Here is a 68,962-nt window from a genome sequence, read left to right as displayed (position 1 = left end):
ACAATATTATACTGCAAACAAAACTTGAAAGAAAAATGTTTTCTTTAAACGGCTGAGAGGTCTTTCTAGCAGAGTCTAACAATTCGTTCGGGCAACAATATAATAAGTATTTAATGCTCGACTGTAAAAGAAAAGCATCAAAATATCTGAAATGCGAAACGGACAACAAAAGCCAAGAAAAAAATATAAAAATAAAAAATAAAAAAATCATTATTAATTAACATTCTGTATACGGTTCTTCTTGACTTGGCGCTGTTTATTTTGCATTCGTGTTTACCCCGAATTTGATTACAATTTATCAAATTTGAAATTTAGGACTGATTTAAGTTTATTTGCAATTAGGTAATTGGAAATTGGCTCACAGTTGCTTGCCTGTCTATTTGTTTTTATCTTGTTTGCTTTGCTCAGAGCTGCAAAAAAATCGAAAAATCAAAAAAAGAAACTTTGAAACGATGGAAATGTTTATGCTCAGACATAAAAATAGTCGAGAGTTCACAACATTTATAGCGAACATATTACGCCGGCCAAGTTGTTTCCCCCTTTTTTATTGTGCTGCTTATCGTATATCATTTTCTCAAAACAAACATTTTTACCAGAGCATTCCATTGCTGTCAATCGAAATAGACAGAAAATTTCGGCAATGAACGCTGATGATTAGGTGAAAAGATAAATTCGAATTTGATGGAAAAGCTGGTGTGCTCAGATGTGCCGATGCACAAATACCCTGGACGAGTTGATCCGTTTTATAAAAAGCCAAACTTGACCCTAATGCCTTAAATGGAACTAACGTATCCAACCCAAATCGACTTTATATATGGCCTGACTATATAGTATGAGAAAATAGTCAAGCTCTCAAGTTACAGAGTCAAAGATATGAATGCTTGGTCCGAAATATCATACCCCTCTACCTGAGTACACAAATTTGAAGAAACAGAAGGTGCGAGACTAAAAGAGTATAGTTTTAGTCTAATTATACAATCCACCTAGATAGTTCATGCCCATAAAATCAGGTACATATTATTTGGGAAAGTAAGTAGCATATTTTAATTTTTTAGAGCAACAAAATTATATTAATCAAATTTTTGTAGCCATTCGGGAATGTATATAATATATATATATTTGTTCATGCTTTCATGTAAACATTGTAATTTGATTACAACTTTACTTCTATTCCCCGTGCACAAGGCAACCATAAAACTTTGAGTAGTTCGGGTAATTAACAACAAATATGCAGTGGGAGCTGTTTTAATATGCACAGGAGCCACATGAGTTCGAGTTGGCAGCACGGGTTGCCCAACCAAACGCCGAGTCCAGTTCGCTTCTAATACCCATGACAGAAGCTGGAGCATATGAATAACCATGCATGTAATAAGCAAATAAGACTATATGCAAATAACTTTAACATCTCATTCAATTTGTAAAATAATGAAGAGAGTCATCCATGGTTTTTGGGTCGCTTACTCAAAGATTGTGGGAGATTTCCAGGCGGGCAGATACTAGGGAGAGTAGGCAGCCAGTTCAAGTACTTAGATTTGGCAGGACAGCGTATTATATTGCCAAATATATAAATATTGAAATTCTTAAATATCGCCTTTCTCTGCGATTTTCATAGACTCAAGTAAGCACTCGTATATAAATCAAGTACTTATAAGAAAGTTTTGTTTGAGAAATATACAAACAATATTTGATCGACTCTTGCTGTTGATTGTGCGACCTCTTTAATATAGGGAATAGCCGGAAATTTAGGTGCAGCGGACCTCGTAGACATAGAGGAAGTCTCTAGCTGCTGTTAGGGAGCAGATTCTTCTTTAAGAGCGCTAATCTTTATATAAAATGTTAAATATTACAATATGATTACACGAATTGTGAGAAATGTCAGCCGAGCCTCTTTCCTACACACACACACAACAATACATACTTATGTAATTGTAAGCCAGAGGATTGGATTGCGTCATTCGGATGGGAGGTTTTAAAGTTTTTTGATAGCTCTGCCCGCCAGTGGCGGCGTCCTGTTAACAGGCGACAAGCCATGCCATCATAGATAAGAAACAGCCCCTGCAGAAGCGGTAAAATTTGCTGTGGCGAGCGGGTCGCGCTGTGTAACGGAATGAAATGAAAATAAGAAGACGTTGTAGAGTCCTCGTAAGCGCTGACTAATCAGCGTCATTATCAAAAAAGCCACAAAAGCACCAACAACGGCTAAACAAGCGCAGAAACAATAACAACAGCTAAGTTGTGCAAGGATGAGGGGCGGCAAATGCGTGGCATGGTTGGATGGGTGCATGGGTGGATGGGTAGATGGGTTGGCGGTTCGGTTCGGGTGGGCTGGACTGGGTTGCTTTGAGAGGCAGCGTCAGTGATTATCATTCCAGTTTTTGCGCGAAAGTGCTTTTTAATGTCTGTGAGCATTTTAAATAATTAGCTAATGTGGGCGGCATGGAGGCGTGCCACCATGCCAGCGTGTACAGTGGCTGTAATTAGCCTGGCGGCGTCCAAAGGGAGACATTTGTTAATGTTCCTAATGCTGATGTTGTTGTTTTCCTTTGAAGAACACCAAATTAAAAGAGTTACTGCCAGGGCTGTCGATCGGCTCATAAAGTCAGCAATTTGCGGAGCACTTTTCCAGCCGGAAGTTCGCAGTGAGCGATTTTTCCCCAGGCCAAGCAAAACAATCAAATTGCCCAATTCAAGTTGATTGAAAGTGCGTTAAAACTGTTTAAGAAAACGATGTCGCAGCCCTGAGCTGTACATGTGTATATGCGTGTGTGTGTGCGTGTGTGTGTGTGTGTATTTCATGGCCGATAAGGCGGCTCACATGGCGAATGCGCATTGTTTGCCGCATGTTGGCTTTTATGGCTAACATTTTTGGTCTTACTCGGGTGCTACACAAAATTAATTTTCCAGCATAATACGAATGGGCGCGGGTAGCGGGCTTGCTATGAAAGCTCCATAAAAATGTAACAGAGCCGCGTCGACGAAAAAATGAAATAATAATAAATAAATTCATTAACATAAAAAACACAAGAACGGGCGGGCAGGCACAGGGATAACAGCGATGCCAGCAATGCCCCCCGGGTGCGTGACGGAAGCTTGGGCTGGCTCGTTACCTGGCCTTAGATTATCATCAGTGAATTGTTGTTGCTCTGCTTCTTTTTCTGGTTGTTGTTGTTGTTGTGTTTTTTTTGTTAATGTTTTGCATTGTTGCTTTTGTTTTTAGGCCCAACGACAGCGACAACTGCGATTCGTTAGCAGATCCTCAGCTGCGGACACCCGCAGAAACTTGAGCTTGAACTGCCATTATTTACATAATTTTAACGCAATTTCGTTGCGTGTATGTGTGCGTGTGTGCGTGTGTGTTTGTGTGTGTGTGTGTGTGTGTGTATGTGTGTGCTGGCGTTTGTTGTGCTCGCGTTTCGGTTGAGCACCTCATCAATGGGCAATGTAATCAAATATCAAGCAGTTTTCTTTTAGGGCTGACCATTTGTGGCGCCCCCTGGCGTCGATTACAGGCTCAACGAATGCCATTTACAATCAAAAGGTGCCCGGTTAAGGGTTAAAGCACTTTTCCGCCTCATCAAAGCACTTTTCCGCTGGCTGCGGTCGTAAACTTTATTAATTGAGTTTGTATTAAGTGAAAAGCGTTCTCCACGCAGACAGATACAGCTGTCTCTATCCCTCTCCCTCTCTCTCTCTCTCTGTGTATGTGTGTGTGTGTGTGTACGTGTGTACATGTGCCACTCGAAAGTGCCGCATCATTGGCCGCAGGGCACTGCTCAATGATTACACACACACACACACGCGCGCGCAGACACCCTCCCGTATCATCAGCGTAAATCAAAGTTTGGCTTATGATAATGCAAATTTCTGATAACCATTTATAGCTCAACATTTATATATATATTCACTAATTTATGGGATGACATTATGTGCTCAAGTTAAGTTTAAAGCGCGCTTTGCAAACTTTTAAGGCCCTGTATAAATTAAAACAAAACGTTCTTAGCGAGTTTTTTGGAAGAAAAAATAAAGCCTACATTTTAAGCGGCTTTCAAAGAGTTTGTGCTTCGTTTTTTTCATTTTGTACATCTTTTGGCTTTACACAAATTCATAAATACAGATTTGTATAGAAATCTAAATATATATGCAAATATGAAAAACTTTGGTTATATTTCGTCTGCCTTTTGGCGTACATATAAAATTTGCACTAAACAAAAAATACTTTTGATTCGAGAAAATTGATATAAATTCAAGGCAAATTTATAAAATAAATGCATACAATGGAAATATAAACAGAAATCGCTTAAATGAAAGTAATATAAATATTATTATTATTTCGTAAAAATTATAATTGTTAATATTTACATGAAACTGAAACCTGCTCTGAGCTTAAATTCCAATTATGCCAAGAATCTTAGCTTAGTTTGTTTAATTAGTCTGGTTAAAGCAAAGTCAGGAACATAATTGAATACTCGATTATTGAAAAGTTTACTAAAGTTGAGTTATTTATTGCAAAATTATAATATAAAGGCAGCTTTTGGGTATTTTTTTTGTTAATTTCAGTATGCAACTGATTATATGAAAGCTCCAAATACTTATATAAATGAAATAAAACTATAAAGAAATTGCTGTTACGAAATGCTTCAAGTTTTGTGCTAGATGAAAAAGTTTTCTTTAGCAACGAGCATGATGTAAAATTTAACATAATTGTTGGCTTTCGTGTCAAAAGTTTTGACAAGTCTTTCATGCCAACTAAATATATAGTACGCTTTTTATTCTACCGAAACTTTCGGCCAAGTCCGGTTGTTATACGCACATATGTACGTGCACATATGTAATACCTAAATTCATGTGCTACGTAAGCATAGGAAAATATAGTGCGTGAACGCGCACTATAAAGTATTTTTTGGTGGCCTTTCATAGTGGTTATATGGCCGATATAGGGGCTCGGAGGCTAGGACTTTAGCGTGCAAAATGATTTCATATGACCAGCCCATAAAATCGCAACACTTTTCTTGATTGCCCCAACAGCAACAGAACCAGCAGCCCCAACAACAAATATCGTGTTCCAAGCTGGAGCTGGCGTTTCTAAAGCGCCAGCTCCACTCGCAGAGCCGTAGCATGCCCTGCCTGCCTCTGGCTCTCCCCCCCTACCCCCTCCACCAATTGGCAAAAACACCCTCAGGCAGGCGGAAGTGGACAGCTATAAAATATTCGGCTGCCCCCGTCGCAGTCCCAATGCCAGGAACAATAACTGAAACTTTAACCATAACAACCTCCTGCATGCTCCAGAGCAAACCAAAGATGGGACGATTTAGCTTATCAGCGTGTGTGTGTGTGTAGATAACCGATATTTTAATTTGTTATGCTTTTAGAAACCCAAGAGATAGCTGGCCTTAGGTCCGTGGATCTGTCTGATGTGAATTGACTAACCGAATCAGCACAAATTAAAAGTAATTATAATTTTGTCAAAGTTGGCAGCAACATTTCTTAATGAAGTTTTAAATCTATGAAATATAGGAAAAAAAAATACAAAATATACATATATAAAAATAAATATAAAAATATATACATATATGTATATAGATGAAAAATGCAAATAAGCTATATAAGAAAATAATATATATATTATTTATTCATATATGTTTATAATAATATAATTTTAAATGTATACAAGTATTAATCAATGTTGAATCTTAAGAGAAAAATTTTTTTTCGTTTCGTCTCCCACAAATAAATTATTCATAATAAAAAATATATTAGAAATTCGGAGGCATACAGATGACTTAAAATATTTAATAGATATATTTTTCGCATATGTTATTTCTCTAGGCTTTGCTTTTATCAGGGACCCCAATTGTTATGATTAATTTAAATATAAATATGTATAATGTTTCTGTATAAATGTATATGCATATTATCTGAATATTTCGCTTCTGCTATCAGCTCATCTATAGTATTGACGATGGCGAGTGATCTAGCGTCTAGCGAGTGATCAAATGTTATCAATTTGAAGATCATGTGTTTTGCATTAATCAAATAAGGACATTTGAAAGAACATTAACTTGTCGACTATATCTGGATGAAATTCCACTTTGTTTTCGGGAGTCGGAAACCTGCCCGCGCTGTCCGCACACCTCTGGGTTAGCTTATCTGCGGGCCCCTTCCTTGGCAGACGGCCCCGCCCACTATGCATGCCCAGGCCTCTGTAGATGCCCATTACCATTCCCGACTCCGTTTTATGTAGCAGCACTAATGGCGCTTTATTATTGGCAAAGTTGCTCGGCGCGATACGGCCGAAAGCACTGGATGCTCCACGACAGCCAATTTACATGGAAATAGATGCGCGGCACATTTTCAATGCGGATTTTTCTATCCTATCCGGCAATCCACTTTCACAGGGCGAAAATCGATGTGAATGCCAATGCCGATGCCGATGCCGATGCCGATGCCAATGAGGTTGATGAGGCCAAAGATTGCTTTGCTTTACTTTGCACTTGGCCGCAATTTTTTTGGGCTGCTTTTATTTCCTATTTTTTTTTTAAATTTCTTCGCTTTTCTCTTTTTTTTTTTGAATAGCCAAATCGTTCTAGAACAAATTACACGGAAAGTGGGGCTAAAAAAAGAAAAAGAAGCAAAGGGGTTGGCAAAGGTGAATAGAATAGACAGAAGTGTGCTGGGCCGAGCAATGGTCAACTTTTGCTGATGATTTTTAATGGCGCCAACGCAAAGTCCTAAAAATAGGAAAAGGAATCTTAAAAAAGAAAATTACAATGCGTACGTGCGTGTTGCTGACCTCGCATACATTCTTCGCGGTGCTGGTAATTGGTTTTCGTTTGGCTGGCAAATACTTAACCTTAGCCAAGCCACACACACACAACACACACACACACACCTGGCCACAACTACATACACGCAATCTTTGTCTTTGCTTTACTTTTCTATTGATAAAATCAATTACACAATCATATGCCAAGCATTCTGCCACACCTCTACACTGCCCCACCGGAATTCACCTATCATCCCTCCCTTTCCCCCCCCCCCCCCCCCTCCCGTTCGCTGCCACACATGCTCATCACACACACTCACGCAAACACACTCTGTCGCCGAATGTCTCTCTACCGTCTTCATTGCCTGGCACTTGCCACGACTTTCAATCAAATCAAACGCGCCAACAATTACCCATACACGTGCCACGCCCTACAAAGCCCAGTCGCTGTTAGCTCCCCCTCGCCACATCTCCACCTCCCCACCCCACCCATCTAACACTCAACAAACACCCACGCATTTAACTGTATCAAATGAAGGTTAAATTCCCAAATACAGGGCTGCAAATCGCTTTCAACAGGAATACATTGTCTCAAATGCGTTCGGCGTAATCCGATTTAAATCGAAGTGGAACTCGATTTAAGACCAAGTACATACTTTAATCGTAATTAGATTTCATCCAAATGCGTTGCAATTGAAACATTTGTTTCACTTTGGAACATGAAGGCAATTTTTTCTTGGTATCTTAAGTAATACTTAGATAAAATAATAATGATAATGATAATAATAACAATGATAATACTAATAATATTAATAACAATAATAATAATAATAAGATTAATAATAATAATAATAATAAAAATAATATTAATAATAATAATAAAAACAAAATAATTATTATAATAATAAATAACATCACAATAGAAAAAAAATGCATCTGCAATTGATTTCATTTTATAATATTCAAAAATCCCCCTTATTGCCTCAAGATAATTCTGTCTGGAGATCATTCTTGTAAATATAAATAATAATAACAAAAGTTAAGCAAGAAAAAGTATTTATAATATCCAGCATAATATAATATCTTAAAAACAAACGAACCTTGAAAACCATCTTGTCAAGGATTCCAGTTAGCAAAAGCCATATGGCACACACCGAGCTGATATTGATGATTGGATTCCTTCAGCCCTGGCGTCCAAGGAAGTGAAGAAATTTTTTGTATTTTTAGCACTTACTGCGGTCTGGCAGAGAGAGCGAGACCGAGAGAGAGAAAGAGAGTGAGATGGAGATAAAGGAAGAGAATGAGAATGAGAATGAGAATGAACGGATGGTGCGAACATTTTAAATGAATTTTACGCTTGATTTTGGTTTCAATTTCGATTTCGTTAGCTGCCTTCTATGGACAGTGGGCCAAATCGGGTGATTTTATAATTCAATTTCAATATTTATCGAGCTAAACATTACATTTGTATATGTATAATCTTTAATAAATAGGATATTAAATCTTATGCTGCTTTCGAAGGTAATTTGTAGAAATAATTCAACTTCAAGAATGTAAGTTTTATATGATAAACGATAGCTTCATACGGAACCTATACTTTACTTGCAACGGTTACCCGGCTTTGCCCGCATAAAATATCTTTCGTCATGTTAAACTGGTTAAACAAATGTCATTTCCACCCAGGACAGTTGATTCGCCGAAATGGTTGAAACAAGAATTTTTAATGAAGACTTTTTGTTTGTTCGTTCTGTTGTTGAAGTTCGAAGCTAACCACTTAAGAATTATAAGCGATGATTGACGAGTAATTTGTAATGAATGATAATGAAGAATTGCATTGAATGATGATGATTGTATGCATCGTATGTATTTCGATTGTATAGATAATCGATATGTATCGAGCTTTTAGTCGATATATATCGAAATTGGCCCAATCGAACGCCTTTAACAATTGTCACGTTTTGTCCATTGTGCAACGTGTCGAAATATCAACTTTTCAGCATTTCTATGGGCAACGCAAAGTTGCAGCAAATAACAGTTGCAAGTGTGTTCAATGGCAGGGTGGCTACAGCCCACTAGTCGGGCTGTCAGGTAACCAGGTAGTCAGCATGTCAGCTAGTCAGGTAGTCAGCTAGTCAGTTAGTCAGTTAGTGGAAACTTTAAATTGAGTGACATTTTGCCGCAATTGACTGTGCCAGAAGTTTTGTGGCTGCTGTCGACGCTTGCACCAACTGATGAAGAGCCAAAATCTCTGAGCTTAGTTGCTCGAACTCTCCCATTGGCTCCTCTTCACCCTCACCTTCATCTTTACCGTCAACCTACCCCTCCAGCTCAGCTCACCGCCCCGCTGTGCCTTTGTTTGCCCATCGGCATGCTGGGCTGCTGTGCGGCTTCGTATTTCAGCATTGGAAAACAGGCACCACATCCATCACTCGGATTTGGTGTTGCTCAATTTGTAAGTGGGCACTGGACCAGCAGCAGGACATGGACATGACTGCCAGCAGTAACAGTAACAGTTACAGTAACAGTAACATGAATAAGGTTCAGCTGTAACGTGTATGAGCCCGAACAATGTGCCATAGCATCGAAAGCGCACACACAGATACATATGCATGCGTGTATGTGTGTGCCATGTACGAGTGTAGCTACGTTTATTAGTCATGCATATCAAGTTTAATCACTTTAGGTCCTTGAATTATTTACTTACTTCGGTGCTTAGTGGCTGGCCAAGCTCGTATATCGGAATTGAGTTTCCTATGTGTGCAGCTCGAATATGTTGTCTTAGCCTGGTTATAAGCACATCTCATTGCACAATGCAGACAAATTATGATAAATAGAGCACATGTTAGCCGAGTGTAGCTTATGCAAGATTAATAATCTATTTAAGTAAACATTTTGTCGCAAGGATAAGGACTTTCAATTCATTATACCACATGCATGGCGCCTGACAAGCCTTGTCAAACAGAATAACATTAAAGGCGATCCAAAGCACCTTTATTGAAGCATTCTACCTATCCATATTTTCCATGTATTATCTTTATTGGGCAGCGCCCATTTGAATACTCCTGAGCGCAACGCTTCTAGTTGCTAAAGTTAAATCAAACTGAAGTGCAATTAGGCCTCAAAACTTTAGTCGATAAATGGATCAGTTTGGGTTTCTGTTTTTGTTTTTTATGTGTCAGCCAAGCCCAAAAGTTGAAACCATTTCGAGTGCTTAAGCAGTTTGTGCTCAATTAAAAACAATCAAATGGAAGCACACTGCTGTCGACAGCTAGCGACTGCCAAATACTCTATTCCTAGACTCAAAATTGAGATTATGGCTAGTTTTGTAATCAATCAATTAAGTGTATATAAGAGATAACTCTTGTCATTGGTATAAGAAAATGATGAGATTGTTGCTAATTGGGATTTTGACAGCACAATCGAATTGGCAGGAATAATAAAACATAATAATGCACTAAAGCAAAGAAACAAAACTGATCCATTAAAAAAATTTATAAAAAAATATAAAAAAAAAGACTTATCCTACTACAAAGCATATATTTAGTTATAGAAATCAAAGAAAAAATGCAATTCTTGTCAATCATTAATAGTAAAAATTAAAAGTAAAAATAAAGATGCTTGAAAATGAATATGAGGCCGAAGCAGACCCTTGCGTAAAGGATGAAACAGCCCTCAAAATTTTGGCAAAGATATTTGAAAATGGGTCTCAGGCCAATCGGATGGTAAATGGAATGTTCCAAAATCCCATCACATAAGGTGACTACGTTAAAAATTTCAGATTTCGACAGTAATCAGCCAGTCAGTCAGTCAATCAGTCAGTCAGTTAGTCAATCGCTCAGTCAAGACAAACAGTTTTATATATAGAGATTATGTAAAGATGAATATAAATATTACAAATATAACATGCATGATCAACTTTTATCGCTTTAAGAAATGGGCAACAAAACTTGTTCGGTTCTGTGGCTTAGGCTTTGGTTTAATTTATATACTTATAGGATAATTTGAATGTGCCTGTTTTTATACCCTGAACCCCTTAAAAATGGGTTTAAGGGTATATTGTATTTGTGCAAAATTCCAAATGTATGTAACAGGCAGAAGGAAGCATCTCCGACCCCATAAAGTATATATATTCTTGATCAACATCAACAGTCGAGTCGATCTAGCCATGTCCGTCCGTCCGTCCCTCCGTCCGTATGTATGAACGCAAGGATTTCAGAACCTATAAGAGCTAGAGGCTTGAAATTTTAGATGTAGGTGCTCCTTATGCCTGCGCAGGATAATCGATAACTTACTCCGTTTCCAAGCAATCGATAAAACTCGATATCGATATCCTGTATTTTGGGCAATTTTGGTAAATAATAAGAGCTAGAGTCACCAAACTTGACATATAGCTTCTAAAATAGAATATATATATGCATTTGATGTTGGAAGAAGAGGGTTCAGGGTATCCCCTAGTCGGGAGCTCCCGACTGGAACCTCTTATTTGTTTTTAGAGTATTTTTTAGTGTATTCGCTGATATGTGAGATAGAGCATACATATTCGTTGGCATTTGCCTTTTGTTTTTTATCGGTTTGAATTGAATTTCACGCAGCTTTTCTTTCGCTTTTGGCTGTGGTTTTTCCATTGCTGCAGTTGTGTTGTGGCATTTCTCTTACGGCATTTTAAATTTGTTATGTGTGTTGGTTTTTTGGGGCAATATTTCGCATTTATTGATTGGTTTTTATTTTTTTTTTTTTTACTTTTTCACATTCGCCCCGGCCAAGGTTTGGGGTCTGAGGCACGCTCCGCCCGGGGTGCTGGGCCCCTTTGGCTGCCCTTGACTTTTGCCGGGCTCGCACTTTGCAAATACTTTTGGCAGCCTCGTCGCCAAATAACTGGCTCCTGGTTTAGTGTTTTCTTGTTGTTGTTGTTGTTTTTGTTGCCCTTCCAAGTTGCTAGAGTTTGAAAATAGTTTTTGCACGTTTTGGCCAAGTGACTTCTCTTTGTGTGTTTGTCGACTGCGAGGCAATTTTTCGGCTTTGTTTCCTGCCTTGAAAATGTTGCAACACTCTTTATTGTATTGTTGATGTCCATTCTGGTTGTTGTTGTTGTTGTTGTTGCTGTTGTTGTTGTCGTTGTTGCCGCTTTCGTATAAGTTGTTGGGGGCGTTGTTGTTTTGACGAAGTGGCCATTGTCTGTTTTGAAAACTCTTGCAAAAGTCTGGCAAACATTTTTGGTTGTTTATGTTTTCGCACTGAAACCAAACTTGCACAAATGTTGGCCCATGGCTACAGCTTGTGGCAAAAGTATGCGCCCAACTGAAACTTAATTTATATTTTACATAACTTTAATTATAATAAATAGTTGCCCGCCCGCCAGGCACAAAGTATGCGCAAATCTCTGCGCAAATTTAATAAGTTCTTTAAATAAATTGCAAAATTCTGTCAAAAAGTCAGTGAAAAAATACATTATCACGTACATTAACGGAAAATCCAGTCATTTCACAGCTTAACTTGACAAGGCCAATTAACATAGGACTACATGTGTAAATCAGTCAGCATAGTTGCTGATTTATTTAATTTTTTTGTTAGGTTTTAACATAAACAAGTAACAGGTTCTAGTCGAGAGCTACCGACTAGAGGATACCCTGAACCCTCCTCTTCCAACACCAAATGCAAATATATATGCTATTCTAGAAGCTATGTGTCAAGTTTGATGTCTCTAGCTCTTATTTTTTATTAAAATTGCTCAAAAAACAGGATTTCGATATAGATTTTTATCGATTACTTGAAAACGGGGCAAGCTATTGAATATCGGAAACAAGCTCGGTCTGCGCCTGGACTAGGAGAACCTACAGCTAAAATTTCAGTCTCTAGCTCTTATAGGTTCTGGGATCCTTGCGTTAATACATACGAACGGACAGACAGCTAAATCGACTCGTCTTTTGATGCTGATCAAGAATATATATACTTTATGGGTTCGGAGATGCTTCCGTCTGCCTGTTACATACATTTGCACAAATACATTATATGCTTTTTCAAATTTAAGTCAAAGTGTTTATAAAGAAAATTGAACAATAAAGCTAACTTAAGTCATTTGCAACACCCTAAAATATATTTTTGATTTAAACAGAATTTTTGAGCAGCGTGCAAAATGTGCTTTGAGTCAAAATTATGTAAGTAAAAGTGCCCAAGCCGCGGCTGCCTTTCAAATGTGTTAAAAATTTAACAAACTAAAAAGCACTGAAAGCAAAAAACTTTTCCAAACTTGTTTAGGCACAAGTTACAACACATACACACACGCAAACTCACACACAAACACATGCATGTTGCGTCAATTAATTTTCGCCTTGCTTTCTCTCTCTCTCTCTTTTTTTTTTTTTGCTGCTGTTTTTGCCTTGCTTATTATTATTTATTAGATTTTTTGTTCGCTTTTTTTTTTGGGTTGAACTAAGTAATTTTTAAGCTCATTTCTGTGGCTTTTAATTATGCATCTCTGCGCACACACACATGTGCAGCAGCGTGTGTGTGTGTGTGCGCGTGCGGTTTCACGTGGCGTATGTGGAATAGGCAAAGAAGCAGCTGCGCTAGCCCTGCCGTTGCTGCTGTCCGCTAGATGGCGCTCGCCAGTTAATCTGTCCGGACAGTGTTAAGAACAAACCAAAACGAGTCTTTAAATGGGCAAATGCCAACGAGCCTGTCGTTGGCTGCACATTGTAGATTGTCCCATAAGTAACTTTTATTATTACATAATATATTTAAATATTTATGCAGGCTACTGAGTACAATAATCAGCCAGAGTCCACTTTAGTCCGAGGATAATGCACTAAAAAAAGGTGCTGAAAAATGTGCTTGTGCTTGAACTTGAAATACAGCTCAGCAATCGTTTTTATTATTATTATTACTCATATTGTTATCTTTATTATTAATATTAAAATCGTTATTTTGGCCAAGAAAATAATACATCTATGCACTGTGCTTCGAGCTCCGAGGGTCCGAGTTCGCTCCGTAAATTAATATTATACTTATTTGGCTCAATGGAAACGATGGGGTTTTCTTTTTTAATCATTCTTTAGCTGCCACATCCATTGTCTCCGCACAAGTAATGTAAAAGCTGAATATTTTTCTCATTCGTAATTCCTTTGTGCGACATAATTGTGGATGCGAACATATTTCTCGTGAAGGCTATTTAGAGAGTTTGCTCAGGGTTCGGCTATTTACTTGCTATACCCTAACCCCATTGAAATTGCTTAAGAAGAGTATAATAGTTTAGTGCAAATGTATGTAACAAGACGAAGGCTGAATTTCCGTCGCCATAATGTGAATATATATATATTCTTGATTGAGGGAAAAAGCCAACTCGATCTCCAAAACCTCAAAAGCAAAAGACTCCATTTCGAAATATACATTCCGATTCCATATTGTGTATATATAAATCGATCCAACTTTGAATTTTGATAATTTCGATAAGTATCGATTTGTAGCATAGTTTTTAGGCATAACTCGAATATTATAAGATCTAGATACACTTGCTATGTAAGCTCTTGCATATTAAACATTTATGAAGAACTGTTCACTTTTGGGATACCTTCCATATCTAGCCCAAAATTGGCACAAGAAACTCTCTCCTCAAGGCAGGGTCTTTGACTTTGGTATATACCCGCCTGCCTATGCCCGACTTAAGCTTTGGAAATTTTAGACCATAAATAACGAAGCTAATCAAGAATGCAGAGGAACGAGGCAACACAGACACAGACCCAATCATGAATGTATGAGTAGGTTAGCAGAGCTTGAAGCTGGGTTCAGGGTATCTCCTAGGCGGATACTCCCGACTAGAGAACTCTTGAGTATTGTCCTTGTGGCTGCTGCTGTTACTCATCCCCATATAAGCACACACACATTCTCTCTCCCCCTCTCTCCCTTAATGAATAAAAATGACCGCAACGCAACGTCCATTGCTTGTTTGCACTTTGTACCTCTGGGTGGCAACAAACTTTTTGCATTTTGCCACATAATTTATTTATTTTGTTTGTTTTTTTTTTTCCTTTTTTTTTTTTGTTGATTTTCTGTGCTTCGTTTCGAGTGCGGTTTTTGCGCTCTTGAAGTGCTTAAAGATGGTCTCTGTCCAGGACACGCAAAGCCAGCGCCAGCGAAAGTTAATTGCTTAATAGTCGAAACATCGATAAATCAAATAAATATGCGCGTAAGCATAGAGCAGAGCGGCGACAACAAAGCGCACAATGAATGCCAAAGGGAAATTGTGTCGATGGCAGAGTATTTGCTTGCGGCAACGTGGCAAGCTGGCAACGTGGCAAGTGGGCCAAACGGGTGCTTGAGATATGCGACGGCTTTGGTTGGGCTGCAAATGCAAACAGACTGATTGATGGCGCCAAGTGATTTATTTATGTTAATGCGAATAACAGCAGCAACAACGAACCAAATCTAAGTAGCTACCTGAGACTTGCCGCCCACCACCCACCACCCACCCATCCAGGCAAACACCTGCCCATTCCCATTGACCTCTGTGCGCCATTTCACATGCGACAAGCGCTGTTGTACGTGATTTGAGGCATTTGTTGTTGTTGTTGTTGTTGTTGTTGTTGTTGTTGTTGTTGTTGTTGTTGTTGTTGTTGTTGTTGTGCTGTGGCAGCAACGCTGACAATTAATCAACTTGGTGCGTGCGTGGAAGGCGTAACGGAGGCGAACGATAACAGTCAACGAAGGAGACGCGCGGCCCGGACGACAATCATCATCAATGGGTCGCAGGACGGGGGAATGCGGGTACCCAGACCCAGAACACACTATATTATGTCCAATTCGTAAACCCCATCTTGCTGGCTCTGGCCCAGCGAACTGCGAATTGATTTCATTCCTTTATTTATTTATGTTGCAACAACCGAAAAACTTGTCTAAATACTTGAAATATTCGCTGTGCACACAGTTTCATTTGAGCGATTTCCAAGCATTTCATCAACTGGCTGACCTAACACCCTACTCCCCCCCCCCCCCCCCCCCCCCCCCCCCCCCCCCCCCCCCCCCACCATCCTCATACTATCCCAACAGCGCCAAGAAAAGGAAAAAAACACAAAAAAGAAAATATTAAATGTATTTCTGCTGCAGTCAAAGAGTTATCGCAATGCAGATACCCTGCACTTTAATAATATTTTCAGATATTTCTTATTTAAACGCAGATTTTAACAATTGGATCGGAATTAGAAAAGTTTTCTATATAATATTTATATTGCGTTATATTATATAATATATTATATTAAATTTATATTAAATCAGACAATTTTTCTATCAAATACTTAACGTTAGATTGTTCTTTATCTGGATAGTTCCATTTCTGTTTAAAAGTCATGGATAAAATATCATTATTATAAACAAAGCAAAACTGAACGGGAGTAAGAAAAGAGTTGTACTATACGTACAAATCAAGAATGTATATATACCTATATTAAAACATCATTTACCCTTTCTCACCCTTTGATGGGTGCAGGGTATTAAAAGGAAGAAACTGGCAGAGCAACAAACTTTGGCACAGGCGACAAGAAACGCATCAAATGAATTTTAATGCGCGCCAGGGGAATGTTCAATAATTAATCAGACAAATGGACGGAGTGAAGAATGATTCTTACTTACTTTTAATACTTACTCAATTGTTATTGGTGTTGTTGCATTTCTTTCTTCTTTCTTTTGCCTCCTTCTGGCTATTGTTTGTCTTAGTTCTGTGAAAAGGTGTGCATAATAAATTTGGGTTTCGGCTCAAGTAAAAGTACTGTTGAAATTGGAGATTGATTTATCTTCCAAATAAGCTGAGGCTGCAATAAAAAAATATAAGTAAGGTAATCAGAGAAATAGATTGATAATTTTACTCAGTTATTTTTAAATCGAAATTAGGAAATAATTTTCGTGATGGTAATTCCATACTCTGCAACCGCATCGTAATCAAGTACGACTTTAAAGTTGACTTTCGCCTTTTTCCAGAGAGGGGCAAATCGATTCGATTAGTTTGAAAAGATGAAATAAATAAAATGCCACATTTGAAAGCCCGTTAAATCGATTACGTTAGGAACGCATTTGTCGCCTGCGCCTGTCCATGTGCTTGTTCTTTGTGCGTTGCCCAGGCGCCGCTTTGGCTGCACAGCAATTCGTAACGTAAGCAGCAGCAGAAGTCGCAGCACCAAAAACAAACATCAATAAGAAATATATTTTAAAGACACTATGCTGTCCACTTTTTTAGGGACTGCCTTTGAATTCCTAAGCTGTTATGTTATTCCTAGCATTCTCAAAGAGCTTTTGTTGTGTCTGAACTAACTTGATATGAGACGCAATTTAACTGCATATTTTAAAAGCTTCAAGGCATAAATGTACCATCTATTTTCATACCTATACTGCGCACGTCTCAAGTTATATTTATAGATATTCGAAAATGAGTTTCATGTCCATCGAATTTAGCATCAATAGTTGGAATCAACGTTTGCCGTGCCCAAATTCGCTAAAACACAAAGCTCTTATGTAGTGCTTTAAAAATAAGCTGGAATCAGGTCGGACAACAATTAATAAACTCTTCTTCACGATAAATTCTTTTTTTTATATTCACAGAAAAGAATCTCCAAGTTTTAATTATTTACTAATTGTATTTCCAAAATTTACAGTATGTTTCGTACGACATTGCAAGTTATAAGGTTTCTAACATATTAACCACAAATAATATAACGATGTTACGAAATAAATAAATTTTTATTTACTCAATATGTTTTTTTTAATAAGTATAATTGATCCAAATATGAATATAACCGAAGTAACATTAATATTAACATTGACTATATTTCAACTCACATAAATACATGGATGCAATTGTTAGTCAAGTGTCCCTGTTCAGACGAGCCGCGGTGTCTTTAGCGTGGCGTTTGCTGCTGGTAAGCTCTCCTGGCGTTATGTTACTTTTTGCCCCGCAGCTTATGCCGCAAAACTTTTTTGCGCGTCTGCCGCTCTGTCGCCGCCATGGCTTTGCTATGCTTTGCCGCGATTTGCTTTGCTGCTGGCGCTGCTGCTGCTGCTGCTGCTGCTGCTGCTGCCTTTGGCTTTGCCTTTAACGTGACCTTTTGCGAAGCGTCGCGACGCGCAAGCGATGACGTCGCCGTCGCCGCCGTTTTTACTGTTGCCTTTGCTGTCGCTGACGTCCCGCAGCAATAAAACTGATGTCACGTTTTTATGACGCCGTTGATGAGTCGTTATCTTTGATTTCGGCATGCAGCCCCCTTTGCCGACGGCCAGCTCCAGGCTGACATCCCGTTAGGCTGTCAAATTGTTTGTGCCTTCTGGTCAAGTTTACACCGCGTCTGCGATTCGCCCAACATTCGCCTCAGGTGCTGCCGCGTCTGCGGTCGTTACTCGTTTTCTTTTCGCTGCTTCTCGTTTTTTAATTTAGTTCAATTTGCGCTTTTTGTTTTATCGCAAGCTCATAATTTATTGCGCTTTTTTATTCTCTTTGTTTTTGCTGCCATTTGCGAATTGAATAGCGAAGAGAGCCGACCGAAACGCACCGCATTTGCCGTTATTTTTATTCTGAGGTGCACACGAGCAATGGCCGCCACCTCGTCTCGGATAAGCTTTTGTTTATGAAAGCTTATAGTTCTGTTTTTGTTTTTGGTTTTTTTATACCCTGAACCCATTATGGGTATAAGGGTATATTGTATTTGTGCAAAATTCCAAATGTATGTAACAGGCAGAAGGAAGCATCTCCGACCCCATAAAGTATATATATTCTTGATCAACATCAACAGTCGAGTCGATCTAGCCATGTCCGTCCGTCCGTCCGTCCGTCCGTCCTTCCGTCCTTCCGTCCGTCCGTCCGTCCCTCCGTCCGTATGTATGAACGCAAGGATCTCAGAACCTATAGGAACCTAGAGACTTGAAATTTTAGATATAGATGCTCCTAGTTCCCGCGCAGATCGAGTTTGTTTCCGATAATCGATAACTTAGTAGAGAGAGAGCTCGATTGGGATAGTACTTCGTTTAGCATAATTTAGTGAATCTCTCTTGAGATACTCCAAAAAAGATGGACTTTGCAAGTGAAACGTTTTTTGGCCAACAACTTTTTTTTAATGAATGCCATATGATAGTAGGGATCCGTACGCATTCAAAAAGGCATAACATTTTAAAATGAGATTATATTTAGCCGAGATTTTCAAAAAAATCGTCAAACAAGTTGAGATATTCGAACCTGTCCCGATTTTGGAAAAAAAAACATGATGTAACCCCTTGCTTTTTGATCGATTTGGCTCAAAATTTAGATTTTTATTTTTCTGATGCCAATCGATAGTACTAATCCTTACGAGTCAAAAATAGTTTAAAATTCCAAAATCTGAGATTATTTGGCCGAGATAGTCTAAAAAAAATTATCAAAAAAGGTTGATTTTACAAACAAAACGTTTTTTGGTCAACAACTCATTTAAACCCATCAATTTTTAATTTGTTTGACTGCCGTATGATAGTAGGGATTCGTACGAATTCAAAAAGGTATAACATTTCAAAAACAGGATATATTTACCCGAGAGTTCATATGTTTATTGTATTGAATCAAAAAATAGCATACGTTTTTATTACAAATCCGTTAACTTAGGTGGTATCTCGCCAATCCTGGTTGGCTCCTCAGGCTTTATCGTGGACAAACGTCAAAACCGTCTTCTTTGAGTAGGGCTGCAGGGCCGTAACGTAGGTGGGCGGTGGGCTCTGGGGCTGCTCCTGTGTCGTGGTTGGAGGAGGTCTCTAAAGGATCTTTTCTTGAGCCTCCTGACTACACACCTCTCAACGAGGTCTCTTGTATGGGTTGGCGAATGCTTCGACTCTGAGATTATTTGGCCGAGATAGTCTAAAAAAATCAAGAAAAAATGTTGATTATACCAACGAAGCGTTTTTCGGTCAACAACTTTTTCCAACCCATCAATTTTTAATTTCTTTTGAATGCCATATGATAGTAGGGATCCGTACGAATTCAAAAAGGTATAATACTTGAAAATCAGATTATATTTACCCGAGATTTTCAAAAAAATATTGAAAAAAGTTTTGATATTCGAACCTACCCAGGGTAATAGCGGAATATAGCTCCGTGCGGAGATATGACGTTCCAAAGCGACATAACTCCGCGGCGGAGATATGACATTCCAAAGCGACATAACTCCGCTCGGAGATATGACGTTCCAAAAAGACATAACTCCGCGGCGGGGATATGACGTTCCAAAGCGACATAACTCCGCGGCGGAGATATGACATTCCAAAACGACATAACTCCCCGCGGGAGATATGACGTTCCAAAACGACATAACTCCCCGCGGGAGATATAACGTTCCAAAACGACATAACTCCTGCATTAGCCTTTATCTTAAACTAGTTAGAAATTTACATATTTTAATAGGCTAGCAAAAGATTGTTGTAACACATTCTTTTCTCGCTCAGCTAGCAATTATTTAAATCTGAGCAACCCATGGTCAAGTAAAATTTTCGAACATATATATCTATGAGTTTTGTGGAGTTACCGCCCAATTGATAGCCGACAGTCATTATGAATTAAAGTTTAAACAAAGCGCGAAAATCGGAAATGCGGCCATGTGCACAGCTCTTACATTTAATCGATATAATGTAATCGATATTTTAGCGCATTGCAGAACCATTTTGAGCTAAACGGTGTCATCGGGCTTAACAGCGGATGTGCTGGCTAACAGTCTTGTTTGTTAAGCTATTAACGAAATGATTTTATTTTATTAAAAGCGTAAATTTCTTTTATTGTTTAATGCATTAGGAGGTGCAACTTTACCAAGAGAGTTTATTTGATGCAACTGTAAGCGCAGCAAATATCTAAATATATCGATAACTGCGAACGCCTATCGATGCTAACAGTCGAATACGCATCCTCTTCAGCTGTGTGCGCGTATACGTGTGGCTGAGCGCGTGTGTGTGCGTGCATGTGCGTGCGTGTGTGTGTGTAAGCGCCTCCGTGCAATCTATTAAGTGTGGAATAGCAAATATCAATTGAATATAGAGAATAAATCAAACGAGCGTCCGACCGCTGGCGTTCGCCCTAAATAATTGTTGTTTCTAGTGCGATTTCCCGTTGCTGTTGCTGTCGCCGTCGTTGTCGTTGTTGTCGGTGTTGTCGGTGTTGTCGCTATATTGCCTTAATGTTTTTGTTGTTGTTGTTGTCGCTGTGTATCTGTTGACGGCAACGCGCAACGGCCAACTGATGAATTTCAATTGTTTTCATTAAACGGAACTGAAAACAGAATAAAGAAAACCAAATTTATGCGCGCGCCGCCCGCCCCAAACGACGCCCCGCCACCGTTACCATTACCGTCACCGTTACCCAATCCGCCCCAGCCTTTACCAAAAGGCGAACAGCAGCAATAGCAGTAGCTATACACGCACGCATACACGGACACACGCCCCACAGACCCGGATCTGCAGTGCCCCGGAAAACAAAATAAAAATATGTCCTCCAACAGCTTTGGCAGCGGTGCTGCAGCTGCAGCTGCGATAACCTCGGCCTCCGCGGCGGCCGCAGCCGCAGCAGCGGCAGCGGTTAACGGTGATTTGTGGCGCGAATGCGTTGCCTGGCTGGTCCGCTGCAAGGTTATACCCGCCGACCACAAGGCCGCACTGCCCGACGCCGAGATACGCATACTGGCCATGACACTGCGCGACGGTGTGCTGCTCTGCAATCTGGTCATACACCTGGATCCCAGCAGCATGGACGCGCGCGAGTTCAATCGCAAGCCCCAAATGGCCCAGGTGAGCCCTGCCCAGAGCTAACGAAGCAAACGTTATAATGTGCCGTGTCTCGCTTTCAGTTTCTATGCTGCAAGAACATCAAGCTGTTTCTAGACGTGTGCCACAATCATTTCAATATACGTGATGCGGACCTGTTTGAGCCCACCATGCTATACGATCTAACCAACTTCCATCGCGTGCTCATCACCCTCTCCAAGCTGTCGCAGTGTCGCAAGGTGCAGCAAATGCATCCGGAGCTGCTGTAAGTGCCACAGCTATACTCTCCGACTGCAATGGGGCGTGTGATGCAGTTAGTTAGTTGATGGCTTTGGGGTCAAATTGGATGAGCTCATGGCTCGCAATCTGCTATCACACACCCCCATTGGCGTGCCATATGCAAAGGTGCCAATTAGCGCTAAACAAATTGTGTTTTTGTGATTTTGCAGCGGCTTCAATCTGCAGCTGTCGCCCAGCGAGCGTTCCCATTCGGATGAGGCCATCTATAAGGATCTGCATTCCACGTAAGTGTTTATACGTTTATAGTTTGCCAGAAGCGTGAGCATTGCGTGTAATCTTTAGTGCGTGCTTTCCCCGACTTTCCAACCCGCCCCTAACCCTGCCTCCTGCCCCATTCTTTAGCCAATCCAATTGAAATGTTCTGTTTGCATTTCCTGTTTGAGATGTTTGCTCGGGCGCTGTCTCATTATGCGCTCGCGTGGCCGACAGTGTCCCGATGCCAACCCACATACCCGAGACCCGCTTAAGCCCTTGTCTGCCTGCTTATCAGCAACAGCAACAACAACAACAACATCAACACCAACACCAACATCAACACCAACATCAAAAACAACAACAGTAACAAAATCAACAAATATCCATATCCAAGCTTTATCTAACGCTGTTTCTCTCTCTCTCTCTCCCGCTCTCTCTATCTCTCTCTCTTTCCCGCTCTCTCTCTCTCCCTATTTTTCTTTTCCGGCTGTCTGTTCCGAACTGTCTCCTTCTCATTCCCCCTGCAATACATTGTCTTTTTGCTGCCCCAAAAATGTTCACCATATTGTCGCCTAACACTCCCATTTCTTGGCTATACGTCCGCTCTGTGTGTGTGTCTGCGTGTGTGTGTGTGTGTGTTTGTGTGTGTGTCACAATGCCCCCCGCACCCAACCACGCCTGCACATACCCTCAACCGGCAGCAATGAATTGAAGGCAACTGGAAGCATCGATGCAACCGGGTCTTCATCTTCGGATTACTACGAGCGCACCTCGCAGAGCGGTTCGCTCTCGGTGGAGGATGAGAATAGCGATATAACCATAGAGAATGGCACCGAGGACATTGACGACTATATCGAGGATTCGCTGTCAAACATGTGTGATACAACGATCGACAATGATGCCGCTGGTGGCATCGTTGACGTCAATCAATCCGTCCAGGGGCAGCTGCGCTCTCTCTCCCTAGACCTTAACCTGAGCGTGGCCGGCAACGATGGCTTTGACTGTGTCACGCCCACACCACAAATGGATGCGCCCAAGGCGAGCACATCCGCAGCAGCAGCCGCGGCAGCGTCAGCGGCAACAGCTGCCATCGAGAAGCAACATCATGCGTCCAGCAGCTCCTCATCATCATCGCTATTTGTCAGCGAGAGCCAACGGTTGCAGCGAGCCGCTGCTGCCGTCTACAACTACCGATCCTCGGTGCTGATGTCCACGGAGCACGAGTACGCGTACATCAACGACATCTACAGCGAAGACGACGAGAAGGTCTACGAGGATCTCTGCTACGTAACGTTCCAGTCAAAGGTCAAACCAGAGGTGTGCTGCCTTCAAACTCCATATACTCGTTCTCTGTAAAACCAAACACCACCAAACCACAATCCGAACAGCCAACCGCTTGTTTGTACTTGCAACCTTGACTCTACTCGTATGTATGTATGCTGCAACTGGCTAACTGCTTCACAGCTGCCCAGCACCACTCTCACAGCTATCACTACTGGCTATACTTAATCCACACACACACGTACACGCAACCCTCTTCCCCGCCTCACATCTCTCACCTACAACATGCTATCGCACCACCAACCACCTGCACTGCAACTCATGCGTTTCTATGTCGGATTATGTGTGTGCATTCTTTCTTTGTATTTGCTTTCTGTTACGTTATCTCTTTCTCTCTCTCACTCTCTTTACCTTCCACCCTACCGCCAGCCCACTCTTTCTTTATTCCCGTTGTAAGCTCCGCACTCCGAACAGACACCTGAAGTGCGCGTCGCCCACATACCATAAAATGCAATGCCAATTGGACAAACGGAAATGGCAACATTTTTTATTTGTTTTTTTATTTTTTTACTTTTTAATCGTAACCGTTGTCTGACAAAACTGACAAATTCGCAAATGCCATTAGTTTCGGGCTTATATGTATTATAGCGCAGATATATGCCAGACACGAACTACTGATTCATGCCGGCGATGCAGACATGCAGACAAGCTACCGCTAAATTGATATCGATCCAAACTTTTTGGGGGCCTTTTGTTAGCCAGCTCTTCAGATAACAGCTCAACCAAATGGGTATCTCCAAACCAAGCATGTTTTCATAATACGTTCCTATCTGCATTATCTATGCACCTGGCTATGCTATTTGATTAAATTGCCAGTTCTCCGATTTGAAATTGCAAAGGAAACCCCAAAGTTCCCCCATAATTTCCCTAACTGAATGTTATATATTTTATAACCCCACTTGACTGACAGCTCCAGATCAGATCCAGAACCAGTGTTAGGGCTTTAAGCACCATATGATTCTGTCCAGATCAATAATTAACTCGAACTTAGCATGTTGGGACTTTAAGTTCTATATTTTAATATTCTACGTGTCTACTGTAAACTCAGGCCAAGTCTTGTGTTTCCCCATTGCTGAAGATGTTCTTCAGAAAAGACGCCTTTTTCAAACCGAATGTTGTTTATATTTTCAACACATTTTTAATTAGACAGATATATATGTATATGTATAATATTAGGTTTTTTTTACGGGTAGGCACCATGAAGTAGCCTTATATAGAACAAGTTGAAGCCCTAATACATATCATATTTCATGGGCCTAGCGCACGACTCGATCATGCGGGAGACTAAAGTCAGGAATTCAGGTTCAAATTACATTCTAGATTATAAACTTGTTGATAATGTAATAGGCTTTAGAAGCCAGTGCTGTTCTTTAAAAGTTTGCTTGTTGCTTCAAAAACTATAATTTTTGCGATTTAAACAAAATATAATTTTTAGTGATCAGACATTTTCCAATTACAAGCTACTTTTAAACTGAGCGAATCGTCTGATCAAGAATATATAGCATATTATACATGTAAACAATAGAATAGCATTTGTTAATGTGGGTGTAACATTGTAATAGTCAAAATTTTAATCCCTCAACTTTCCACACATTGCCTTTTGCTTTCTGCTTTTTTCAATCCGTTGCCAATAATTACATATATAACATATATATATATATATATATATATATATATAACTTCTTTTTTTTTATAGTATGTTCGTGTGTGTTATTTTTTATTTGCCTTTCAATAACAATAAGCGAGTATCTACAATAATTCTTTATGATCTTAGGGAGATCATATTTTGAACTATCTAGAGCTTATAGCGTTTCATGCTTTTCAAGTCTTTTCTTTAAATACAGTTCATGCTTTTACCTGTCGTGCCTGTGTCTTGTGTTGTGTGTGTTCGCCTTACGGAAATAACAGCCAGGATCGTGTGTGTGTGTGTGTGTATATATATATATATATATATATATATATATAGTGTGTGTGTGTGTGTGTGCGTGTAAATAAAGCAATATATGATTCATTTTTAGAGGAACATGATGTTCAGCATCTTAAGCTTCCATCCAAACTCCCGAATCAGCCGCCTCATGGCTGGCCAATGTCATCCTCATCGGTGTCATCGTCGTCGTCACAGCTGCTGTTGCAGTTGTAGTCAACGGTGTTGAAGATGTTCATCAGCAGCGGCGTCACATTCGCGCCGGGCACCAGCTGCTCCAACAGCTGGCCGGCCACTTTGCATAGGCCGCCGAGACGCAGCTCCATGCGATGCTCGTAGCGGCGGCGATGTCTGTAATATTTTTCCCTTTCGGTCAACGCCTTGCGCTTTCTGTTTGACGACAACGGCCTGGCCGTCAGCGTTGCTGATCCTGACCAGCTTGACGACTTGGCTCGCTCGCCATCGTCGAGCGGCACTGATCCTGATGCAGACTCGTAGTTAGCGGTTAACTGCTCCACAGCGGTTGTCTCGCATATATCCGAGGCTGATTTCGCTGGCAAGGGCGAGCCCAAAATAGACTCCGCCTCCGATAAGTCGGACACCTCAACGGCTACCGGATCGGAGGGCTGCGAGCTCTCCTCTGAATCCGAGTCAGTGTATATGTCCGATGGAGAGCCCTCGCCGTAGCGCCTATTTGACAGCTGTCGCACTTGCTTGCCAATTAGGATTGCATCACAGCTCTTGTCCAGCTCCTCGTGCTGCTGCTGCTGCTGCTCATCTGGCATAGCAAGTGCATAATCGAGCTCCACATCGACCGCAGCCTCAACCGACTGCAACTGGCTACGTATCTGTTTGCGAGCGCTGTTTGGCGCCGCTATCGCTGCACCAAAGTTGTGATCATTGACAACGCCACGAATGGCCACATTGTTGATGTGCGCGTGCTCCTGGACGTTGGGCTCCTTGAGCGCATACGAGTGCAGGTCGGTGGTCTTTTGGTTCATGTACGCGTGTATCTCCCCAAAGAACTCCCATTCCTCGTTGAGCACATCTATGCATTGCTTGTTGAGCGGCGTCGCCTGCATATTGGACTTCTGGACGCGATAGCGCTGGACCATGTTCAGCCACTGTTTGCGCAGCGCCCGTTCGCTGTAGTCGCCAATTTTGGCCATGTCCTTGAACTTTCTGCAACACACAGGCAACAGCCACGCACTCCATATATATACATATATTTGATATGAGAAAAAAACCAAATGCACTTACTTCCATGGCTCCGCTTGCTTGGACGAGTATTTGGCGAATAAATCTTCAGCTTCGATGCGTTTTGTGACAAGCAGACGCTTCTCCTCCACAGACCCTGCAAATTTCGAGTGACAGCCTCCATATCTTGCTGAGCAAATGCATGCGCATTACTTACACTTTTTGGAGCCACTTTTTGCATATGTGTGATGATCCATTGCGCAGTTTGCGGCTGAAAATGCTTTCAACGCACGTGCACAGCGAAATTAACGAACAAAAAAAAAATGAATGGAAATTGGATGCTTGGCTGCTGCTGTTAGCTCTGCTGCTGCTGCTGTTGCCCGCCTGCCCTGGTTCTGTTAGCTGTATGTTAAGTTAACAGGCTTCTGTTATTGGCAATGCTGGCGTGTTAGTCGTCTGTTGAATGATGAGGCACAATCTTTGCCTATCGACATATCGATAAACACAAGTTTTAAGACAGTTTATAGTCTTGCGCGCCAAATTATTTTAATTTAAATTAAAAAAAAAAAGTTTGTAATCTTATATTTTTACAGTCTTGCTTTCGGTATTTGTTTTTTGCTTTGATTTATTTTACTTTTGTTTTTGTTTTTCATTTAGTACCACCGACAATATTGCATGCAATGGAACCGTATATGATCACACCAACACAAAAGAAGAGGAGGTCTATCAAGATTTGTGCGCACTGCACAGAACGAGTAAAGGCCAGGTAGTAATTTGGTTAAACTTTGTACATTTCTTAAAGCCTGCCAAACAATGTTAAGCTATGCTTAGTTGCATGACTCTGTGACGAGGCTGCTGCCTAAGCTCAGCTCAGATCGACTAACTGCTGCACATCTCTTCCTGTTAATGTAGACCACATCGGCGACCAGCTTTGAGCAGCGGGACTATGTCATACGCGAACTCATCGATACGGAATCCAATTATCTGGACGTGCTCAATGCACTCAAGGTCAAGTTTATGCTACCTCTGGAGCGACATCTCAATCAGGATGAACTGCGACTCATTTTTCCCCGCATACGGGTGAGCACGGAAGCTGGGATACACACCTCTTATACAACACCTACACACATAGCTAACTTTTTGTTTTATGCATTTCCAGGAACTAGCTGACATTCACACCAAGTTTTTAGAGAAGCTACGCGAATCGCTGGTGCCCAGCACAAAGCTTAAGATGGGTCAGGTATTCCTTGAGTTTCGCGAGCCATTCCTCATCTACGGCGAATACTGCTCCTGCCTGCTGAACGCCATTGATTACCTAGCCGATGTGTGCAAGAAAAACCAAATCATAGACCAGCTGGTCCAGAAATGCGAACGCGAATACAACGTGGGCAAGCTGCAGCTGCGGGATATACTGTCGGTGCCCATGCAGCGCATACTCAAGTACCATCTGCTGCTGGACAAGTTGGTGAAGGAGACGTCGCCATTGCACGAGGACTACCGCTCGCTGGAACGGGCCAAGGATGCGATGATCGATGTGTCGCAGTATATTAACGAGGTTAAGCGCGATTCCGATCATCTTGTCATCATACAAAAGGTCAAGGACAGCATATTTGATTTGAATTTGCCGCAAAACGGCAACGATCTGCTGCAATACGGCCGCCTGCTGCTCGACGGCGATCTGCACATCAAGGCCCACGAAGATCAGAAGACCAAGATGCGCTATGCGTTTGTCTTCGACAAAATTCTAATATTGGTCAAGCCGCTGCACATTAAAACCGGCGACATGCAGTACACATATCGCGACTCGCACAACCTCGCCGACTATCGCGTGGAACAGAGCCACTCGCGTCGCACGCTCGGCCGGGATACGCGCTTCAGATATCAGCTGCTGTTGGCACGTAAATCCGCCAAGACGGCATTCACACTTTACTTGAAGTCGGAGCATGAACGCGACAAATGGCGCAAGGCGCTCACCGAAGCCATGTAAGTGTCTTGTGAAGCTTCGATGCCATGAACTTTGTTAAACTTTTAACTGTTTTGCAGGGAAAGCCTCGATCCACCTGGCTGTCGCAATACGGATCACAAAATGGAAATCTACACCTTTGATGCGCCCACAACTTGCCGGCATTGCTCCAAGTTTCTTAAGGGCCGCATACACCAGGGCTATCGCTGCAAGGTGTGCCAGATAAGTGTGCACAGGGGCTGCATCTCCTCCACGGGCCGTTGCAAACAGAATCCGATCAGCATACCGCCGCCAGTGTGCGACCGCCAGTTGTCAGAGTTCAACTGGTTTGTGGGCAATATGGATCGGGAAACGGCGGCCAATCGACTGGAAAATCGCCGCATTGGCACCTATCTGCTACGTGTACGTCCCCAAGGTGCCTCCTCGCCCCACGAGACCATGTACGCGCTCAGTTTGAAGTGAGTGCAATCCCACAGAAACCAAACAATTGAAACTATCTAAATCGTTTCTCTCTCTCTCTCTCTCTTTCTATCTCTCTTTCTGTTTTCATGCAGAACCGATGATCATGTGATTAAGCATATGAAAATCAATCAGGAAAACGATGGCGAATCCATGCTCTATTGTTTATCCTCGCGCCGCCATTTCAAGACCATCGTTGAGCTTGTTTCGTATTATGAGCGCAACGATCTGGGTGAAAACTTTGCCGGGTAAGTGATGGACCTAAAAAAAACAGCCTCGCCGTTGTGCAGTTACTGACCACATAATCTTTCTGTTAACAGACTCAATCAGTCGTTGCAATGGCCCTTCCGCGAGGTCATTGCCACCGCGCTGTACGACTTCGATCCGAAGGCTGGCAGCAATCAGCTGCAACTGCGCACCAATTCTCAGGTGCTTGTGATTGGCAAGGATGGCGACAGCAAAGGCTGGTGGCGCGGCAAGATTGGTGATACGGTGTGTAGCTCCATTTGTAGATCAAAGCTAGATTGCTATATTTATAATGCTTGCTCATACACAGGTCGGATACTTTCCCAAGGAGTACGTTCAGGAGCATCCAGTCACTAGCGACGAGCTTTGATATTACAACTATGAGGTTTACTTCGCACCTAAAGCGAGCACTCCAACGGCGGCCATTTCTGAAACACCTGTAGCTCTACAAGCGACAAATGAGCAGACGATTCCCAACTACAATAATAACAACAACAACCCCAACAATAACAATAACATCTGTTAGACAGGCAACAACAAGATGAACATGATGCTGAGAAAGCAATATCTGTTGCACTTAGTTCAAATATACATATACAAAATCATTTTAAATTAATTATTTTTATAATTTGTTTGTTTTTTTTTTTTTTTGTGTAAATTTTCGTCGCTCGAAACATTAGTGCCAACAACAGAACAATTATGAAATGCATCACAAAATGTTCTATAAAATTTTTAAAGGTTTTTTTTTTAACTAATTGTATATTGCAATATATAATTAAATACTTAGTGTGTAAGCATAGGTGAACTGTATTGACAAGCGTAACAGTTTAGTCTATTTAAATTTTACGTGTATTTCATGCCCTCCCCCCCCTACCCCCTGCGTATGTTAATTAAGATACATGTGAAAATAACAAAACGAAAATAATTGAAATGATGATGAGAAAATAGATAAACATAAACAAATGCGCTGTGCGGCATTTCATACAAGAAGCTTTAAACTTTATATAAATATATATATATATATAAATCACACGCTACTGTATAACGTAAATATATATATATACGTGCATATATGCTTACATATGGTATATAATGGAAAGTGTCAAATATGTGTATATTAAACTTATGAATAGTTCGAAACGCAAATGTTAACAAGTCAAAAGCAACAGAGCAACAATTCTGCGACAACGACAAAAAGCTTTAGCAAATCACAATATAACGTTAAAGAAACAAACAAACAATTAAACAAACATATGCATAAGTGTATGCCAACTTATATAAATTCGTAATTAAATATTAACTTTATTGTACCTAGAGCCAACGAATGTAGCAGACTTAACAAGTATATTCGAGATGTTCAACGATTTACTGAAATTCAATCAACACGATAAGCATTAATCACTTTATGTATATTAGGAATAGTATATCATATAATTCCACGCCAGTTTCTAGCACAGCAATAACAAACAACAAGCAAATGTTTGCCTTCTGTATTTCTTAGCAAGTTGCAAATTAGTTAAGCAACATTTTGACAACAATGACAGCAGATAAAATATAGATAAAAGCCAACAAATATGTTGGTTTCAGGCTTAACTATGAGTATATATGTTGTATATGTATGTGTGTACGGTTTCACATATATCGTGATGAACTTAGTTTTTTTTATGGCCTAATAACAAAACGTATAATGTACTTTGTTCTATAGCCTTAACGCAAACATTTCCAAACTGCATTTAAATTCTCTTGCAACAATCTCTCTCTCTCTCACTCTCACTCTCCCTCTCTCTATCTTTTGTCTTACTATCTCACTCGATACGATATTTAAATATATATATACATATGTATGTGCACGTACTGAAATCATTGTTTGGCAGCTGAAATAAATTTATGAATAAATATATTAGAATAACGAAACGAAAACAATGCCACAAATAACATATATATCGGCCCGCATTGTTTCGGGCTGTTTAAGTATTTTTTTTGTTTGTTTTTCAATTGAAATTTGTCGCTTCCAGTTTAATGCCAATGTAACAAATGTATTAAATTTAAATGATTTTGCTTAACACACACATGCACACGCACGAGAAACAAAAAACAAAAACAAGCTAATAAAGGACTTTGAATGTTTTGTTGTTCAATTGGAGTCAAATTGTTTTAGCTGCATGTTGAGAGCGGGCACAGGATGCATTTTATGCCTAAATATAACTACAAACTGTCTTTGCCTATGTCTGAGTAGTTCGCACTCTTTCTCTCTTCCTTACGTTTTCTTACTCTTATCTTTACTGTTAACTGTCGCCTTTCTATGCGATTCTCATAAAGAAGGACCAACAGAGGCATCCGCTTTGTCAGCAAGACAGTTGCCACGATGTACAGAGGTACAATAAGGAACACTTTATTTACGCAATACGTGCATAGGATTTTTGAGTTTTCAATCAAATTTGGCTTGAATATTCTAAATATATAGTCTTTGAATTTTAAAAACATTTTGTAGGCATATTTAAATTGTGCAGTTTTTCGAAATGTTCTTCAAAGATAAAAAAAAAAAAATAATACAAAATTTTATGTGTTGCAATAATCAACATAAGGAAAAAATTATAATTATCATAGACTTTAGTACATTTTCTGGTACAACATTTTTTTATGCGGTTTTGAGATTTTCTTCACTTTTATTTATATATAAAAAAGTCGCATTTTGTCATTTTCTACTTTGGTACAATTTCTGGTATTATTTGGTAATAAACATGTGTTCATATAATATCCAGTTTTGCATTTATAAAAATTAAACTCTTTCATTCTAGAATTTGGTACATCTTTTAGTATTGTCTGATTGATTAATTAATTTCAAATAGTTCTAGGTACACATTTATGAAAATTGTACCTTTTCACAAGCATTTTGTAATGGCTACGTTTTGAGCCAACAAATATCCATCATTTACATTTACAAAAGTTCCAGGTACACATTTATGAAAGCTGCACATGTACATTAATCAGCTTGGTACAAGTTGATGTTTAAAATGACAGCGCGTTGAGCTTTGATCGAAGCGCGTGCGCAACAGCTTTAAAGCTCTGCTTCGCTGCACGCTGGTGCGTGCACTGGCTAAGCGGAGAAACGCACCAGCTGCATGCGACAACGACTCAGTTTTGGCCCACCTGTTGCCAAAAGAAAAGTCAAGTCTGATGAGCGGGCCGACGAGCGAGCAAGCTGGCGATGAGCGACGAGCGTCGCGTTTAGAAAGTTCGTACTTGCAGCCGTCCGATTGGCAGCGGGACGGGTCGCGGGGGTACTGGATACTGAGATACTGAGTATCGGGCCGAGTATCAGACTGGGGCAGTTGTTGTTTAGTAAGCGGCGCAGAGTCAACAAGTTCGGTTCGCAGCGTTCGAGGGCAAAACCCGCGCTCGGCTAATTGCTTATCGCGTTCATATATATATTTTATTTTTATTTTTTGTTTTCAATTTGTTTTCGGTTGTTTTTACTACTATTTGCCAACGTTCGGCGTGTGTATCTTTTTGTTTTTTTTTTGTTGTTGCTGCAATTGCCACTGGAAACGGATAACTGCAACTGCAACGGCCAAATGTAAATGCATTGCTTTAGCCAACAAATTTGTGTGGCCCATCTGTGTGACCCGAGTGCGGCGGCCCACGAAATGTATCTCAAACTGAACCTGTCGCCCGGCCGCAGCTAGTGCACAAAGTCTTGTGTGTCTTTTGTCCGCATTGTGCTCTCTATGTACAGGGTATATGCCCTAACATAAAACATAATAATTGTGGTGCACAGTTTCGGCTGACTGCTTGCAAAAAAAAAAAAGATACAAAAGTATCTCGAGCGCTCTTTCCTATGTGTGTGTGTGTAATTTTGTTGTTCAATATTTTGTGCTGTACATTTTGGCGCTCATTTTCATGCGTTACGCTTAGCTGCCATCTGTGTGTGTATCTGTGTGTGTGTGTGCTTGTGTGTGTGTCCAGCTTAGCTTACAAAATGCTTAGATGAAAGCCAAAACCCGCAAAGGAAAAACGAAAACTTTGCAAAAACACTAAAATCAAACAAAAGCGAGAAATTGCAAACGAAATTGAAATTGAAATTGAAAGTTGCCCCTACATAGAGCCTAGCCATATATACATACTCTATCTCTCTCTATATATATATATATACATCTGTCTGCTGGATCTAAAATAAAAACTCATACCGTCCTCTACCAACACAGAGTCATCATCAAGCTGCTGCTATAACATTTGGGAGGCAGTGGCCGCCCCTGTCCACGCGAAATATGTCACAATTCCGAGATAATTCATGGGTGAGTTGAGCTCCAAATATTTCCAACCACCGACTAACTAGTTACACTAACTTTGCCATGTGCCCAACAACAATTAACCCCGTACAGCAACAACAACAGCATTTGGCCTCTTGGCTTTGCACAATTTGTGCATGGATGCGATGGACGACATCGTTAGTTGCCCCCTGTGCCCCCTCCCACCCCTTGTCTAGCTGCTGTCCCTTGTCACAGAGATGCGCAACTTAATTAGTCCAAATCGTTAATTAACCTGTGCTGCCATCTATGGCCCGATTGGCCAATTGGCCAATTGGCCCCCACGCAACTGCATCTGACCCGATTTGCCGTTCCACTCTGCCCCCCCCCCCCCCCCCCCCCCCCCCCCCCTCCACTCTCTTGTAACTGAATGGAAAATTGCGTTAGATGCCGCTGCCACGATCTACAATATGATTTATTATCCAAAACATTTTGGGGCCAAATTGTGCGTGCCTTTCGTATTCTGATTCGCATTCGAAATTTGCCGTTAAGCGCTGCACAGTGGGGCAAGAGCCTCAGTTATGCCACAAAGGCTGGCCTAGTTTGCAAAGAAATTGAAACAAACTTTTCAATATTGAAATATGCAAACACCAAATTAATTATAAATTCAGGTGTCACTGCATAAACATAGTTCGCGTTGCGGCAGCATATTTATTTATATCTATATAAATCAAGTACTAATTGCTTAATTTTGCATTCAATTAAGAAATGTTTGTATAAATCAATTTCTTAAAGGTCAGGTTAGCGTAACATAAAATTGTATAATACCTTTTTTAGTGTTTCAAATTGAAGTACAGAAAAATAAAAGTTTCATAATCAAACCAAAAACATAAAAGTTTTATTGAATGCATATTCACAGAATTTCACCCACATGTGTGAGAAATGAGTGGAATGGGAACAAAATTGTTTTGTGCTTATATACGCATACAATTTTATCAAGCTATTTTATAAGGAATACCGCTGTAAAGCAAACTTTTTTTTTTCGATATCATTATTCAACTCAAGGAAAAAGTGAAGGGAAAGATATTAGCCTTGGGACGGAAGTAATATAATAATAGCTGCCACAACTTATTCGTGCACATATTTGCACGGAGTGGGGTCTAAGGAATTTCGCCCACAAGCGTGTAAAATGAGTGGAATGTGAGCAAAATTATATATTTATATCAATCGGTTAAAGGGGAGATGCATATATGTTGTGGGGCGGAAATACTTTTCATAGCTCAACACAAAATAGATTTGTTTATGTAAGACTACTGAAAAACAAGTTAAAGTACTCTAGTCGAATGTATCCGACTGAAATACCCTAACACCCCTAAAAAGTAATATATTCTTAAGCTGTGCATACTAAACCAGAGCCTACATACCAAATTTAATATAGCTCGGTTAATTCTCAAGTTATGCCCAAGAAACCAAATTCGATAATTATCGATATTGTAAAAATGGAACGAGATATCGACAGAAAATGATAAACTCGCACTGCGCACGCGTACAGAGGAACATACATATATTACGAACTTTTCAGGTCTTTAGCTTATGTAGTTTCGCTTTTAGCCCATTTTCCCTATTTTAGCTTATTTTCTGATGAGCTAAACGATAAATGCGTGTCGACAAAACGTTTTCAGGTGAAATCTCAGCACAGCTGAGCCAGTAAAAACTACATGATGTCTGCTAATCTAGATCTAGTTTATGTACGCCTCGTATGCTGCATTATCGCAGCACGCGTACTTGTTTTTTGCTTTTTGTTTTTTACTGTGGCTATTTTTTGTTGAAAATGTGTGCTTATTGTCCACTGTGCGCCACTTTCTAGGCGAAATGTTCTGCGCAAGCAATAAGATTGTTTTCTATGCAAGACGCGCTCTCTCTCTCTCTCTCTCTCTCTCTCTGTCTCTATCGCTCTCTCTAATCACATTATGGCCATTTAAATGCTTGGGCATATACTGATAAGACGTCTGACAACGCCCTCGCTGGGAGCAGCAATTCCGCAATTGCAAGCAAACTGGCCGCATTGATTGCGCAAATGTCGTGACTGAGATGTCGGCGCATCTTTATTGCAGGTGCCGCGCCAGGTTCAATTACGCCAAATTGTCATCAGCCATTGGCCGAGCCAAGCAACGGCCAACGGCCAACTACCAACTACCAACTGGCCATGGCCAAGCCAAGCTAAGCCAAGCCAAGCCAAGCCGTGCCGTGCCGCGCCGTGCCGCGCCGTGCCGAGCATAGCCGGGCAGCTGGTTCAACTTTCACTATGCACATGGAACTTGGTACGTGATCTTCCTGCCGCATGACGACGATGACGTTGACGTTGACGTCGGCTCGATGACTCGCTGTTGCCGCCTCCTGCACATTTTGTCATAATTTTCATGTGGGAAAATCTGTTGTGTGTATCTGAAAGACGTTATTTTTTTTTTTTGCCCGCCTGCCTGCCCAGGCCGCAGCCTATTCAACTGGTTTGCTGGATTTCCATTTGCTGTTTGTTGTTTTTTCATCTTTCTTTCTTTTTTTTTTTTTGTTGAAATCTTTTTTGGCATGTTGCAAAATCGTTTCCACATAATGCGCCCGGCTGCTGGGTAACTAAAAAAGCAACAACAACAACAAGCACGACAATGAACTTTTAATTACCAGACTCGTTTCGTAAAGAAAATATTTAAATTAACTACAACAACTACAAGAGGGAGGGAGAGAGAGAGAGAGAGAAAACGCGCACAAATAAGCATGTTGGCAAAAAGCGAGTGCGGAAAAACTTTACTTTGGCCACCGGATATGCAGATGGCGATCCCATTGCCATTGCCATTACCACACGGCAGGTGGGCCGGGCCATGCAGGTGGGCAGAGGAAGAGGAGCAGCCGCAATTGGCTTCAATTGGGATGTTGATTAGATTTGATTTGCTGCTTGGATTTCCATTTGTCGCGAGTACTTTGAGACGCGGCCAAATTTATGAGTAGACCAATTGCACTTGCCGCTGTAATTGGCTGCGATTGGCAAATTGATTGGCGAAATGCGGTTTCGATTTCGGCGAAATTCACTTTCAACGAAACGATTATGAACCCTCCCCCCTCAATAGTAGTTGGTCTAAAGATCAAGTCAAAACGAAGAAAGCGCTTTGGCTCGAATGGAAATTGCGATTGAGCTTTAAGTGAAAATTGCCAAAATCAGAACTTTAATTGAAGTATAGAATCGAGAGCATAGATTCTCAAGAGTTTGTAAGGCCCAATCCATTAGATATATCCCATAGCTTCCATTGGAACAATCCCTTGCAAAATTCATGTCAAGCTTATGTTTTAAAATCCAACTATTCTGTTCAAAATGTTCCGATTTTTGTAAATTTCTTGTCATGCAAACTGAATATCTCCCGAACTATTGAGATTATTGTATAATATGTCCACGACTTAATTATTGCTTTAACTATTTTGAGTGTAATTGCATTTTTGTACAAAATCGCATGATTTTTTTCGATAACTAAACTCCAAAAATGGCAAACAAGCGAATTTCAACATTTTGAACAATTGTTTTAAGTGAACCCTGCTTAGGAAAGACATATATATATATATATATATATATTGAAACTTTTCACACTTTTCGGTAAATGCACCCGTTTCTGGGTGAGATGTGGGAATCGAAGGGCTTGCTTTTGGCTGGAAACTTGGCACGAGCAACGCCGGGTAATGCCCGCTAGCATATATATACAAAACTACTCCTACTCAGCAGAAAAGCTTGTTGCATATTTGAGAATCTTTGGGATAGAACATTTAACTCTAAGCTGTTTAACCAGCATCTTTTTAGAAATCTTCGTGATTTCATAAAGATATTACTGCATTAGGTTGGCTGTCATTGAAATATCTCCATATAATAGCTGTATTTATGTATATATATATTTGGATTCACATTCATTCGAGTCTTTTGGTTAGATTTCTTCAATAGCCCGTACTTGTTGGCATTTTGTTGTGCAGTCGGAAGCTGCCAGAGCAAAGAAATTTTGCGACAATTAGCCAGTGAAAGTGCCCAAATGGATCGTTGTGTGTGTTTATTAATACATTTATTTATTTAATTATATATATGTATACATGTTGTTGTTGTTGTTGTTGTTGTGCCATGACAGATTAAATGGCGAAAAGCTTAGCGAGGGGAGGGCCAGAGGGCAGGCGACAACAAAGCGAAGCGAGGCAACTGACAAACAAAAAAAAAAAAAAAATTACCAAAATTAAATATAAAACTTAGCACACTCAACAACAACAACAACAACAAGGCACAAACGTGTGTTAAATATAAGTTTTTATTATACAAAGATATATGTATATATTATATATATTTTAAGTTTTCTTATGCTATCTGTCGTTCGCTCTGACAACAGCGACAATTACAGTTAGGACAAGCTAAGATATGGCTGACAGTTGAGTTAAGTGGAAAAGCCAATGTGGAAATCTGGCCCAAAAGCAATTCCAGTTCCCGGTTGGCCAACAAAATGCACTCGAACACGGCGAGTGGCGACGACCTTGAAACGGGGGCACACCAAAAAGCCAAAAACTAAATGAATAAAAATAAAAAAAAAAAAAGAAAAACAGACCAAAAGACAGTTGAAGCCGCGTCACGTCCAATGCTACGGTCAGCCGAGTGGCCCATATACGCGTTCATTGCGCCCCAACAGCAGCTGCAGCTCCGGCTCCGGCGCCAAGCTCCAGTGCGAGCCCCAAAAGCTGAGACCGTGGAAACTTGAATGTTAATTGATTTTCAAGACAGACCCCAAACAGTTCGAAATGGTAACAGAAACGTGCCCAGACTTGGTCTCAAGCTGACCTCGTTAAATGCAACAACAACAACAAAAGCAATGAGATTTAGAAATTTCTAACTAGAAATTCATCAATCCACCCTCATGAGCTTGCGATTTTAATTGTTCAAATTTCCCATAAGACATCAAGTGCTAGAGAGGAGCGCGTGTCGTGTTGCACTGCGTGCGTGTCACGTAACACTCAAAGCTAGCCAAAATAAATCGACTCTATTAAATTCGAATTATCTATCTATCTAACCATCTATCTATTCAAAATATAAATAGAAAAAGTTCGCTAAAAAAAAAGGTCGTAAAAATATAAGAAATTGACGCAAATTATCGTTAAAATAAATATTGCATCATTGCAAAAAACTGTCAACAGATTGTAGAAAATATTCGTGACTCGTTTCTACAAAAAAAAAATGTCATAATTGGATAATATTTTCTGTAATATATAATTATTAAATTAACTATATAGAAGTTTGCTTAATGAGGAAAAAGCAAAAATATTTTATATATATATATATATATATATATTATTTTCCTTCAGTTATTTAATTATAATAACATGCATAATTATAATATTTATTATAACAAAGTCTGTTCAACGGGAAAAACGCTAAAATTTTTTATATATTATTTAAGAAAAGAATTTTCAGAGAATTTTCAATAAATATTGAAAATAAATATGTATATTTTTTATTTTTTTATTATATTTTTTTTTTTAATTTCAAAAATTATTTGATTATTTATTTGATAAATAATAAAATAATAAGAAAATATGTTTCCATATTCTGAATGGAAACAGCACAGCACCTCAATATATTCTACTTGCATCAATATCTTAATAGATGTTATTATATTCTAGCGTGAAGAATTGTGTGAAATCTTGACTCTATTTGAAAAGTTTGGTACATAAACAATTCGTCACGCGTTTAGTTCTAAATAATACCAGCTCGAATCCCTTGAAGCACTCAGGTTCTATTCAGAAACGATTCGCTTTGTTCAACCCACACTCACTTCACGTTATTCGTATTTACTTTGCGTCATTCACTTGTTGTTCTTGTTGTTGTTTTTTACTGCTGAATGACTTTAATTGTTGCTCACAGCTCGCCTGATAAACAATTGCAAACAGGTAAACATATAATCAACGAAATATTTTAAGTACGAGCATTTGTCATACTCGCCGCGAGTTCATCAAATATTTATTGCCAAGGCAATTGTAAAATTCATATGGTGGGCGTGGCTGTGCTAGTTAGTCGCAGTCGCAGCTGTCACTGACCTACATGGCCCAACAATTGTTGGTAATTGACGAAGGGTGCCCAAAAAGGCCAATATCTCGCAGCCAACGAGTTTGTTGTGCCAAAGAATTTGCGCATTTGTGCTCAGACATGCCCCGATTTCCCTGACGGCAACACAAATATAGACAATATAGTTTGTTTAGGCTATACTAGACGAAATAGCCCGGCATTGCAGGGCGCAAATGAATAATGTCTCTGTTTCAATTCCCAATTGAATTGTCCTTAGGCACAATTCCCTTATGGATATCAGACAAAGCTTATCCAAGGCTGTCACATGTCAAGCTTTCCTTTGATTGCCACCGACTAAGTAAATGCCCGCCCAAATTTGGCAATGCACCAAATAATATTTTGGTACTTAAAATAACTCATTTTTTTTTGATCGATCGTTTCGGTAGAAATGTGTTGATAAGAGTTTGACAACATTTTTGTTACCTATGCGATATCTCGCATACAGCAAAAGTATGAATCTATGCAAAGTTACATATGTATGTGTGGATATTTTAAAAGTTGGCAAACTAATGCATCAATGCCCCCTTCTTCCCCAGCCCACCAAGGGGAACGGGGCATTGTAACCCATAAATGATTTCATTTGTGTCTGCGGATAATATATTAAATTTGATGCGATTCACACTCAAAAAGAAGAACAGGCCATTTCTTAAGAATCGATAGGTATCGATTTGAGGATTAGCTGTTTGAAGTATATCTCGATACTTATCGATTCTTCTATACTTTTCCAAATAGACAATTTCTTTTATAATCGATAAATATCGATTTTCCGTTTTGCCTTATTTGAGTATATATCGATACTTATCGATTTGGAAGAACTGACCACTTCTTTTATAATCGATAAATATCGTTTTTCAGTTTTGCCTCATTTGAGTATATCTCGATACTTTTCAATTTGGAAGAACTGACCATTTCCATAAAATCGATAAATATCGGTTTTTACTTTTGCCTTATTTAAGTAAATCTCGATACTTTTCAACTTGAAAGAACTGACCATTTCTTTTATAATCGATAAATATCGATTTTCCGATTTGCCTTATTTGAGTATATGTCGATACTTTTCGATTTGGAAGAACTGACCATTTCTTCCGAATCGATTGTTAGATCAGCTTTTTGAGTACATCTCGTGATCTCGCGAAGAGCTTTCGATCATTTGAAATAAACTAGATCTATCTTCATTTCGAACTGAAAGTCTCTGGCCCCTAAAGGCCCTGATATCGACTCATTTTCATGTTTGGTTTTAACTGAAGCGGATTGTTTCTTCCATTCAAATTCTTTTATTTCCACTTTGTCTGCGCTTTACCATTGAAAAAGCTTCGATTTATGGATTTTGCTTTAAATGTTTCTTAAATCTGCGCTAAATTTAGACAGAAAATTAGCTCGCAAGCTCGTTTTGATGGTCGACTGAAGTTCTCCTTGTGCCACAGACAGTTTGCTGAACTTTGAATTGGTTAGAAACGATAACGCTAATATGACAAATCGAGCTGATTTCATTAGTCAGCTATTCGATTGCGTTCAACTTTGTTCAACTTCCAACATTTTTCGCTGCACTTTTGTCCCTGCTCTCTCTTCCACCCGCGCGACCAGGCCGAGACGCGCCTGGCCAATTTCATTGAGCCGCATTCACAGGCACATTGCATACCCAGCGAAGTGTAAAACAAAATTGCACTTCCAACAATGCCAGCGAGGGTGGTTTCAAGTTTCATATCATATAATTATAGCTCGCGTGTTTGGGGTAAATTTATGCAATAAAAACAAAGGACTTAACAAAATTTGATTAAAGCTCAGCTAAACTCTGCCTTGGATGGCTTTCTACTATATTTTACTTATTATATATAATATTTATGTTCAATTGCGATTCTTACTATCTATACTGATCTAAGCTCTTTTAAATGTATGGCCCATTGCTGCGGCAGCCCTCTTTTTGAAAATGGCAGCGATTCTTAACAAGTTTGCCGCGTCATTTTGTCAATGGGTTTTTTTTTATTTTTATTTTTATTGTTTTATATATACAGGGCGTCAATTTGCGCAACTTGAAGCAACGTGCAGGGAGCTCAGAGCCGAGGCTTGCAGCTCGACATACGAGGCTCGAGGTTTTGCATTGAATAGTTGGCACGCTAATTGCTGGCTGCAATTGAAACTGCGGTCTGGTTCTGAATTGGATGCAGAGACTGGTTCTGATTATGGTTCTGGTTAGACTTGTTTGACAAAAGACCACAGTCTGCCTGCCGCCTGTTCTTGCCACATGAACTTTCTTTCGGCAATGATGGCGCCTAATTGTTGCCACACGCGGCGTATGCGCAACATTGTTGCCAGTTGCCCGCTACCAGTTGCCAGTTAGTCAAGTCTAATGACTTGCTTCAACTAAGCCAAATTGTTGTTGCTAATTGTTGAGTTCATTGATTTTATCGGCGCGCCAACATTTTGCAATCGCAGCCGACATCGGTCATGTGTCTATATATAGAAAGCGGAGCCCATTGAATCATCATTGGCCAGGCCCAAGACGGCAGCTAGTTGTTGACGTTGTTGTTGTTCCGGAAGTTGGCAAAGCCATAGTTTTGGCCAAATAGACATGGCCAGCGTGGACAGCGCTTGGCTGTGGACACGGCACATGCCGGCACGTAGGCAATAGAAAGTGGACAGCACGCCTCCCAATCCCTCCCACAATCCCACTAACTATTTGACTGCTGCACCTGCACTAATACTCACGACAAAAATAAATGCATTAACTCATCACAATTTGCACCTTAGAATTTAACTATGTATCTACCTATTTAGATATACATATATATATTGCTTATGTATTTACTGCATATTATATAAAGTTGAAGATAATATTCAAATTTAGCAAAACTGCTCACGCCCTTTGCTACTTGCCGCCCCACTGCCCCTGCCCCTGCCCCTGTCGCCTGATTCCTATATCTTTCTCTCTCTCTCTCTCTCTCTCTCTCTCTCTCTCTCTCTCTATCTCTCTCTCTATCTCTCTCTCTCTCTCTCTCTCTAATAAAAGCTCGCCAACGCGCGTTCGTACGGCGTGCTTAAAAGCTTGCGCTGCTCCGCTCGCTATGCCAAAAGAAAATCCAAATCGGCGATAAATCTCAATGCGCACCTGAAGCAACAGCCGAAGGATCAAAAAACACAACAACACGAACAACAACAACAACCACAACAGCAACAACCACAACAGCAACAACCACAACAACAGTTGGAGGCATTATATGCCAATGTTGAGGAACTTGTCCAGGCTGAAATTGAAGAGGATGCTCTAATGGGCAATGCGCAGGTAAGCGTTGAACACGAACATCTCCCAGTCGCTTTCATACGTGTTCCACCAACCAATCCAACGCCCGCCATCTAATCACAACGACAACAACAACAACAACAAGTACAACAAGTACAACAACAAACATCTCAGCTCAGCTCAAATCAACTTATCGAACATTTACTCGTTGGCGTCAATTAATGGATATTAATTTTATTATGTGTTGCCCATGCCATGCCATCAACCACCCCCATGCCCCCCACCCCCACCCGCACCCGCACCCTCTGCACCACATCATTCTCACTGTGTGTGTGTTTGTGATTATATATTATTGTTAAACTCGTTTGGCAGCCCAGTCTGGGCTATTTAGCAAGTAAGTGCAACTTATTTATAAGCAACTCGAACACTCAAAAGCTGCTGCCAACAGCTAGCAACAACAGACTTTTAACTAACACAGATACCTATACCTATGCATACAGAGACCTGATCTTTTACCTGTTTATGCCTTGGCCTTCTTCTGCTTCTTCCTGTGCAAGTAAATAATTTGCAAGGTCTTCGGATCGCTGCTAATAATAATAATACTAAACTGTTTGCGCAGGTGCAAAACTTGAATTAGCTTAAAGCTTGGCAGCAACAACAAAGCAACAGCTCGAGCTTTCAGTGCAAGCTTCTCGTGAACGCTCTACCAGCCCACAGATGGCGCTAGCAATGCGTTCAAATGAAAGCCAAAGATAGTTATTGTATTTCGCTCGTTAACAACATAATGAATTAATCAAAATATATATTGATTAGCTGAAATTGATTAATACTATAATTAAAAGCTAATATTGCTGAAATTTTTGATTATGCCATCGAGGGTTTTGTAATTTAAATTAGTTCCTTAACGTGCGTTAATTTTAGTTTCATTCTTGAGTTTCAATTTTTTGTTTGGGCGACCTTTCCATTTTATAAATCGAGCTGCAGATAATATATTAGAAATATATACAAAACTCGCTAAAAAGAAAGGACAGCAACGCAACAAGGCCATGAAAGGTTTTTGGGTTAGTGTCTAGCTAAATAATGGGCCCATAAAAAGGTGACCAAATAACTAGTTGCAGCTCTTTACCAGATTACAAAACTGGCAGCAAAAAGAATAACACTCAACAACTGGTTTATTTAGTTTTGTTTTTGGTGCAAAGAACGAACCTGATCTCATCCATCTAACTCTCCTATTCTAAACTTGACTCTGGTTCCTTTTTTATTGCTTGGTATCCTACTTGAAAACTTTTACGTTTTCAGACAGAGATCATAAAATTCTTCAACAAGGAGGATCAAGGATATGATGGTTGATCTGTTTCAAGAAAATCGAATTGCTAATCATTTTTCGAATTGGAATTCTAGTTTTATATATTAATATTTGGTAATGTTGAGAAGCTTGAATATCTTGCAATATTTTGAGACAAGATCTAAGAAAGCTGCGCTATTAGAAAATTAATAATATTTTTTATAAAAAGCGCATACCGTACCAAAAAAAAATAAATCTATTTAATAATTAATATTATAGAAAAATAGGTTGTTTTGGTGTAAATGTGGGAAATGTCTATTTCAAGAACCATTTATGTAGTATATACACGAACCATTTATGATACAACTATAAACTGAAATATATTTTAATAAACGTAAAGTAAGCCAATGTTGGGACTCATTAGACCTACACATGGAACATCGATATAAATGATAGCAATATCTGGTTTTCGGTTTTTGGTGTTGGTTTTAATATTATCATTGACTAATTAAGCCGCTCGCATGTCCATTAATTATATTAAGCATTAACTAACTTATTAAATTGATTTCTTTATGTTTTCAGGTAAGCCTCAAAACAATTCCAACTTCCAGTCAGACCAAACAATGCGCCGGCCAAGTAAGTTGCAATGTCTAATTAAGTATTTTTTTTTTGTTTTTTTTTTACTGATAATCAACTGATTGCCACATAAATGCCAAAAAATACAAGTCACAATGAAATGTTGCTAAAAAAAAAAAACAAATAAAATATAAAAAAAAAAAAAAAATCGCCAAAAAGAACAATAAAAAACAAGAATGAAAAAAACACGATCAACGGCTTTTCGAGCATTATTGTCACATCTGTTGGAGATGTTTTTGTTTATGGAGAGACGCAGCTGTTGTTGTTGTTGTTGCTGCTGCTGCTGCTGCAGTTAGCTTGTGCAAGAACCCTGCGAATCTCGGTCAAGCAACAAGTGCAGCAGCCCGCTGTCGGCGTCGCAGCCGACGCCAGCGTCGTCGTGTGAACTGCGCTGTCTGTGTTAATCACGCGCTGAATGTTAATGCAAATAGTTATGCATGCACACACACACATGCATATGCATGCTGCTGCGGCTGCTGCGACTGCTGCGGCTGCTGCTAAGCCGCATAAATTTGCAGCGGTTATGCAACTGCAACTGACATTGCCCATAATACCGGTAATTGTCAACCGCAGCGGCGGCAGCGGCAGCAGCAGCACGTGCATTTAGCTGGTTAAATTATTGTAGCAGCTAATGCACAGTGGTGCCAGGCTCTAGAAAAGCTGCGAAAAAGTTAACGCAACTATTTATATGAATTGTAAAGTAGATTTTGTTGCTGTTACTATATTCAACTATTGTTTGTATTGCTTTTATCTTTAACTAAGCATACTTATAAGTAATACTAAAGTTGTTATACTTGATAATATCATAATGTATAGATGAAATTTACAACAATTTGTTACGCGTTCACATAAAATAAACATTTCAAAAGCAATAAAATGTAGCCGTCATTTATATGTATATAGATAAACTATTTAATAGGTTAAACACATGCTCAAATGAATATTAAAATATTTATCAGATTGCAATCAATAGGCAACATTTTCAAATTCACCTTCAACTTTGGCCACACTGTGCGCAAACGGTACATGTGCGCAGACCCAATCAGCGAATACCGCTTTGCATGCTGCGACAACAGATGCTGGTACCGTAAGACTGCAGTCTCTTCCAAATATTTGGCCTACGCGTTGACAACAACAACAGCAACAACAACAACAATAACAATAACAATATCGCAGCAGGTGCAGCGGCAGCACCAGCGCCAGCGTCAGCATCGCCGTCGACGTTAGCTCTCTTGCGTCGCGTCGTCTCGTTAAGACGCAGCAGCAGCCGGCATGATGCGCTTGCGCTTGCGCTTCGCACTCCGCGCTCTTTTGTGCGCTCCACGCTTATGCGGCTCTCCAGTTGGAGGCACTCAGTTTCGCGTTGTGCAGCATACCCGCACCCGTAAGCGGCAATCGGGTATGCTAGGCTTTCAAAAATCAGTTGTCGAGATGTGTTAGGCATTGTTAAACACTAAATCAGATAAATGGGAATTTGAGTCTATTGAGTTTTACCAGTGTTAGAAAACCCAGAAATAAGTGTCGAAAGTGTAAAAAATTGCGATGTTATTTAGAAAACTACAAACTTTGACCGTATCTCCTGTAACTCCTGGTTCGTAGACCATATTTACAATTATCAAACTTCACAAAAACAAAAAAACAGAAGTCGTCGTCGTCGCAGTTCACGGTTCAAACCCATGTCAAGTTTACAAGAAGGAAAATATGCTCTTTTATATCGTTCGTTTTGTATAAATAATTTGACACACATTAAATTTATAAAAATGTTTGGAATAAATTTAAGCATTAAACTTTTTTTTCTTTCGAATCAATAGACTTTTGAAAAAAATATGTTTTCTATTTCGAATCAATTCATTTGTCTGTTGTCGATTTGGCTATTTTGTGAGCAACTGCTTTGGTTAAAGGTTCAAAAAAACTGAACCGGTTCGATTGAGAACCGATCACAGGTGCCATTTATGCTAACACATTGAAAGCTCTACAGCCATTTAGCTCTGCGTAATCTTTTTTCATTTTTTTTTTTGGACATAGTCTATTTTAGAAACGGGAAGCGTTGATGCTCGTGAGTTCATGCAGTCGTTGCACGGGATCGGGTATCTGTATAGTCGTGCCCGTTTCGTTCGAATCGTTCTCATTGGTTCTGTTTGCGATTCGCGCTGCCGCCGTCGTCGTCGCCGCTGCTGCTGCCGCTGCGGCTGCTGCTGCTGATGTGCTGCTGCTTCAGCCGGCTGCGCTTAGTCTGCCGTTGTGCGTCGTTGACGTCGCGTCGACGTAGTTGATGTATTTTCGTAGCCCGTTGTTCTAAATTAAGCTGGGAGCCGCAGTCGCAGCCGCGAGGGGCGCAGTAAATGCCGCCATCTGCTTCAACAGCGCCGTCGCCGTCGTCGCCGTCGTCGTCGTCGTCTTCGACGTTAATTTTGCGTTCACCTAATTAAAATCTCGTAGATTTTCGGCAATTTGCCTTTACATAACGCACACGCGTAAATTAATGTGGAAAGTGGGCGCGTGAGGTTTATTTATTGTATTTATTTTTTTTTTGTTGTTGTTGTTTTTACCTGTTTGTGCGGTGTCAAATGTGTGAGAAAACAACAACAGAACAACAGCAATGCGATCTACATTTGTAATCAATTTGTTGTTCTTAATTGTTGATTGATTTGCGTCGATTTGTGACAGCTCGCAAAATGCGTGAATTTTCAAAATGAAAAGCGACAACAAGCCAGAAACATGTGGCAATTTGCAAAAGTAAAAGCTGATGGCACTGCGCGCTGTAGGCCAGTCTGTTTTATCTGGTGCGACAGCAGGTTGCAGTTACAAGAACACCTGTATCTACAAATCAAACGAAAACATGTGCAGAGCTCTTTGGACAGCCCATAAATGCCGCATTTGAACGCTTGTCTTCTGCGACCTTCGGCCGCATCTTTTGTGGCATGTGACAAAATCAAACTTGAGCTTGAGATATGCGCCAATGTTGGTCGGACGTGTGACAAATTACAAGCTGCACAAAAAGATACATTCTGCCCACACATGTATCTTTGCACGTAATTTGTGTATCTTTATTTATAATTTGGCTCATTACGCACTGCAATTTGTGTATTTCTAGATTTGTTCTCTTCTTTCTTTTATTTATATATTTTTTTTTTTTTGGCAGCAAACTGCATTTAATGAGCGAAACTTTTCCAAATGAAAATTCTAAACATTTCTGCCACTGTTGTTGGGTTCTTGAAATTGTGCCAATTATTTTATTTCAGTTTCGGCTAAAATAGAACACAATATCATGCGAACAATAACATAGTATAGTCTGTCTACAGATAGTTTTATTTTTGTTTTTTAAATCTTATGGCGATCTTTTCACGCGTTCGGCTCCCTGTCGACCGACCTCATTAACATAAACGCTGGATGCCCTTCCACATAGTATTCATCAATTTGTTTAGCCGTTAGTTAATTCTTTCGGACAAGACCTGGCATTGTTAATTAGGCGTCTCTTTAATTCTCTAAAGAACAACAAATGAGAGAACTGGCCACATTAGTGACAACCACATAAATCCAACATAGTTCTCCATCAGACAACTAATAGAACAAAAGACCAGCAAAAACAACAACAGCAACAGCAACAACAACTCGCAACATTCCAATGGTTCGATAAAGAGCATAGGCCGGAATATGAAATTCGAATGAAAATAAAACTGCAGCCAGTGCTGCCCATTTAATAAAACAGACTGTCAGCCAAGGCAGAGAGACAGAGAGAGCGGGAGGGGCTGACTGTCAACCTTTGAAAAAGAAGTCGCTGGTTCAGCTAATGACTCGAACCAATGCCTCGCCTCAAATTTTGGTTCGTGCATCTGATTTTTGACATCTATCATCTATCATCTATCTAGCCACGTTTTGAATTTAGTATATTTAACATATTTGTATTGTATTGTATAACAAAAATCCGTCAAATTCATTAATTTTGCAATAACACTTGCAAATTTGATCATTTAGAACAATGCAGTGCGAATTAGGCCCAGCTTAGGCTGTGCTTTATCCAAATTATCCGGCTTATGGCTTAAACCGGTTAGGCTTTGAACCGGTTAGGCTTTGAACCGGTTAGGCTTTGAACCGGTTTTAAGCCCGGGCCAGTAGAAGTGACAACTCCCTTCTTGTCTTCTCTATTATCATTTGGAACAATGCGGTGCGATTTAGGCCCAGCTTCAGCTGGGCCCTAACCAAATTATCCGGTTTATGGCTTAAACCGGTTCGACTTCGAACCACCGCAGAGGTGGCAACCCTACTCGACCCTTATTATCGAAATGCAAGCAGCTTTTGTTTAGCATATGTCGCTGACACTTGCCGCTTGCTGTGCGCACTTGTACAGCTTTAGCCAGCACAGATGTCAATGACACTTTGTCGGGTGGGGTTTGGTGTAGTGGGGGGGGGGGGGGGGGGGGGGGGAGCGGGGAAAGGTTTACATTATTTAAACTTTACAAAATTATTGAACGAAGACCCCTGCAGTTAGTTCCCGTTGTACGAGTCGCACACGAGGTTAATTATGTTAAATGGTGAATGCTTTAACTTATGTATGTCACAATCTGAAAACAATCTTAACTGATCTCAGGGGCCAGTTGCAACTGCAGCACACACTTTGATTGCCTGAAAGCTCATGGTTTAATTGAACATTTGCCTGGCAACGTTTCCGGAACGAGAAGTAATTCCACTCGAACATGTGATACTAAGTACATAACTTACTAGGTGACTAAACTCTCTGGATACATATTTTTGCACAGCTGCCAGGTAAAGATAAAAACTGGCAATCTGGCTCGCAGTCGTTATCTGGCGATTTAATCAGTTGTCTTAAACAAGCAAGTACATTTATGCCAGCCTATGGGAGCTGTTCCTATTATCGGGTCCATGCCAAGTGCTATATCATTACCCAGATAACTTAAATGATGTACAAAACAAGTATTTAGTCTATGTACAGCTGCAAAAGATGTTGGCCATGAATGATTCGAAAGTTCATTCAGTTTTGCTAAAAGTTTACTTTTCTCTCAGATATATAAATATACTTAATTGGTATATATTTCTGATTCTATGCCTGGTACTATATCAAGTGCTATATCATTACCCAGAGAACTTAAATGATGTACAAAACAAGTCTTTAGTCTATGTACAGCTGCAAAAGATGTTGGCCATGAATGATTCGACAGTTCATTCAGTCAATTGGTATATATATCTGATTCTATGCCTGGTCAGAAACGTGATGCTTTTCTTTGTAGAACAATATAATTAGCTAGGTGTACCGATAGTCAACGGAATGTAAGCCACGTAGGCTTTCGTATGTGAAAGCCAGACTCTTGTCTAATTCTTAATCATAGGAACACATTTTCTACACCTATTATTATCACATTGCGCAAATAATACAAATACAGAAAGAAGAAGAAGAAGAAGAAGAGGAAAAAACAACAATTTAACAATTAAATGCCTCATTAAGGGAACATTTCACATTGTCGCCGCCCCGCCCGACCTTTTGCATTTGGCGCAACATTTCGAGATAACTTGCAAAAATATTTGTTTAAGTGAAACAGAAAGCGCCGCAGACCGAACCACTCGCAAACAGAAGGACCATATAGGGGAATCATTCAAACTGGCCTAGGTTGGCAGCTCTATGGTATCTGCTGTGTTTATAGGCGGGGGATAGCCCGGCTTTGCTCGGCTCAATGCTCATTATGCTATGCACAAATATTCAAATTTATATATGTATATGTATATATGTATATATAAGCAAGCGGGCATAGCCCGGCTTTGTCCGGGTCCATTTTTTCCCCCTTAACATTTTAAACAATTTTTTTCACTTTTTTCCTATGCTCACTATGCTAAATATATTTATAATTATTTGATATATGTATATAGTTAGTATGTATGGAGTGAGTCAGTCAGTCAGTCAGGCAGTCTGTCTGTCCATCAGTCAGTCAATCCATCAGTCAGTCAATCAAACAGTGGGAGAGTCAGTCGATCAGCGAGTCAGCCAGTCTGTCTGTCCATCAGTCTGTCAGTCAGGCAATCAGTAAGTTGGGCAGTTGGTCAGTCAATCCATCAGTCAATCAGTAGGACAGTTAGTCGATCAGTCAGCCAATCAGTCTGTCCATCAGTCCGTCAGTCAGCCAACTAGTATGTCGGTCAGTCAATCCATCAGTCAGTCAGTCAGTCAATCAGTAAGTTAGCCAGTCAGTCAGTCAGTCAATCAGTCAGCCAGCCTGTCTGTCCATCAGTCCGTCAGTAAGGCAGTCAGTCAGTCAGTCATCAGCCAACACAAGCAGCTTTTATATATAATATATAGATACATGTGTATGTATGTATATTTGTTGCCGCTCTCGATTTTGGCAACGGGTGCTAATGGGCCAACAATTTGTTTATTATACTCGACACTAAACGAGATAAATGCACCTCATAATCTAGCGACACCGGGCTGTGACGAACCGAAAAGGTTTGTATGGGAAATTAAGCTCTGGAGTTGTACGAGTAAGAATCGTTTGTGTGTTCTCGAGCTCTGCGGCAAATAAACGTGTACTTTGCCTGGCGACCGCTTATTATATAACTATAACGTTTATATAACACGAAATACATTGCAAACTCATGTTTGTGTATAGTTAGATATAAGCTGTAAGATTTAATTACACATTTTCTATTAGTTAATGTATAGAGTTTCAAAGATTTTTCACAAGAATTTAACGGCAACACGCAATATCAATAGTTCGGAATTGGCTGGATTTATTTTTGTAGCCATGGCACTTGTTGCAACACAAGAACATTTACATAACTCTGGAATGACATACGCGCGAGTCGAGGCGCATTCCGTTTGCCCAGAAGACACATCCCATCGTTAGATGGGACTTAAATAATAGCTGATTGTTGCATACTTAACAGACAAAAATATCTAAATGCGAACTGGGGCGTGTTCACTCGGCGCACCGTTTTTTAATGATCGCAATGTGAACGAGATCTAGTTCTGGAAATAAACCTCAAGAAATTGTGCTCTTAATGTGCTCGTTGTAAAAAGAAATCATTAGTGCATTGATCACTTTAGGTTATTGCATAGTTAGCTGAACTTTATCATAGCAGTCGGAATTGTTTTGTCAGTATGTGTTGCTTTGATGTTGAACATCAGTTTTTATATTATTTTTTATATACCCATATTATGTTGCTTGAAATTCAAAAGTTTCTGAAATTTTCTTATCCAAATTTAAACGGTTGCCAAAATTGCGGGCCTCAACAAATGATCAATGGTAAATCCAATTTTTACACTAACAGACAGCCAAAACTGAGCGTTAAACTAACCAGAACCATGAGCGCATAACTAACAGAGCGTTAAACTCTCACAATCACATAAATACACGCGGCCTGCTGTTAACTAACAGTGCACGCACTCAACTGTATCCAGCCCATTTACATAACATAAACATGTAAGTGCGCTGCATGTGGCGAGGCTGAGGCGGAGGCTGCGACTGTAACCTTGACAGCGGCTATGACCTTGGCCTTGGCTCTGATCACAAAATATGGCCATTGCATTTTTCGCCTATTTATTAAATATAAATTGCCATAATGGGCAATGAATTGAGCGCAAGATGAAAAAATAAGGATGCCGCTGCACGCACAGTCCAAAGGATTTTCAATTGGCAGCAGCAGCAGCTGCTGTTGTTGTTGTTGTTGTTGTAGGTGCTCTTGCCGCTGGATGCAATTGCAATCGGGGCTATTTATAACCTGGCATAGCCTGCGGCTCGCCGCGTCTTTACTGATTGTTTTCAGTTGATTTTTTTTTTTGTATCCGTCTGGCCATAATTTATGTTATTTGACTTTAAAGCCCAGCTCCATGCAACGGCCCCACATAATGGCAGGTTTCGCCTGCTGCGGCCGCTCGGCGCGCCCTTTGCAATTAGCCTCTGCCACTGTGGTGCACGGAGCACGGCTGCAACGTGCAGGCTTGGTGCATGGTGCATGGAGTACTCTCAAGTGGCCCTTCGGCTTGTTGGCTAAGGCTAAGGCCGAGACTCGAGTCTCGAGTCTGATGCTGGAACTAAGTCGCTCCCCACGTTCATTAGCTGAATTGTTGCTTGACTTGTCACACTCCAGTTCAAGTTGCACTCCATTAGCATGATACGTGCCGCAAGCTCTGCTCTCTGTTTATTACACATTGTTTTCTAGCGCAGCCGCATGATCTCTATCAAATGTCTAAGAAGGGTATTATAGATATGACAGCAGCATCAACTGCCTTAAATTTATTAGATTTGAATAGCTTTAAACGGGCCAGGTTCTCTCAGAGTTATTGACTTGCGATTTGTCATTTATCTTTAGAAAAGCATGTCAGTAGTACTTATGCCATATATGGTCACCCTAGCTCCAGGAATGTGAGAGATATACATACATATGTACCGATTTGTCCGGCTCCCATCAGAAGTACGATATACCACATTAGTACCCATTCACAGAAATCGCTATGGCTGTCTATTTCATTTTAAAAATAGGTTCAGTTAATGGATTTAAAATATTTGTCCACTCTATATACCATATATTTTCGAAATCGGGTAACAACTGAGTTGCATTATTCTGTTTTGTTTTAGAAAAAAACTGCTCCATCGTTTGCAATTTTCAGTCTACATGGGGTAATATTTTCGTTTAAGTATCTCTTCTAAATAAAGCTCAGCCAACTTTAAAGATTGACAATTCGAATGGAATATATTATAGTACAAATGATGTCTAATATAGCGCACACATATATATCTCAATGAAACTTGGCACTGAGCCATCTTTTTGCCGCAGCAAATATGTCGGAGTCGTCCGGATCGGACCTCGATGTCATCTATATAGCTGCCAGACGAACTTTCCGCCTTGCTACTTTCAGTGATATGTTTACCAAACTCAATGGCTTGGCCTAGTTTTTAACATTGATGAACGACGGTTTCTCAGATTCTTAAAATCAAAATTAAGCGTTTTTGGTTAAGTGTATTTGTATGTGGGTCGAAATCGATTTCTATGTGTACAGGGTAGCTACCCGTCGACTACTCTTAACAAGCGCATGCTGACGTGTTTTCGTTGCAAACTACAAATGCAATTAGCTGCTTTAACAACAATGCAAAGGCAAACACAACAACAACAGCAACAACAACATTAACTTTAACAACAACAGCAACAATTCGCAAAATGTAATTAAATTGTTTTACTTACTACGGTTTCGCTTGTTGGCATCGGAATAGAAAAGGCAAAGCGTAAACTGTTACAAGCAGAGCGCAATTAATAACCAGACAAACCCGAACCCGAACCCTAGCCTGAACCTTATACCAATATTATCTTACAGCGCAAAACAGTTACATCAATGACAAGCCTACACACATGCATACATGCATACATGCATACATACATGCATACATGCATACATACATGCATACATGCATACATGCATACATACATGCATACATGCATGCATGCATACATACATACATACATGCATACATATGTACGAACGTCCCTTCTTTTGTAAGTGCCTATCTGTTTTCATATTAACAACAACAACAACCAGAACGCAGCTTCGTCAAACGGCAGCAAAAGCTTTTAAAGCCCCTCCCTCAGCGCCTACAACTGAACATATGCTTGTGCTTTAAGTACACGTACAAAAAAACACTGAGAAAAACGCATTAGTGAGCAAAATATTTACCTATCTTCGCTCAAAATTAAAACTGTTTTAGCTAGTCACAATATTTAATATTTTTATTTTTATATTGTTTATCACTGTCCTTACTTTTTCTCTCTTAACTTTTCTCAGTGCATTGTATTGCAATTTATAAAACAGACCTCTCTGATTAAGGGGCGTGTTGGGTTAGTCACGGCAGCCATGGAGCCTATGTTATACATCCTATTCTTTTAAGTAACAGTTAACAGTTATTCATATTATAGATCATAATCATTTTCCCTCATAGCTGCACTGCAGAGCATTCCTCAGTCGCCCAAGTCACAATTGAATTCGAAACAATCATCTTCGCCTAACTCAAAAGTAAATAGTTCATAAATAAATGATTTCTATAATTACCGACACGATTGCAAGCAAAAGCAATGGAACGAAAATGGCACAGAAAACAAATAAGAATTCTCTAGTTAAGAGTGCTGGACCATAATATACCCTGTACCCGACCAAAGGTGTCATAGTACGCAGTTCTATTAATCAGATACATACATATATATAAATACAAGAACAGGCACTTACCTGGATACATATATAAATATTTCTGTCCACATAGGCTTGTGCATTTATTAATTTTTGATATTTCCTCCAACATTTTTATATTGTCGACCATCTTAATTATTCACATTTTAATCCGTATTATGAGTGTAGGGTATGAAAAGCTAAAATCAGAAGCACAAAACATATTATGTACATATGTGTGCGTATTGATGTGTGTTTATGCGTATGTGTGGTTGTGTATATATGATTTTGACGTATGTCGATGCACAAGGCGCAAAGCAGAGACATACCGACGACGCGTCGCTGAGGGCAGGCACTCGCTGTCAATTCGATGCCAACGCGGCGATTCTTGATATAACAAACGCACGTCAGTGTTTATCTTCAGTCTTCGTCTGCCTATTCTTGTTGCTTCCCCTCCCCGCCAATTTCTAATGCACTCTTTTGCTGTACGTTGTCGTTGCCTTCATCGCTGCCGTTCAATAAACAAACCATTTTGTAATCTTACCTGAACTAAAAGTGGAGCAAAAGAGCATTGATAGGGGGTCCGAATCGGATGGTCGCTATGTCCGAGCTGTATGTATATGTGTACACTTATGTATGTGCAGGAATACATACATATGCATGTAAGTCTCACAGGCACTGGCAGGGGTCAAATAATGCAACACTTGATTGTTAGAAAAAATAAGAACGTGCGTTCGCCTCTCGTTTATTGCTCTTTTTGACTGCAGCTGATTCTTATGCTCTGCTTGCCCATTCCCCCGTTTACAAATTCTGTTATGTTATGTGTGTGTGCGTTTGCGATGCGTATGTAGGTGAGCGTCGGCCTAGCGTTGTCTGCTTTTTATGTTTTGTGGACTTAGGGTATCGACGAGCATATTAGTTGACGGCCTGTGCTCATGCACCAATTTTGCTAATTAAGACTAATAGTTAACTGTACTTTAATCCGACTTGATATAAGAAGTGTTCATGCTTGATTTACATCAAAATGTGTACAAATATATTGAATACTTACATATAATATTGCACACAATATCGAATTGTCAGCGCACATAGGGTGTACAGCAGTCGTGCTGCAGTTAAGGTCAACCGAACATGCCAACACAACACAACACCAAAAAGAACAAGAACATGAACAGCCTTCTTTCGTGTTTATTCTTCTGCTTTGGCTTCCTTCTGCCCCGGCACTTCTCCACTTCTCCTTGTTGTCGCTTGCTTATGCACTTGTCGCCTGTTCTAGTTGCGTTATCCACTCAGTTTTTGGACAATTTGCAGTGCGCACGCACGCGATGTGAATGTGAACGTGAACGTATGTGAACGTATGTGAGATTCACGCAGATCGAATCGAATTGAAATCAAAAAGCTAATCAAATTTTTATTAAAATAATTCGCGTAGAACGATGAACCATTTGCGCGCGCATAAATTCAAATTGGGCGGCAAGGACAATGCGGCTGTTGCTGAAATTCCTTCAAGCGCTGCCGTCGCCGACAACAATAACAGCATTAGCAACAACAACAACAATAACAACATTAACAATAATAATGGGAGCAGCGGCAAAGGATTCCTCACCCGCATCAAACGTTACTCGGTGCTCGGGCATAAGCTCAGCCGTCGCCATTTGGGCAGCATGACTCTGTCGGGCGGGGTTGCCGGCAAGGATCGCTCCGGCTCACCCAGCAAGCTGGCCACGGGCAGCTACAATATGACCGGCAGCAATTCCGAAGACCATCGGCTAGAGATTGGTGCGCCCATTCTGATATCGACCACAACACTGGACACAGATCGCTTTGGTGTGACGGAGGCGCGTCTCAAACAGATTGGGGGCGGCATTGCGAAGACATCCTCGATAGTCCGCACCCTAACGCCGCGCAGCTCCGATGAGGAAGAGTTCGTGGATGCTTGTGGCACGCCGCAAATCGAGCAGCCGACCAGCGCCGATCCGGAAACGGAGCATTTTGAGACGCCAACGCATCAACCCGACCGAATGCTATCCCCGCCACCGACGCCACCGCCACCACCACCCGCACTCCCGCTCCCGCAGCTGGGTGTGGAGCCGCCAATGCGACGGCCACGCATTGCCCGCCAACAACAGTCGCAATCCGTGCAGAATCTACATCGATCCGAGCTGAAGGTCTATCTACACAAGTCGCCATCGATGACGCTGGACATGAACATGACGGCACCGCCTCAGCTGGGTCTAAACCTGCCCGAGCTGCCAGAGCTGTACGGCACAAGTGAGCTGAGCTTGGCGGCCAGCGACAACAAGGAAAACCATCATAGCACACCCCAACGTGGCCAGCAGGACAATCAAGAATCCGATCCGAGCGCACACATCATTTGTGGCTTTTTGGCGCAGCAGCAGTGCTTCAAGAGCATCGACTCCTTTCAGCTGATGCCATCGAAGCATAGCTCCAAGCAGAGCCTGACCAGCTGTCGCAGCAGCAGAAGTAGAAGCAGGAGCAGGAGCAGAAGCCATCGAAGCCACAGCCAGGTCAGCATCAACGAGGAGTTTGACTACGATCTCAAGTCGGTTAGCTATCAGAGCCTGAATGCCCAAAATCTGTTTGTGTCCATTGATGAGCTGCAGGAGATAACCAGGCAGATCAACGAGACGGAAGATTTCAACCGGGAAATCGATCTGGAGTACTGCACGCATCGGGATCAGCTGCGTCCCAGCGAGCGTCGCATCACACTGCTCAAGAATAAGAACCAGCGTCTGATCAACTTTAATCACAACAAGGAGAAGCTACGCAAGGGCTGGCACGGCATGAAGCACTGGCTCGGCGAGGAGAGCACCAAGCTGAAGGAAGCAGTGCGCCAGCAAACGCCACTGAAACGTGTGGCACAATCTAAAACCAATCTTAATCAGTCTACCGGCAATGCCAGCCGCCAGTCAATGTCGCCAGACCGCAGTCGGGATCGCGATCGCGATCGGGATCGGGATATGACCGAAAGCTGCGAGGATGTCACCGATCGCACCGAGTACGAACCTTCACTGTCCCAACAACCCAGTGATGAGGATCTGTCGCCGCACTCCAAACGCTTCAAAGATGAGGTACAGACGAGGCTGGAGCATTGTTTGGTCCCAATCCGCATATACCACGTTCATATGTGCACCCGATGCTTGTGATCTCTTTTAACATTTCTCTCTCTCTCTCTCTTTCTCCCCGATAGGGACAAAACGGCTTCGAGGAACTCAGACGCTATGTTAAACAGGGCGGCGACTTCAGCAAAGAGCTTATATTTGTTCTCCAAGAGCGGTAAGTCTCCCTAGTGTTAGCCAGGATTATGCCTAGAGCCCAATAAAATAAGTCCAAACATGGAGAGGTTTGGTTCGGGTAAACAAGGTAGTCGCAGTCGAGGGCTCTCGTATACTATACTGATTTAGTGCAAATGAATAAGATCTCTGTTAAGATCTATCCATTTGCTCCAAGTCTGTAGGCTCTAGCTACATTAGCATCTCGCACACAGAAGATTAAATCTTCAAGCTTCAAGGGATATAAACTTGTGTAGCTATTTCTAGAACCTGCCTAAGAAGCTAACTAGAGTTAGATTTGCGGCGCCTTGTCCTCAGCCTGAAGCTATACCTATGTGAGAATTATAAGCCTAGTCTTGTGCAGAAAGAGACATGACCTTAACCATAAAATATTCATATTCTAGATCAGAATCAAATTTATGGTATATTTTTAAATATTGCTGATTATTAATTATCTGTTTTCTGACAATCATCTAGTGCCGACTCGGAGCTGATCTACTCCAAGTCGCTCTCGAAGTTGGCCAATAAACTGAATAAAGCTGGCCGGGAGGTGCCCGGAAGTGTGGCAGATGCCTGGCGTGGTGTTGCTACAGAAATGGAAAGTCGCAGCGACATCCATCGCCAGCTGGCTGCCTCGCTGACCGATGAGCTTGTCAAGCCGCTCAAGACGGTCGTGGATAATCATCACAAGACCCGCAAGGTGGTAAGTTAGTGCAGCCCATGCGAATCGAGTGCGATCCTAAACGAACATATATGTATATTTGAATCCAGGTCGAAAGCAATGTGGACAAAGCGGCCCGTGTGCTGAGCGAGTGGCGCGTGAGCGAGGCAAAGGCCAAGAAGGCCTCGCACACGGCCGCTAGGGAGAACGAGAAGCTGCAGGATGCGATGCTGGACGTGCGCATACAGAAATCGCCATCGATAGCGCTGCTACATCAGGGGCCCAACAAGGTGGCCGCCGAGAAGGAGCTCAAGTCGGCCGAAAAAGACTGCGTCAAGCTGGACAACAAGCGCAAGAAGGCCGAGGAGGCGGTCAAACGGGCGGACGTTGAATACTATACGCTGTGCGTGCGCGCCGAGCGTGCCCGTGTCGACTGGGAAATGGCCGTGCTGCGCGGCTCCTCCCAGTTGCAAAGCAGCGAGCAGCACCGTGTGGGCAACATGCATAACTTTGTGCAGCAATATGCGCGCCTTATCAGCGATATGAATCCCATTTTGGGCAGCCTAACCAACAGTCTGCAGCAGCAGCTGGATGCCTGCAATGTGGCCAAGGATATGCAGGTGGTGCGCAATATACGCCGCAATTCCGAGGGTCCCAGCGAGCAGCTACTGCCCGACTTCTATTGCGAGCACACCACGCTGGCCATGAACCGTGAGCGGCGCAAGCACTCGCTGATCAAGCTGCTGCAGCTGGTCAAAACAGATTTGGAACGGGAGCGACGCTCCAGAGATGGCCTGCGCGGCCTATCACAGTCGCTCAACAACCAGGAGCATCAGAACATTACCGATAAGCTATACCATGTACGTTTTCATAGCTTTAGCCGAAGAATTGAATAGATTTAACTTGTCACTTTGATCTCTTCTGCAGATTCGCTCCATGCTGACTTATTTGGAGGGCGCACGTCTGAAGCTGCACTCGGCGCTGCTCGAGCTGGACCACAAGCCGCGCACAACACATCCGCTGGCGCAGCATATACAGGTACAGATACATATATGCCCACGATCTTTATCGAAACAACAATTATAACCAGTTATGCCTATTCCGCAGATCACACGGGATCGCACGGGCCTGCAGCAGAGCATTCTCAAGGTGCCCAACTGGATGAAGAACAATGATAAGACACAGAATACGAGTACGTTGCTGTCGCAGGATAATAGCGATGCCATCGCGGATGATGAGGATGACTATTCGCAATTGCAGAGTCAGACGAACAGCTCCTGTGCAAACATAAGCGTGGTGGCTGCGCCCACATCGGCGCTGCTGAAGCACTTCAATCGCAGCAAGAGCAATATTGAAACCTTTACCAGCCAACCAAAGATAATCTCCACAACCAATGCATCGCTGGCGGCGACGGCGACGGCGACAGCGGCCAAGTCGAAAACGCTGTCCGCTGGCCAAACGAATGGGGATCGCGGCCAGGCAGATGGTGGCTCCAATCAGCAGGACTCTGACTTTGATGAGTTTAGTTCGCAGGACGAGGATGAGGCTGAGCCGCTAACAACACAGAATTTCTATCAAAATGCGCAGGAGGTGCAAAGCTCATCCATGAGCTCCCAAGGCGCCAATAGCAATTTCACCAGCGTCAGCTCCAAAGATGGCGGACAGTGTCAGGTGCTCGGACGCTGCAAGGCGCTCTACAGCTACACACCAAAACTCTACGACGAATTGGAGCTGAGTCCTGGCGATGTTATCGAGGTACATGCCAAACAGGACGACGGCTGGTGGCTGGGCGCATTGCGCAATCAAATTGGCATCTTTCCGGCTACCTACGTGGAGGAGTGTGTCTAGCATATCGTAACCATATAAGCCACTTAGTTATGTAAGAGTGTGAGTGTGATACTTAAGCTTGTTTGTGTGTGTGCGTGTGTGTGCGTGTGTTTGTGCGTGGATGAGTTTTGAAGAATGTCATATTGTATTTAATTTCGCTTATCTGCCCCTTTTAATATATGCTTACAACGAGCTTTAAAGGTCTCTGCATTAAAATATCTAAATGTTACAAAAGGAACACAAAATTATATATTTAAATATATTTTTTTTTTAATTATTATTATTATTTATAGCGCCCAGTTAAGCCATTTCTCTTGCACACATATACTTGACTACGTGTAATTATCATATTGAATAAATATAATTTGTTTGTTTTTTTTTTTTCATTTACATAATGGAACTACATATAACACACAAATGAATATATATTAAACAGAATCGAAAATTGTTTTTTTTTTATTCTTTTTCTTAATAAATTATGTAAAGAATTAAAAACAGAAGATATATGCGTATATATATACTAGATATTTGTAGCATAGCTTGTATTTTTCTTATAAATATATCAAAAATAATTGTATTTAATGTTCAAAATCATATATCCGATATGGGGCATTTACTATATTTACGCTAGGCAAATTGCAATTGCTTTACAATTATTTGATGTGAAAAATATTTTGTATTTTGGAAGAAATAACTCGGCGATGCCCGGCATAAAATTGATGTGTTCAACATGCTTCACAGTATTCGTGATATCAAGAAATATTGGTTCCCATAATAAGTCATTTATTGTATTCAAAAATGTTCTGATTGGAATATCTCGAGTATATGTTATATAGTCGGTGTTTGGGGGTCATTTCTAAACAAATTTTGGATTCCAATAAAAGTTAGAAAAATGCAAAGATCGGAGTTAATTCAACCGAACTATAGTCAAGCATTTCGGGTAACTGGACATAGCATAAATATAGTAATTGATTATTAAACGTAGACAATGTTGCTTCGTACAGGCAAGATATATATTTATATAAATGTGTATGAATTATCAAAACGCAGGCCAAAATCGGAGCGGGCAAAACAGCAGGAGTCACTCATCCAGAGTCTAAGAGCACCATGAACTGGGCAATTACGAAAACTGTTCAGCCCTGGTTGCTTACCTCCTTTGCAGTGGGAACTGGCGCCGGAGCTGGATCTGGAGCTGGAGCTGCGTTCGTGGTGGCAGCTGTGTCCAGGCAGCGCAGCTTCTGGTACATGTGTATGTAGTGGGCCTGGAGCTGCTTTTGATAGCCGAGGACTTTGTCCTTTTCGGCGCACCATTGACGCTTCTCCAGCTCCAGATTGATGCGGAAATCGTCGAGCTTTTGACGCAGCTTGGCTATGTCTTCGGCGTAGGTGGTCGACTCCTCGATGAGCGTGTCCAGGGCTTGCTGCGCCGGCTGGCCCTGATCCAGCTGCAGTCGCTCCATGATGGCGTCCAGTTGCTGTGGTGCCGTCGTCTGTGGCTTGGCTGTTGTTGTCGCCGCCTGACTCGTATACTTGCGCGTCTTCTGGCAGATCTCGTTCAAGTTGTCCAGCTGCTGCTTGAGGCGCGTATAACGGCCGCAGGGCTCCTCGCCGTACTCGTGCGCAATGGCCAGATCGGATAGCTCCTTGCGCAGCTTGGCCAGCTCGTTGGTCAGCGCTCCGATCACCTGATCCTTGAGCGCAATGATTTTGTTTAGCTGCTGCAGCTGTTGCTCCTGTTGCTGGTTTTCCTCCGTCTGCTGCTTTGGTTGACTTTGGCATGTTATTGTCTTACAGTTGTTGTTGTAGTTGTTGTTGTTGTTGTTATTGTTATTGTTGTTATTGTTGTTGTTTAATTGGTTGATGTTGTTGCTGTGTCTCAGGCTAACAATTGCATGATCCTTCATGTTGATTTCAAGCTGAGCAAACGAAATGAGAATCCATTAGGTCAAAATATATGCCTGGGAAATGATGTGGCAATTTATGTCGAATTATCGATAAGCTCGATTATCCCAAATCCGATAACAATCGATATCAACTAAGCTAATTGTACCCCATAATAGATCGTTTAAAATATAAATTTTGGAGAATTTATATCGGATTATCGATAAACTCGATTACACCAAAATCGATAACAATCGATATCAGCTAGCCTAACCTTACCCAACAATAGATCGTTTCAAATATAACTTTTTGAAGAATTCATATCGAATTATCGATAAGCTTCATTGCTCTTAAATCGATAACAATCGTTATCAGCTAACCTAACTTTACCCAATAGATCTCCATAACAGATCGATTGAATTTTGGAAATAAGTAGCAAATCGATAGGTGGATCTATACTTATTTCCACACATTTGTGTGAATTTATTCGGACGTGCTACGTGAATTTTGTGTCAATCGAAACCCACGAACGTTTTGTGTATAGGAAAGCCAATCAATCCTGGCCAGGCAGAGATTTGAGCCAGCAACTTCATAGCCCGGTGGCCCAAACGATCAAGTGAGCCAGTTTTGAAGCAGTTTTTAAATTACTTTGAGTTTAGGAATTGTTTTGGAACTTGGATTAAGAAGCAGAACTTACATGCGCCTCCTTGAGCTGCGTCTTGAGTAAAGCTATTTCGCCGTTGCGTTCGCAAACCTTCCACTCGCTGTCCTCCAGCTGGAGACGCAGAGCGGCCATCGTCTGTTGAGCCTCGTTCAGCTGCTGGTTAAGTTCCTGGGCGGAGCACTGCAGCTGCTGCTCGGAGTTCTTGAGGCTCTTGTTGCTGCAGCGCGTCAGATCGAGCTGCTGCTGCAGCTTGTGCAGCTGCTCGGATTGGCGCAGATTGTGCTGCTTGAGCTGGAACTGCTGCAGGGCCAGCAGCTGCTCCATTTTCTTGAACTTGAGATGATACTCGCGCTGCTGGCTCTCGTAGAAGAGCTTCAAGCGCTGCGTCTCGTGCTCCCAGTACACTTCCTTGTCCTGTTGAAAATGAAAGTGGACAATGTGGCGTCTATCAGTAAGGCTGGCGGATTGGCGTGTTTGTTATTTAACCTTTTGGACTTTGAAAATTACTTTCTCATTCTGTTCCATTGCCTGTCGCAGATACGACAGCTCCGAGTCGCGGTCCTTGAGCGCCGCCTCCAGCTCCGATATGCCCGAGTCCGAGGGCGACGGCGTCAGATCGCTGCCAGCTGCCACGGCATTGCTCTTGCTACAAATCGTTAACCAAGACTCGGGTTAGTTGCCAAATGCTTGTAGAGATTAGGCGAAGCTTGTTGTTACCTGTTGCCGCCATCCGGCCTATCATGGCCGCTGAGACACTCCAGGCCCAGACCCAATCCCAGACCCAGTCCCAGGCCCAGGCCTAGGCCATCCTCGTTGCTGCTGCGCTGGACGACGCGGTGGCCGCGTCTGCGCGCCGTCAAATGACGCAGATCTGTTGTGCCTGGCATGAGGCAAAAAATGTAGAACGGCCGACGGTAGCAGAAATTGGATTACTTACTGCCAAATTTGTGTGTGGCCGCCGTGGAGAGCGGCACCAGCGAGGGCGTCGAACCGTAGCCGTAACGCTCGCCCGGCACCGGCTGCTGTGCCGAATGCGACTGCTGCTGCATCTGCTGCTGCTGCTGCGCCTGCTGCTGCTGTTGCTGGGAGGCAATGCGATAGTCCGGCTCAAAGGGAATGGGCTTGAAGGCGATCGGACGCAGAAAGTTGCCGGACCCGATTTGCTGCAGCGAAAGGCAAGCGCGACATCAATCAATTTCAAGTGCGCCCAACCCAAGACCCAAGACCCATGGCACACCTAATGCCAGCTCAATGTCAAGCCTCACCTGTTCTTTGGCCTCGCCCGGCTGCTGCGGCAACTGCGGCTGCTGTTCGCTAATGGCCAGGCGGCTTCCGGCAGCTATGGGCGTGGTGCGGCGCAACGTTGACGTCGTTTGTGGGCCATTGAGCATTGCCGGCAATGACTGGAGCGCCTCCTCGGCCGACTTGCTGTCATCAGCTCCCAGCTGGCCGGCGCTGGCCACGCAGCTGCGGCTCAGCTCGAACATTTGCCGTATGTTCTGGAACTTGCTGCGCATCTGTGCTCCGCTCAATGCATCGTCATCCAGATTACTGTGGCTGCCAAACTTCTGGCTCAGACGCCGCTGCTCCTGGCGCGACTTCAGTGTGCCCGTATGCAGTGCCGCGTGCCCGGGCAGCTGCAGCTGTGGTGATCCGAGCGCCGTCTGGCCCATGCTCTGGCCCAAGCTCGGCGTACTGCGCAGCGCCAGCGGCGCATTGTTCTCCAGCGATATGGAGCGCTTGTGGCCGCGCTTGCCCAGCGGCTGGCTCTGGCCGGAGGCAGCACTTCCGCTGGCCGCTGGCCCCATGGCATGCGCCGGCACAGCCATGTGTGTGGCCCCAGACATCCCGAATCGTGCAGCTGCCAAGTGCAAAAGAAGTGTTCGATACCATAAATATAAATTTAATAATCCCATGGAAATGTCGTAGCCAGTCTTTGGCTTTGTTAACATCAAATAAGAAAAGTATTCCTGTGTGGTCCCCAAGCCTTAAAAACGATTCTCTGACCCGACTCGCTGATGCTGATGCTAACGGCGTGGACCGCTTTTCAAATATGCATCTTTTTTTTTTTTGTAAAATGCCACACACACACACACAGTCGCACACTCGCACACACACTCTCCCGCGGACAGACGCACTTTCTCGTTCCAAGACTGGTCGACCTATATTCTAGCAACTAACTAAGGCGCGACTATTTCTGCCCAGCTTTAGCGTTCCAGTGTATCAACTGACCAGTGCGTCCAACGGTGCTCAGTTTTATTGGGACTTGGACCACTTGGTAAGGTTCTACCAGCCGGTTTTTGGTTTTTGCTTTGCGACAGCATTTGGCAACAGGTGCTGGCAGATCGGCAGCACGGCCACCTTCTGGCCATGGCATTCAGCATTTCACCCAAGGTTAGTTGGGTATTTCAGTCAAAGCATAGCCTAACCGGTATGCCCGACAAATCCTAAACACAACGAGCACACCGAACATCAAATACCCTAGTCTGGTGGGCTTATGGCCTAGAAGAGCTTTTATAAAATGACAACTAATTCCTGCCAGGTTTCCCTATATGATATATATGATATGGAAGTCCGATCTTGATTAGCTAACTAATTCCAACGAAGTATCCCTATAGAACTATATGATATAGAAGTTCGATCTTGATGCCGACTAATTATTCCTGTTGAACTATATCATATAGAAGTCCGATCTTGATTAGCTAACTAATTCCGACCAAGTATCCCTATATTATATATATGATATAGAAGTTCGATCTTGATTTGTCATGCTTATAAATCTAAGGTTCACTCAAGCAAAAGATTGTCCTCCCAGAAACTCATTTTGGACCGATTATTCCTGTACTACAATATAGTAGTCCGATATTGTTAAGACTTTGTGTGTGTTAAAAGTAGCTCGAAGTTCATGTAAGAACTTCATTCTTTACCGATCGCAACTATATGATATAGTAGTTCGATTTTGCAATCAAAAGGTCTCAACTTCGCTCAAGATTTTTGGAAAACCCGAAGAAGTTGTTCATCCAACATCTCAATGGCAGCAATAGGATATAGAGTTCCGATCCGGCATGCAACAGAAATGCGGACACAAGCAAAGTCTTAAAGTCTGCAAAAAAAAAAAAAAAAAACACTTAGACAGACGGACTCGACTGTCTTGACTTTAGGGTCGGGGATGTCTACCTCTAAAATGATGTTACCCATAGATATATAAATAGATAAACAAAGATCTGTCAGTTAGACTAAGGTTAACTTAGAGATTTCCAGCTTTGGCTTCATCTTTCAGCTAATTATTATAATTTCAAGAGACTTGCAGATGTTTACCTTTATCTATTCTTTGGTTTTGTACACTTCTATGTTTTACTCAGTTTTTTTCTTACCCGTATTGCTTCAGCTGAAAAGTCTGATTCATGAATTTGGGCTTTTATATAACGAGGCCAATTATAGTTATGTTTAATCACATCTAATAAGCAATAATAACAATTTTGCTGACTTGCGCAACATAACGAGGAAACGAATACGAAAATACTCAAAATTACTTAATTATAAATTGGCATCCATTCTAAAATGCTCGAAACGAATGCTGCATACACAAATGTTGTCTCACAACTTTGTTTCCTTGATTTAGTTATACATTACGAACATTGCTTGAAGCTTGTTCAGTTTCCATACGCATAGCTCTTGAAATGTGATTGGCCCTCTCGGAGTTCTTTTTCTTATTGTTCGGGTAATATTCTTTAATTCCACATTGATAACTACTCGCTTCATAGCATGACCTGTTTTACTGTTTGTCAATCTATTTAGATAGCGCACAACACATCTTATGTTTATAATTTATTGATAGCGTTTGTTTTAGAAGGAGGTTTTGGAGCATGAGTTGTTTTTGATTACTCGAAGAAATTATTTCATTTCTTGCTAGAGTTAACATCTTCTATATCATATATGATCTTATGATATGAGGTTACTTGCCGCTGCGCGGCTAGCTTAACATTACGTGTTTATAAAATTGCGCCTTTCTTTGCGATTCTCATAGATTCAAATAAGGCTTAGAGCTTTGCATGCTTTCGATTATAAGTTTGATCAATTTTATCTCTGCTTATACTCTCACTCTAAATCACTTTCTCTCTCTCTCTCGCTCTCGCTCTCGCTCTCTCTCTCTCTTTCTGTCTCTCTCTCTCTCTCTCTCTCTCTCTCTCTCTCTCTCTCTCTCTCTCTCTCTCTCTCTCTCTCCCTCTCTCTCTCTCTATCTCTGCCTCTCTCTGCCCTCTCTCACCCTCGTCTCCATCTCTCTCTCTCTCGCCCTCTCTCTGTCTCTATCTCACTCTTTCTCTCTCTCTGCCTCTTTCCCCCCTTTCTCTATCTCTTTCTCACTCTCTCTCTCTCTGTCTCCCACTCTCTCACTCCCTCTCTCCCCCCTCTCTCTCTCTCTTTCTCTTCCTCCCTCATTTCATTCATATTTTTCTCTGCCGCTCTTCGTTCTTTCTGTGATGTTGTGTGCCAAACAAGTTCTGTCTGCCTCCTACGATAACAATCAAATAATCATACGTTTGTGGGTGAATTTTTGGGTAAGTATATTTTTACATTTATGTATATGTATATATTCACACATCAATAAAAATAAATGTTAAGGCAATTCAGTTGTGGGCTCGTCAAGTATATAAATATAAATATAACTCGATTGAAGTCTAAAAGCAATATTTTGAGGAACAGGGCGGGTCGTCTAAGTTTGTGTGTGAAAAGAAGAAAAAACAATGCCTGTGCTGTGCAGCTTGTCTGTTGAATAGTAATAGCAAAAAAAAAATATTTGAACTTGCTTGAAAGTTAACTTTACGGATGATGAAAAAATGATTCAAGTAATAATGCTTCAGTTATTATTTTCTTTGCAATTAAAGCTTGCATAAGCAACATAATTAAATGGACTGTAGTCATGTTAATTAATTTAAAGAGTTTATGAATATTATATTAAAAAATATATAAACGACTTTTGTGCAGCTGCAATCTAGAGAGATGTGAAATTGGAATTGTTAAGCAATTAGCAGAAAATGTGGCATTCAGTTGGATAAGCAAAACCCATTCAGGTTCATCGAATGAATAGCGGGTCATTCATTTCAATTGCGGCTCAAACAGCTCGACGCCACGGATAGTTGAGATAGTCGAGCGGTTCGAGTATGAGTACGCGTTCGAGTGCGAGCTAGATATGTGTGTACGTATAAATATTTCGCAAGCTTTTCTATTATATGCTCGCTAAAACGCATTAAACCGGACCGGACTCCATTGTGGACACGTTTCGCAACGGTAACGCCGACTACGAGCCAATAAAATCTTGGGAGACTTTTGTAGGCCTGGCTCAAACAATGCCGGCAACAAAGCGACCGATCTGGCGACAACTTCAACAACAATCAACGCCAACGACGACGGCGACGTCGACAAACTGCCAATGTAATTTATGTACTTCTGCTGATGGCTTGTGAAACACACACACACACACACACACACACACACACACACACACACACACACACACACACACACACACACACACACACACACACACACACACACACACACACACACACACACACACCACACACACACACACACACACACACACACACACCACACACACACACACACACCACACACACACACCACACACAACCACACACACACACACACACACAACACACACACCAGCACACACACACACACACACACCACACACACAACACACACACAACACACACACCACACACAAACACACACACACACACACAGCACACACACACACACACACACACACACACACAC

The 68,962-nt window shown here is 41.3% G+C and overlaps 4 protein-coding genes across 8 annotated transcripts; 2 read left to right on the top strand and 2 right to left on the bottom strand.

Moving 5' to 3' along the window:
• Nucleotides 1-20,679: 20,679 nt before the first annotated feature.
• LOC115768701 (protein vav) lies at nt 20,680-30,154 on the top strand. Of its 3 annotated transcripts, XM_030713390.1 has the most exons (11): nt 20,680-21,532; nt 21,592-21,773; nt 21,958-22,032; nt 22,705-23,322; nt 27,123-27,231; nt 27,378-27,545; nt 27,625-28,448; nt 28,509-28,886; nt 28,983-29,135; nt 29,208-29,379; nt 29,444-30,154. In XM_030713390.1, the coding sequence occupies exons 1-11, from the start codon at nt 21,233-21,235 to the stop codon at nt 29,501-29,503; spliced, it is 3,039 nt and encodes a 1,012-aa protein (XP_030569250.1). In that variant the 5' UTR covers nt 20,680-21,232; the 3' UTR covers nt 29,504-30,154. The 3 variants fall into 3 exon arrangements, with proteins under 3 accessions (XP_030569250.1, XP_030569248.1, XP_030569249.1); XM_030713388.1 differs by lacking the exon at nt 27,123-27,231 and having other exon boundaries at nt 22,705-23,320; XM_030713389.1 differs by lacking the exon at nt 22,705-23,322 and having other exon boundaries at nt 20,685-21,532; nt 29,444-30,151.
• LOC115768702 lies at nt 25,281-26,811 on the bottom strand. The gene is made up of 3 exons (XM_030713391.1): nt 26,683-26,811; nt 26,529-26,622; nt 25,281-26,450 (listed from the first exon to the last, which is right to left on the bottom strand). Exons 1-3 carry the CDS (start codon nt 26,720-26,722, stop codon nt 25,418-25,420), a joined length of 1,167 nt encoding a protein of 388 aa, XP_030569251.1. The 5' UTR covers nt 26,723-26,811; the 3' UTR covers nt 25,281-25,417.
• A 3,189-nt stretch (nt 30,155-33,343) lies between the features above and the next one.
• LOC115768697 (nostrin) lies at nt 33,344-61,039 on the top strand. Of its 2 annotated transcripts, none has more exons than XM_030713383.1 (7): nt 33,344-33,428; nt 42,521-42,793; nt 58,046-58,131; nt 58,605-58,830; nt 58,899-59,648; nt 59,716-59,826; nt 59,896-61,038. In XM_030713383.1, exons 1-7 carry the CDS (start codon nt 33,402-33,404, stop codon nt 60,634-60,636), a joined length of 2,214 nt encoding a protein of 737 aa, XP_030569243.1. In that variant the 5' UTR covers nt 33,344-33,401; the 3' UTR covers nt 60,637-61,038. The 2 variants fall into 2 exon arrangements, with proteins under 2 accessions (XP_030569243.1, XP_030569242.1); XM_030713382.1 differs by lacking the exons at nt 33,344-33,428; nt 42,521-42,793 and adding exons at nt 51,814-51,925; nt 56,267-57,926 and having other exon boundaries at nt 59,896-61,039.
• A 149-nt stretch (nt 61,040-61,188) lies between these two features.
• On the bottom strand, nt 61,189-65,017 carry LOC115768699 (probable serine/threonine-protein kinase cdc7). Of its 2 annotated transcripts, none has more exons than XM_030713384.1 (6): nt 64,426-65,017; nt 64,098-64,323; nt 63,878-64,040; nt 63,647-63,806; nt 63,194-63,574; nt 61,189-62,531 (listed from the first exon to the last, which is right to left on the bottom strand). In XM_030713384.1, the coding sequence occupies exons 1-6, from the start codon at nt 65,005-65,007 to the stop codon at nt 61,749-61,751; spliced, it is 2,295 nt and encodes a 764-aa protein (XP_030569244.1). In that variant the 5' UTR covers nt 65,008-65,017; the 3' UTR covers nt 61,189-61,748. The 2 variants fall into 2 exon arrangements, with proteins under 2 accessions (XP_030569244.1, XP_030569245.1); XM_030713385.1 differs by having other exon boundaries at nt 63,668-63,806.
• Between the last annotated feature and the right edge of the window lie 3,945 nt (nt 65,018-68,962).

This window comes from Drosophila novamexicana, unplaced genomic scaffold (genome assembly GCF_003285875.2).
Source record: "Drosophila novamexicana strain 15010-1031.04,08,12 unplaced genomic scaffold, DnovRS2.1 tig00001959-arrow-arrow-pilon, whole genome shotgun sequence".
Lineage (NCBI taxonomy): Eukaryota > Metazoa > Arthropoda > Insecta > Diptera > Drosophilidae > Drosophila > Drosophila novamexicana.
The sequence above is the reverse complement of the archived record's forward strand: the minus strand, read 5'-3'. Positions and strand labels throughout refer to the sequence as shown.

What these genes read in the sequence shown, in the direction of transcription:
- LOC115768701 (XM_030713390.1), top strand. Translation starts at nt 21,233, where the DNA reads ATGTCCTCCAACAGCTTTGGCAGCGGTGCTGCAGCTGCAGCTGCGATA. An exon ending in ACAGAACGAGTAAAGGCCAG is followed by an intron (nt 27,232 to 27,377) that starts GTAGTAATTTGG and finishes CTGTTAATGTAG; the next exon opens with ACCACATCGGCGACCAGCTT. An exon ending in TCATTTTTCCCCGCATACGG is followed by an intron (nt 27,546 to 27,624) that starts GTGAGCACGGAA and finishes ATGCATTTCCAG; the next exon opens with GAACTAGCTGACATTCACAC.
- LOC115768699 (XM_030713384.1), bottom strand. Translation starts at nt 65,007, where the DNA reads ATGTCTGGGGCCACACACATGGCTGTGCCGGCGCATGCCATGGGGCCA. An exon ending in TAATTTTCAAAGTCCAAAAG is followed by an intron (nt 63,575 to 63,646) that starts GTTAAATAACAA and finishes CATTTTCAACAG; the next exon opens with GACAAGGAAGTGTACTGGGA. An exon ending in CGCAGCTCAAGGAGGCGCAT is followed by an intron (nt 62,532 to 63,193) that starts GTAAGTTCTGCT and finishes TCGTTTGCTCAG; the next exon opens with CTTGAAATCAACATGAAGGA.
- LOC115768702 (XM_030713391.1), bottom strand. Translation starts at nt 26,722, where the DNA reads ATGGATCATCACACATATGCAAAAAGTGGCTCCAAAAAGT. An exon ending in AAAAAGTGGCTCCAAAAAGT is followed by an intron (nt 26,623 to 26,682) that starts GTAAGTAATGCG and finishes CGAAATTTGCAG; the next exon opens with GGTCTGTGGAGGAGAAGCGT. An exon ending in AAGCAAGCGGAGCCATGGAA is followed by an intron (nt 26,451 to 26,528) that starts GTAAGTGCATTT and finishes TGTGTGTTGCAG; the next exon opens with AAAGTTCAAGGACATGGCCA.
- LOC115768697 (XM_030713382.1), top strand. Translation starts at nt 56,271, where the DNA reads ATGAACCATTTGCGCGCGCATAAATTCAAATTGGGCGGCAAGGACAAT. An exon ending in CCAAACGCTTCAAAGATGAG is followed by an intron (nt 57,927 to 58,045) that starts GTACAGACGAGG and finishes TCTCCCCGATAG; the next exon opens with GGACAAAACGGCTTCGAGGA. An exon ending in TTACCGATAAGCTATACCAT is followed by an intron (nt 59,649 to 59,715) that starts GTACGTTTTCAT and finishes TCTCTTCTGCAG; the next exon opens with ATTCGCTCCATGCTGACTTA.